The sequence below is a fragment of the Solanum verrucosum genome, unplaced genomic scaffold, assembly GCF_900185275.1.
Source record: "Solanum verrucosum unplaced genomic scaffold, falcon-dt-bn FXZP01000049.1, whole genome shotgun sequence".
NCBI classification, from domain to species: domain Eukaryota; kingdom Viridiplantae; phylum Streptophyta; class Magnoliopsida; order Solanales; family Solanaceae; genus Solanum; species Solanum verrucosum.
Genome location: NW_026020221.1, coordinates 7,301,137 through 7,353,860, shown reverse-complemented (window position 1 = coordinate 7,353,860; position 52,724 = coordinate 7,301,137). Strand labels below are relative to the sequence as shown.

The 52,724-nt window shown below is 33.3% G+C and overlaps 6 protein-coding genes across 8 annotated transcripts; 2 read left to right on the top strand and 4 right to left on the bottom strand.

The window, feature by feature from the left end:
• Nucleotides 1-1,869: 1,869 nt before the first annotated feature.
• LOC125831572 (40S ribosomal protein S13-like) lies at nucleotides 1,870-5,078 on the bottom strand. Its single transcript, XM_049510731.1, has 5 exons — nucleotides 4,953-5,078; nucleotides 4,774-4,846; nucleotides 3,482-3,620; nucleotides 3,204-3,390; nucleotides 1,870-2,185 (listed from the first exon to the last, which is right to left on the bottom strand). The coding sequence occupies exons 1-5, from the start codon at nucleotides 4,973-4,975 to the stop codon at nucleotides 2,152-2,154; spliced, it is 456 nt and encodes a 151-aa protein (XP_049366688.1). The 5' UTR covers nucleotides 4,976-5,078; the 3' UTR covers nucleotides 1,870-2,151.
• Nucleotides 5,079-7,428: 2,350 nt separating this feature from the next.
• On the top strand, nucleotides 7,429-10,927 carry LOC125831570 (vestitone reductase). Its single transcript, XM_049510728.1, has 5 exons — nucleotides 7,429-7,448; nucleotides 8,874-9,038; nucleotides 9,469-9,996; nucleotides 10,459-10,657; nucleotides 10,752-10,927. Exons 2-5 carry the CDS (start codon nucleotides 8,912-8,914, stop codon nucleotides 10,891-10,893), a joined length of 996 nt encoding a protein of 331 aa, XP_049366685.1. The 5' UTR covers nucleotides 7,429-7,448; nucleotides 8,874-8,911; the 3' UTR covers nucleotides 10,894-10,927.
• A 1,014-nt stretch (nucleotides 10,928-11,941) lies between these two features.
• On the top strand, nucleotides 11,942-18,063 carry LOC125831573 (protein cornichon homolog 4-like). 3 transcript variants are annotated; one of them, XM_049510732.1, is made up of 5 exons: nucleotides 11,942-12,152; nucleotides 13,893-14,074; nucleotides 15,245-15,367; nucleotides 15,479-15,535; nucleotides 17,699-18,063. In XM_049510732.1, the coding sequence occupies exons 1-4, from the start codon at nucleotides 12,081-12,083 to the stop codon at nucleotides 15,504-15,506; spliced, it is 405 nt and encodes a 134-aa protein (XP_049366689.1). In that variant the 5' UTR covers nucleotides 11,942-12,080; the 3' UTR covers nucleotides 15,507-15,535; nucleotides 17,699-18,063. The 3 variants fall into 3 exon arrangements, with proteins under 3 accessions (XP_049366689.1, XP_049366690.1, XP_049366691.1); XM_049510733.1 differs by having other exon boundaries at nucleotides 12,018-12,152; nucleotides 17,732-18,063; XM_049510734.1 differs by lacking the exon at nucleotides 17,699-18,063 and adding an exon at nucleotides 17,100-17,250 and having other exon boundaries at nucleotides 12,018-12,152.
• A 1,157-nt stretch (nucleotides 18,064-19,220) lies between these two features.
• Nucleotides 19,221-25,059, bottom strand: LOC125831566 (E3 ubiquitin-protein ligase At1g63170-like). The gene is made up of 5 exons (XM_049510724.1): nucleotides 24,361-25,059; nucleotides 21,327-21,446; nucleotides 21,112-21,244; nucleotides 19,842-20,006; nucleotides 19,221-19,737 (listed from the first exon to the last, which is right to left on the bottom strand). The coding sequence occupies exons 1-5, from the start codon at nucleotides 24,954-24,956 to the stop codon at nucleotides 19,561-19,563; spliced, it is 1,191 nt and encodes a 396-aa protein (XP_049366681.1). The 5' UTR covers nucleotides 24,957-25,059; the 3' UTR covers nucleotides 19,221-19,560.
• Nucleotides 25,060-26,459: 1,400 nt separating this feature from the next.
• On the bottom strand, nucleotides 26,460-30,408 carry LOC125831564 (shaggy-related protein kinase epsilon-like). The gene is made up of 13 exons (XM_049510722.1): nucleotides 30,207-30,408; nucleotides 29,502-29,747; nucleotides 29,328-29,420; nucleotides 29,163-29,222; nucleotides 28,771-29,043; nucleotides 28,537-28,611; nucleotides 28,330-28,386; nucleotides 28,114-28,254; nucleotides 27,734-27,784; nucleotides 27,536-27,631; nucleotides 27,317-27,400; nucleotides 26,988-27,090; nucleotides 26,460-26,901 (listed from the first exon to the last, which is right to left on the bottom strand). The coding sequence occupies exons 1-13, from the start codon at nucleotides 30,264-30,266 to the stop codon at nucleotides 26,840-26,842; spliced, it is 1,401 nt and encodes a 466-aa protein (XP_049366679.1). The 5' UTR covers nucleotides 30,267-30,408; the 3' UTR covers nucleotides 26,460-26,839.
• Nucleotides 30,409-45,382: 14,974 nt separating this feature from the next.
• LOC125831567 (transcription repressor KAN1-like) lies at nucleotides 45,383-51,339 on the bottom strand. The gene is made up of 6 exons (XM_049510725.1): nucleotides 50,662-51,339; nucleotides 50,087-50,163; nucleotides 49,335-49,380; nucleotides 48,916-49,033; nucleotides 46,230-46,329; nucleotides 45,383-45,536 (listed from the first exon to the last, which is right to left on the bottom strand). The coding sequence occupies exons 1-6, from the start codon at nucleotides 51,335-51,337 to the stop codon at nucleotides 45,423-45,425; spliced, it is 1,131 nt and encodes a 376-aa protein (XP_049366682.1). The 5' UTR covers nucleotides 51,338-51,339; the 3' UTR covers nucleotides 45,383-45,422.
• Between the last annotated feature and the right edge of the window lie 1,385 nt (nucleotides 51,340-52,724).

The window sequence follows — 52,724 nt, the reverse complement described above, 5'->3', positions numbered from 1 at the left end:
CAATCCTTAACATGAGATGTAAAATCTTCGATACATGTGATAACCCATAAAAATGTTGCATCTTTTGATAAGATCTCGTCTTTCTGGAGTTTAGCCTTCACCATCTTGTTAACGCTACTTTCCTACAAAAGCATGTTGCTGGATCATACAAACTTTCGCACCTTTCACTTCTTGGAAGGTTAAAATGTTTGGAACCTTTGTTTTTCTCCTCTTCCCTTCTGAACACAGTGATGTCCGGGGAAAGGGAGAAGTAGCAGCAGGGTGTGGATTAAATGAAAATTGTGACTTCTGAATTCATGGGTTTCTGTCATCTTAGTTACTGCTTTTGTCCATGGCTGTTCAATTATGATTTGTTAGAAAGACGTTAAACTCGAACTGTATCTAGATATTATAATTTTGCCTCTGAAACTAGTGCATTATGATTTGGAAAATGTGAAATGTTGCATGCTTGCTGGGAATGATCCTGGAAACTGTTGGAGAAATAATTCAAATAAAACGCAATCTTCTTGGTGAAAAACTGGATTTAGTGCATTTTTAAATAACTTTTCATGTTTGATTCTAGAAACACTTGCATATTCTTAAAGATATCTGATGCTGTTGAACACAAAAATAATGAAGGAACTCGTCTTACGAGTGTGTATATCGCTGTCTGTGTTTGCTAGTTTTTCCTCAGACATTTGGGAGTTGCTCATAGCAGTTTGGATTTTGTGTCATGGGGACTTTTGAGTTTGAGTAAGTTATTAGTACATGGATGGTTGCTATGTTTTGGATGAAGTGCTGCCAATTTGCTAGCTGATATAAGATATTGACAAAATTCTTGCACTTTTGAGTTAAGAGTGAAATTATTTAACACATGGATGGTTGCCAATTGATATTAGGCATTAGCTAAAGATTTTGGGCAAAGTGCTGCCAATTGCTAGCTGATAGCAGTTGTGACAAAATGCTTGCAGTGTTGTCAACTTGGTGCAATTAACCATGTGTTATCTCTTTGCCATATCAAACACCTGAAAGTTGGAGTTATATAGTTACAATTCCTCATCTTAGGGTCCGTTTAGACATGTGATATGGAATCAGATAAATTTGAAGTTGGAGTTTTGTTTGAATATGCAATTAGGATTTTTTTTAAGTTGTATTTTTCTCATAAATATGAAAATCCCACAAATTATGAAAACTCATAAAAAAATTCCCAATTCATATACAATATTATCAAATAAGCAAACCATAATTCATAAACAAAATATTAGAATATCCAAAGACTCTGCATTGAAAAATCATACATTTCTATGTTCCTTTTATTAATATTTAATAGATGTTTGCAATTACAAACATCAGATATGCATAATTTTATAATAATCAACTAGTCAACAATAACAGTAAAGTGTTCTTCTTTATTATAATTGGTACGGACAATCTCTCAACACCAAGCATTGCTTGAGTCCTTTATTTTTTTTCAAAATATAAACTTATTGAGTAAAGTTTTACATTTGAAATCCCTAAACCATGTTTTTTTGTTTGGAGTATCTGTGATTTAAAATCATAAATCTCAAATTGCTCGTCCAGGCACTAATTTAAAACCATGATATCATATAGCAAACCCAAACACAAGGTTAGCCAGCCCGTCCTGGAGTTGCTTAGTATCTACATTGCTTTACTAGCTTACTATCTACATTCTTTGGCTATATAATTGGCATTAATAGCTGGTCTACATAGCTTGTTATGGCAGCTATCTTTTCTTACAAAGTACCGTTTCCTGCAATTTTTTATAAACACTGTTTGCCAGCACCAATAAAAAGTAAAATACAAACAAGAGTTAAACGGTTTAATTGTTTCCATGATACAGCATCAACATAGAGCAGACTATATCTCTAGACCCAATATAGATATGGAGTAAGGTAATTCATCATTAACTAACCCAGCAGACATTCGCAACAATTTTAAAGCTTTGGTAAGATCAACTATTAAGCATAAGCAGCCAAGATTTGAATATATCACAACATCTAAAGAAAGAAAAGGGAATCAAATACCAACTCAAAAAAGAACTAAATCATCACCAATATCTTAACAGTTTTTTTTCTCAATTAAGCATCCTGGCAGTTCCGACTTAATATTGAACTTTGGAGGCAAAATTTGACCGCAAAAGCAGAGTCTTCTCTATGCCACGAGAGTACTGGCGGTGGTAGATTCACTGCAAAGAACAAAAGAAGAAGACATTAGTAACGCATATCCCCAAAAAAGGAACGGAAAAGGGGGGAGAGCAAGCCGCTAGTTGATCTTATATCATCCAAGGCACCAATGAATCATTGAAGCTGACTTCACATAAATCAATTGGAGCTACTAGAGTGATGAAAGTAAGCTGGCTATATGTTTGCTTTGTGCAGGAGACAAAGGTAATTTCATATTTGCTATAAAGAGTCCCTTTTCTTTTGTAAGGGCAGAGCAAGACTCGTTTTTATAACTGCAAATTGAAATCATCTAAAGCTTTGTGCAAATAATGCCATCAAAACGCAGCAGAGAATTCATTGCAAACGCAAAAGCTGCTCAGTAATGAGAAAGTGCAGAGGCAGATCTGGAGGGTCAATTATAACAAGGTTTGTCTTACTAAACATGAAGACTATGATTCTTTCAGTTTTACTAAACCTATACTATGAACCACATAAACCTTAAAAAGTCAGAAACAGCACATTGATGTGGGTGGCAAGCAAGAAACATCAAAAATGCAGAAAACCGAGAAATACCCAAGAGCTAGTGGCCTAACATTGAAAACTCAGTAGATAATGGGCCTGCCCTTCTATCTTTTTCAGACCCTTCCAATTAAATTAAATAAAGCATGGAGTACAGAAGTGGAGAACTCCGCAGGCTTATTTTATCAGACACAGAACTCAAAATATAACAGATACACAATCTGGCAGGAACCAAACTCACAGGAATTATATTATGATGATTTAAGCATGTAAAAGCTGAAATGTAATGGATACAGCAGCTTGTGTGAACTAAGAATTCACCAGGGGAGCAAGAGTATTCAATTTTTTCATAAAACAACAGTCACCAGCTAGAAAGTAATCCAAAACTAAATTCAAAAACAACCAAGCATATTCCACATTGACATGCATTGAACACGTTATGATGCAAAAAAAAGATTAGACTGGTTTAGTATGGTGACTCAGAAGCACAAAACTAAAGCATGTATATGAGATTGCACTTACTACTTCCAGACTGGGGGAAGCTTCTTGGTTTTCTTATAGTAACGAGCAAGTCGGTGAATCCTGCTCTCAACAAGAATCAACCTAAACTTGGAATCTTTGTCTTTCCTGTTTCTCTCAAGATGCTTCCGGATTGCAACGGCCTTCTTGATAAGGTGATAGAGATCCTCCGGAATCTCAGGAGCAAGTCCTAGAATAAAGAAAACAATAGGTTAGTCAATCACTTCCGTTAGATAAGTATTTTGAGTATCAACTAATCACTCAACATGCCAAATGAGTACCGTGAGCCTTCAAAATTCTGAGAATCTTGCTACCAGTTACACTCTTCACCTGAGCAATCCCATGAGAATCACGAAGTATAACACCAATTTGAGAAGGTGTCAAACCCTTCTTGGCAAACTTGCATATATTATCCTCAACCTGAAACACAAGAAAGTGCAATTTTTTTATTGTTAAAGTAAGTGCATCTATTATTCTTTTAGAATAACAATAAGAAAGGGGAACTCAATGTCAAAAAATGATCAGTTGTGCCATTAATAGTTATCATATTATTTATTGGTATCAGCTTGATACTTCTCTGTTTCTCGTTAAGACGAACTCCAACAAGTTCTATCACAAGTCACAAGGATTGAATCAAAATGCTCAAACAGGATCGGAGAAAATTTTCACCTAATTTACCAATAGAGACTTTTTCTGTTCTTACATACGCAGTGTAGAAGCAGCACCAGCCTATACATCCATTATTTGTCGGGAATATAGCTCAAAGAGGCAAAGGGAAAAAACCGAACTTGCTTTTGCATGGTTAGGCACTCATGCTACAGAATATACACAATTTGCAAGAAACCTCTTATACCTTCATTTCCCTTGATATTAAAATATTTAATTTAGTGATTGGATAAGCTAGCAGGTGGAGTTTTCTAGTAGTGGGCAGTAAACGAGAAGAAAGGTAATCAAAGTTGAAATGGGTAAGTATATAAGATAAATGGCGGTGAACACCCTCAAGGTAGATCTTTGATACCAAGCTTTCAGCTACTCAATAAAGTCAGATAACTGGAATTAGCTGCGGCACTTCAAATGGAAATTTTCCAAGGCTGCAGACTGATTTCTAGGTCCTTAAAAAAAGTCGAAACCTTAAGAACTGGACATGAAACAGTACACATATTCTATTGCAACCACTTAGTAATATATACATACTATTTCACAATACTTACAGAATGAAAGAAAAACAGTGTAGACAAGACACTTGACTCAGACATAGTAGAAAATTAAGCTGGTGTATTTCTGAAACTAACGAGGAACGATAAAAAATGAGAAAAGTTAAAACAAAGAGAAGATTTTTTATACTGAAAACAAAGAGAAGATCAAACGTGAAGTGCTGAGACATGAACCATGTTCACCGCTAACAAAAAATGCACATTTCACAAATACTACTTATCCATAGAATTAAACAATGCATAATAAGGATTTATAAACCTCGACAGTATATTTCCCATTTCATCCCAGATAACACAATTGAGCAAAATAAGTTTAAAACAGATTCAATCAAAGATTTCAGAAGCTAGCAATTGCTTACATCGGGAGCAGATGTTTTCAACCAACTCGGTGGAGTCCTCTTATACGGAAGTGCTGAAGCTGAAATACCCTTACTGTGAACCACACAGAGAAATTAACATACAAAATCAGTCAGTATAATGTGAAGTGAAATAATGAAACAAATTGAATACAATAAGGGAGAAGAAAGATTGAACGGACCCTCGACTGTGCATACGACCCATGGTGGCTGACGGCTGTGCTCCGATGTGCGGCGGCTACAGCAACGAAACCCTAAAATTGTTATTTGCGGGTAATTAGGGGTTTTATATACTACTCTTTTTTTTTCCTCAAAGCAATTTACGGTAATATCCCTTCATTAGATCACTATTTAAATTTTATCCTAATTTTAAAATTGTGTAGAAATAAATTACTATAATCTTTGAAAAATTATTTATCTCAACAATATTAGCTTGAGTCTAATAATTCCTCATATATTATTGAGTCTTAATGATAAAAATTAAATTATTACCTATAAACTGTAATTTGTTCGAAAGAAATTATAAAATCGCAATATAAATAATACTATATAAATTGTCATAAGAATAAAAACACGAAGAAGTATTTATTAACTATTGAATATGTCCACTCTACTTCCCAACCGCATAATGCGAGCTCCTCTATTCCCATCAACATCAAATGGTTTCCCCTCCTAACGGGACATTCAAATTAAATACGGATGACTCTTTTTTAAGTACCACTGAGGGAGGAGGAATTGGCGGAGTGATTCGGGATCACAAGGGTTATTGGATAGTAGGTTTTAGTAAGCATACTTTCGGGCATAATGATGTTATGGTGGAAATGGAGGCCCTATTAGAGGGCCTGAATTTAGCCGTAAATCTCAACCTAAATCCCATTGAAATTGAAATCGATTTCGCTGAAATTCTGCAAGACTTAAATCATGCTCACCCTATTTATGCTACAATGGTTAATGATTGTTGGTTGCTTATGAAGAGGTTGAGGAATCTAGTGATCCACCATAATTTTCGTCAAGCCAACAAAGTAGCCGACTTTTTGTCTAAGATGGGTGCCAAGCTAACGCCGTCCATACAAGATGCTAATATATCAACTCCTCCAGGCTCGGCTGTAGCTATAGTGCAGGCAGATAAAGCAGGAGTCTCTATTACTAAACTAATTTCTAGAACTACTTGTAATAAGTTAGCCTGTTTTGGTAACCTATCTGTAATCACTATTACTTGTGATAATGTAACCACTTAATTATATTATATAAAATATCTTTTTTATCCAAAAAAAATAATAATAATCAATTGTTAAAAAGAAAAAAAGAAAATCAATGAAGGTTACTCATTCATCTAAGTAGGTGTTTGGCCAAAGATTCCAAATATATTGAATTTGATATACTCTTTACCTTTGTGATTTAAAATTGGTTAACACTCATTATAAAAATGACTCTCATATACCCTCTAATAGGGGTGCATATCAGCCGGTTCGATTTTACATATTATCGATTTGATTTATTGATTTTTGATTTATGGACATACAAAATCGATATCCAAATCAATAAGATACTTATTATCGATTTTTTATTCTTAAAAATTTGAATTTGTTTAACCGATCAGAAAATGTTCAAATGTTTATATGTACATGGTGTTCATAAAGTGAAAATTGTAGCAAGAATAGAAATGCAACACAAATTTCTACATTTGTGACTGTTGTTTAAGACTAAATTGTTCGAATTCCTTCTTAAAACTCATGTAAAAAATTATAGAAATGACATTCATTAGTTATCTTTGTCACAAAACACAAAATTCCTTCTTAAAACTCATGTAAAAAATTATAGAAATGACATTAATTAGTTATCTTTGTCACAAATCACAATCAAATTAAAACTGAGATGAGAGAAAATAATACTAATTTGCATCAAGAAAAGACAAGATATCTCGATAGAAAGGTAGAGAGGCTATTACAATAAATAGTGTAAAAATGTATATTTTTTTTTGTAAGTAAGGTTTTATTTACCTAGTGAGAAATATATCCTCAGAAAAAATGCAGTTTGGATAACCATTCACGACTTATTTTAGTACATAAATATAAAAAAAATGTATATTGATATTGTATAAATACTGTATCAATATTATATATATATATATATATATATATATATATATATATTATAGAAAATATATTGTTTTTTCTGAAATAATTTATAACCATACATCGAATTATGTAAAACAAAATTGAGTTTTGTTGATAATATCGCCCAAAAATTAAATTCCAATTAGCTATGAAATCATGTCACTCAACCAACACATGCAAATTCACATTCTCACACGTAATCAACATGCAACTAGACTCCAATCTCTTTTTTGTCTATATTTAATAAAAATTTACACTCCACACTACTAATTTGCTCTTCATCTTCTTCTATTCTTCTTCAAAATTAAAAAAGTTCTTTTTTAAAAAAAAAAAAAATTAAAAAAAACATCTCCATAAGTTTTATAAGATGTCTCAAAATAATTAAATTTGCCCAAGAGTTATGTAGCGTAATTATCCCTTTTATAAAGTCACTAAAATGACTAGTGCTAAAAAAGACAAAAGGCAAATATTTATATATCTTTTTATGGCTGTTTCCAATAATTGATAAAATTGATTTGCTCTGCTCTTGAACGTCGGTGCTTGTCCATCCCACATTTCCAGGTTTTCTAACATCCCCTTTTTTTTCCGTTTCAATTTATATAATGTAGTTTGATTTGACATATAATTTTAAAAATAAATAATTTTGAAATTTGTGGACTAAAGTAAGCCGTGAATGGTTATCTGAATGGATGTTTAAAAGTTAAATTTTTACTAAATATAAAAAATGTATTATTTTTTGGAAGGGACTAACAGGAAAAATGAGTCAATTGGAATAGAGGGAATATATATTTTGCTTGTAATTTTATCGTCAATAATAGACATGCATCTTTTTTCTCTTTGGTGGTTGTTTTGATAAATGTAGTGGAGTATAGTATCGGGATAGCTTGCGTGCACTTTATATTAGGAAATTCACTATATATTACTCTTTTTGTTTCAATTTATTTACGTGGTTTTGACTTGACAAAGTTTAAAAAGTATAAAATATTTTTGATTCTTTTGGTCTTAAAGCCAAAAATATGTAAAATGTGGGTTTAAACATGTCAGGTAGAAATTTGAAATTAAAGCGTTCTTGAAAAAAGAAAGACAGGTCATGTGTTCTATAGCAAATTCAAAACTCATTTTGGCTGATCATTCTCTCGGATCAGCTACAAATCATCGCCTTGATAAGCTATCGCCTCACTAGTGCCAAGGGCAGGTTCTTACGCATTACTCACCTATCCGCCACTGGAAATAGTTTCACGGTTGCATTACTTATAGCTTCGTTGTTCATCCGCTTCTTTACTCCCACCATTATGAAAAATGGGTAACTCTGCGTACTAAAAATTAGCTAGATGAGAAGAAATAATCTAGTGTTTTTAACCTGGTTCAGTTCTTCCAGCCTCATTAACCTTATAAAAAAAATATCTAGTTTTTTTTTGTCTCGAGGATTTGGACCGAGGTCTATAACTGTTTCATTATCACTAGGCCATGCCCTTGGGTGGAAGAGCATTTAGTTTTGAGGTTGAAACTTGACCCCTGATACAGAAAAATAGCCCTGTAACTTCGGGAGAAGGGGTGCCTCCTCACGAAGGGGGTTGCAATGACCAGGACCGGACAAACTCTATTAACCAAAAACACAAGTCATAAAATCGTATTGTTTTCTTGATAACTGAAAGATGAATTTGGTTGCTGCAATGCATTCATACAACTGAGCCATGTGAACGAAAAGTTATACTGTAGTTGTATTTCCCTTTCAATATTTTGTGTCAACTAGTTTGGGATTGAACATTGTTGTTTTCAACTAACTTTGATGTTTTCCACTAAATGACGGATTGAGAATTAATGCTTTATTTTTTCCGATAACTTTGAAAAATGTTGCATAGTTTACAAAATTCTGCGAAGTAGCGACCTAAATACAGGAAATTCTACTTAGAGTCAGAGTCAGACCATGCCTTATGATGAAAGGGGAATGAAGGACGGTTCATTTGATGAATAGATAGCTGATAGAGACGAGACTAAGAGGACGGAATAACTGCGAAAGAGAGATGGAAATGGATGACAGCAAAGGTATGGTTTGTGTAACTGGTGGAACAGGATATCTAGCATCATGGTTGATCATGAAGCTTCTTCAACATGGATACTCAGTAAATGCTACTATAAGGTCCACTCAAGGTTAATATTTCCCACTGATTCTATTCATTCTCTTTTAAGGTATATGAATTTGAGAAATCCTTCAGTCACGAGTTAGCTTTTGGAGTTGAGTTAGACCCAAAGAGGCAAAGATTCATTTCTTTACCTGGTATGAAAGTCATGTCCAATATTCCATGTTTGGGTTCTCGGTCCACACTCTAATTTGGGTCTGGGCATTAGAGTGGGTTAGAGTTCCACATTGGTTGGAGAATAGATTGACGGTCTGCTTAAATGAATTTAGGTAATCCTCTTTTCATGAGCTAGTTTTTGGGGTTGAGTTAGACCCGTGTGCCATATCTTTAGAATTCCAATGAGTAGTTTAATCTCTACGTGTTTTACATGAATTGCCTTTCTAGCTGTTAGTCATTTAGTGTGTAATCTCTGAAGAAAAAACTTTGAATGAATTTTTTAGATCACAAAACAGATGTTAGCTACCTCACTAACCTGCCTGAAGCATCCCAAAGGCTACGGATTTTTAATGCTGACATGGACAAACCGGAAAGCTTTAGTGTAGCTATTGAAGGATGTGTTGGAGTATTTCACGTTGCTCATCCAATGAATTACGGGGACCAAGAAATTGAAGAGGAAAAGATAAGAAAAACAGTTGATGGAACATTAGGCATTTTACAGGAATGCCTCAATTCAAAAACAGTAAAACGAGTTGTTTACACTTCCAGCAGAACGGCGGTTGTGTTTAATGATAAAGGTTTAGACACAGTAGACGAGAGTTCGTGGTCTGACATCCATATCATGAAAACCTTAAAGCCTATATCTGCAGCTTCTTATGTGATTAGCAAGACTTTAACCGAAAAGGCTGCTCTTGTGTTTGCTGAGAAGCACGGATTAGATTTGGTAACCGTTATACCTAGTTGGATACATGGTCCCTTCTTGAGTCCTCAGTTCCCAGAGCCATTACGACCAGCCATGGCAATGATTTACGGTATGCCCCTTCTGCTCTTCAATCCCTGTAAGTTAATGTTATACATATGTTTGTTGTTGTATTTACATTTCGCAATACATTTGCTGGAAGCAGTGTCATTGTTTTATTTTCTTCTCTGACATAAGCGCGTATTGTTTGTGTACACAGCTTTCTTCCTCTACAGGCATCATCACACGCTTCTTCATAGATGATTTGATTGCTTTACGTCCTGATCCCTTAAACTTAAAGATTTGGTTCATGTGATCATGTTGTAACATATTCAGAAGGTCTTTTATCAGTTTTCTCTATATCCAACTCTAGTTTGTTGGACTCAGCATTTTCTTTTTCGATCTTGGCATGACGTTTCCAGCTTCTAATTTCATCTAACTCGTTCTTTTCCTTAAGATAGTTATATTCCAAATGTCGTGGTGAACTTGCTCTAAATTAAGCATTTCTTTTTGTTTCGTCTCCTGAATTACGCAGGTAATCAGGAAAACTGCATGAAGTATCCCTCGCTTACCCCATTCGTGCATGTAGATGACGTTGCCAATGCACACATACTCCTTCTAGAGAATAGTAAAGCAAAGGGAAGGTACATTTGCTCTGCTGTTGAAGTTACACCAGATGAGCTATTTAACTTACTCTCAGCTAGGTATCCTGAATATCGAATACCTAACGTTGAGTGAGTTCCCATTAGCTCCTTTTGCTATTTGTTCTTTTGACATTAAAAGGAAAAAAAGAAGGTTATTTAACTTATCATGTATACATGTTTGTAGTTCATTGAGGGAGATTGGAGGGATTAAGCATCCTAAACTTTCATCAAAGAAACTTTTGGACACTGGATTCAAATACAAGTATGGACTTGAAGAAATGTTTGATGGTGCAATTGAATGCTGCAAACAGAAGGGTTTACTCTAGTTTGTACTCTATGGCAGAGAAACCCTTGTCTAATATAATTGACATCCCTTGGGTCTCTTCGTTGAAAAATTATACTTCTTTCGTTTAATTTGTTTGTCACTGTTGAATCTTATGGTCAACTAATTAAATATATGTAACGTACCAAAATGTTCTTTGATAATGTGGTCTAAAACATGTCATGTAGAAAGATGGAGTTAAAGAGTTGCCAAAAGAAGGAAAGATGCATTCTTTTTAATGCGGTCTAAAAAAAGAAGGTAAAATACAAAAATGTGCATTTTAATTTGACTTCAGTTGACATCTATGTCCTTCAACCTCCAATTTTTTGAGTGTGCACAAGTAGACACTTCAACTTGTATAAAATTAAACAAGTAGACACACACTTTCTACGTGGTATATTACACATACGACCCCATGTAGGATGCAAATTGCCACATAGGACGCATGTTCACTAGTTCAATTTTGTACAAGTTTGAGAGTCTACTTGTGCACACCCAAAGTTGAAGGACATATATAGATCCAACTGAAGCCAAGTTAAATGACATATTTAAAACCTAATACTAATATGTAATTAGTAGGGATAGTGTTGTAAAATAGGCATATCAATTATTATTTTCTTAATGGATGTACCAAATCCAAATGTAATATATAAAAGTGACCGGAGGGAGTATACAAATATTTTTAGAATTATTTTTTTCAACTCAGGTATGAGACATAACAAATAAATTACAAAATTCACTCAGTTTTTCTGGAATTTTTTTTTCATGGAAAGCATCAAAATATCGAACACATGGAAATGTTTATCATAAAAATTTAAAAATCAACTAGAGGTTGAATTTCAAATATTTCAAGAATTTGAAAACAATAAAAAAAAATATTTTCACTTTTTCCACTCAAAATTACTCACAAAAAATTAAAAAATAACTCCAATTTATATTCACGGCAGTCACAAAAAATATCTTTTGTTTTCACTTTTAAAATATATTTTTTAAAAATTTTACAAAGACAGAATTGATGAAAATAAGGTGGGAGAAGAAATGGTCAATGTTCTAACAAAAGAGTAAAGTTCGCAACTTCTATTTTGCCGAGCTTGTGTATAGGAAGCACAAAGGCACAAATCTGCCGCCAGAAAAAAAAAGGGCAAAAAAAAAAAAAAAAACGAACAAGAGAAGGAAGAAGAAGAAAGTGCCATGGGCGATCTACTCTCATGGCTATTCTCCTTCTTCCTTCTCGTAGCTGTTCTTGGTACTATCCTATACCAGGTATAACTCTCAATTTTTTAGCTGTTTCCAGAATTTAAGCTTTATTGGTTCAATTTTTTATTGATCTAGTTATGTGTTCATATTTACTATTTTTATTACAAATTTAGTGAAATATTATGCACTAATTTGAACACCCTATTGAAATTACTGGGCTTAGATGTGTCAATTGGGCAAAATATGTCCATAGTGACTAGGATGGATGTGTCATATCCGAAAACTAGTAGTGTGCCCTATCTGGAGGGAACAAATAACTTAATTTTCTCCTGTGAACTATTTGTGTGAATGGATTAGTTCGATCTAAAACTTGAGATAACGGGTGTAAATTGAAAAATGATTCATAAGTAGTTGTTAATGGAGTCGAGATTACCAAATTCTGAGGTGTCTGCATCAATTTATGCCGAATTGCTCCTGTTGGTAATGCCAACATACTGCCTATGGTAGGGCCCATGAGGGGCTGGGTGGCCCGGGTTGAAGTCATGATCGAACATGACGTTTACTTGGTGGATTTAGTTAAGAAATAAAGTTGTGTGTTTGCTATCAGCGGTAGTTTTTGGCATGATGGTAAGCGCTTGATCGGTTGTTCCTAACAGGTACACATATAGTCTCCTGAACCGCATTTTCTAAATGAAACAGCTATACTTGACACTCCAAACCTGCTTCTGCCCCAGCCTTAATTGATCCATATAAGTTCTTTTGAGGTTGTAATAGGGCTTCCTTTTTCGTGGGTTATGGTTTGTCAAGAATTTCTGTTGTTCTGTTATCAAGTATTTTTTATTTATTTTTGTAATGGGTGTTGTGCAATGAAAATTGGGAAAATGAAGAATCGAGGCTTTGTGAAAGGGGAAATGTGAGGGTGGGAATTTCCGTGATGTATTGATATAGCATGAACAAATGAAAGTATAATTTTCTTCGAAAGAAGTATACTAAATGGCTATAATGATAGATTTCAATGTTGTTGAAGGGAGTGAGTAAGCTTGATGATATTGGACTAATCTGCGAAAGACGTAAATTGGTTTGATATTGAAGGAACTAGGCATTAAGACATGAACTGTTTCACATCTATAGTTTTTAGTTCACATTAGCAATAGAACTTTGTCTATGTGAGTTTCGCGTGGAATAGCTGGTCCCAAGCCACAATTAAAGAAGAGGGTTGTAGTAGACTGTCCATCAGCGTGAGAATTATTTAGCTGATTTTTCTTAATTAAACGCAATGGCCCAACCAATTCATATAGCAACTCCAACTGATTTGGAATTGAGGGAATGATTTGCAACGAAGCAAGACTTTGGCTTTATTATATTTTCAAGTATCATGGATCTTTACTTACATAGCTTCCAAAGATCCTTTGAAGTGATTTCTGTTAATTCACTAGGATGAACCAATTTCTATCTAGATTAAGGACTCTGTTACTGTTACTCCTGAAAATGATTTGAATAGAGAGTAACATGAGGTGAACTCATTTGTTTCAATAGACAAATATCACTTTGATTTACCATTTCATCCCTGATGACCTGGTATTATTTGTTATCTTTTCTAGTCCTTTTTAAGATGAACAAGCATGTCGAATGTTGAATGTACTAGAAAAAGTTACTAACTTACTATGCAGCATGTACCATGTTGTATTTAGATTGCATTGTTTACATAGTGGTTTTGTTTAAGCACTTCTTCTCTCTTTTCTTCCTTGTCTTATATTCATAATATCTGGGCTTGGAGAACATTACAATTGCAATTATTTATTGCAGCTCATGTGCTTGGCAGATCTTGAATATGATTATGTCAACCCTTATGATTCAGCATCTCGGATTAACAGAGTAGTGGTGCCAGAATTTGCTCTTCAAGGAGCATTGTGCTTCCTACATCTTGTGACAGGGCATTGGTTGATGTTTCTGATATGTCTGCCATACTTATATTATAACATCAAAGTGTAAGACTTTTCATCTAATTATCTTTAAGTGAAACATGTTAAAAGACTTTGCAATGTGTTGGTTTTTTAAAAGATGGTGCAACAAAAATGGTTTGAAGAAAGGATTAAAAATGTCTCCCAATATTAAGCATAGGGCTTTAAATAGCCAACTTAAAACAGAAGTTCTGCATATTTTAAAATTCAAAAACCTAAAATATCTCAACTAGTCTTATCTAACTAAATTTGAATTTAAACAAAGCCTCCTCCTACAACTAAACTACTTATTTTTCTGGTAATTTGGCAGTAACAAAAGCAATTTTCAACACTCCTCTGCTTCATTTGCTGCAATTTAGACAAGTTGTTCCTCAATTTCTACTTCTATTGTTTGTGCTTGAGGATTGTTTTGAGCTTCTCTGAATTTGTACACTTTTGTAACATGACTCTTTCTTCTTCTTTCTTTTCTCTCATTTTGGTTTTGTGCATTCAGTAACCTTGTCGGGTCTGAAAGCTCTTTTGGAAGTGATTTAATCTGGACAATTATAAGATATACAAAGTTATTGTAAGGATTTTTCTTCCATCACAATATACCATGAATCATGGATTTCAAGATATGATTTCAATTTCACTAATCAAATTTTGTAGTTTCACAATGAAAATTTGTGTGAGATTCAAAGAGAGAGTGTTGCTTGCCATGTTGGAAGAATAGGTTAAAATTTGGTATTGGTTAAAAATGATTTGAAATTTGTAGAGCATACAGTCACCTTCCCCAAACTTCACTTGTGGGATTACATTGCGTATGTTGTTAAAAATGATATTAAAAAATGGTTCTATAGATGAACTCACAGATCCCGTAAGACTAATGAGTTTCTTGATACCACTGCTGTTTTTTAAAAAGAAGGTGCAACAAAAATGATTTGAAGAATGACAAAATGTTTCTCAATATTAAGCATAAACCTTTAAATAGCCAACTTAAAACAAAAAATCTGCATATTTTAAAATTCAAAAACCTAAAATATCTCAACTAATAGTATCTAACTAAATTTGAATCTAAAAAAAAGACTCCTCCTAGTCTCCTACAACTAAACTGCTTATTTTTCTGGTAAATCAGCAGTTGTCAGTCCCTTTTTACTGTGTTACTTAGCCCTGACATCTCAATATATAATCTGACAACTGATGTTAACCCTTCATCAGCTATACTGATCGCTGCCACTTGGTAGATGTAACTGAGATTTTCAATCAGCTTCCATGGGATAAGAAGGTTCGGTTGTATAAGCTTGGATACCTTGTGATACTTCTAGCCTTTTCGATATTCTGGTACGGTGTCAGCAACAAGCTGCTAGTTCTCATCTCTTAAACAACTTGTAAACCTAATTATATCAGTAATTTATGCTTTTAGCTCATGCCTAATCTTGTTTGTGATTTTAGGATGGTTTGGAGCATTGTGGATGAATGAAGTATGAGGAATTGCCCCTTTCATGAAGGGTTTGTACCCTCTCTCTCTCTCTCTCTCTTTCTCTCTCTGAGTCCCCCATATGTTCAGAATTATATAGAAAAAATGTGAAAAACTAGGATGATCCCGACTGGCCAGGCCAAATCGGGCAACTTTGTCTTTTCATTTTCTTAGATGTTTTTGATAAAAAAATACTTCATCTGCTTCAAATGACGAATTATGGTCCTACATAAGAGTTGCAAATGCACCGGTTTGTAGGTGCGACACTACTATGACTGAAGGTGTAACAAGGGACGAGGTAGCCTTTGCACTTGTAATCAATGCAGAGTTACTTAAGAACCGAACATTATTGAGAAAATAACTAATAAAAGCGATAACAACTAGTTGAGATTGTGGCTTAGTTGCTGTCGTTCACTAACATTAGGTCTATTCTAGTTAGAGACTTGTATGTCAGTGGAGGGGTAAGTCTAAAATTTAGAGAAAGGGAGATGATATACTATTACATGACAGACAGCAACTTCTTCATTTTTGCTTCTTTACCAATTTGCATGCATAAAAGAGAGGATTTACTATTATTACCAAAAAGACATCAATGGCTTCATTTGTATGTTTTTTGGAATTTTGCTTCTGGAATGTTGTCTTTTGGCTTTTCGCGAAGTGTGTGGGTTTCAGTATGGGCACTATATATGAGTAAGGGGAACTGCTTCTGTTTTTTTTTTCTGGTAATATGAAATTTTATTAGAGGGAACTCTTTGCACCACACTTAGGCTACCTACATCTGCCTTGTGGATAGAAATTCATTTTCTGCAGTTGCTTGGCTAATCTTGGCTTCCACCTACCTCAGCAGTGTACATCCCGGATTATCATTTTGACCATAACTACATCAGATCTTCTCTTGTTCTGGAGTACCTTTTGGTTCCTCCCTTGCCAAATGTAGTATAGGCTTCCAGTTTGTGCCATTTTCTATACTTCAGTTTGTGTGATTTCTACCATAAGCATGTGTTCTTACCCAGTGCAGCTTCTCTGTCCACCCAATAGCAGTTCTGCTTATACCTTGCCAGCTGAGTATCTTCTGACAGATGATAGATGAAGTTGAGCATTTAAAGAACAAATGTGTATATCTTCATCTTCATTTTCTCCTAATGGAGATGTTGAGTTACTACCTGTCTACCCGTATCCCGTTAATCAGCTTGTCTCTTGTGTATAGCCTTCCTTGTATTGCCAAATATAGGATAAAAGGCCACCTTGATTTTTGCTAACCATTTTCCTCCATTCTCAGCTTGTTATAAATCTTCCTTATGGAGTGTTTCCCTAAGTTCTGTAGGTATTAATTAGATAACCCAGTACCCTCCATGGTGATTTCCTGGCATTATCCATGATGCTCGCTTAATAGTCACCTTCCAGATTGCTTTCCTTTTCCATAAGTTGTGTACGCATTGTATCCAAGTTTATCTTTCTTCTTGCATAGATTTCAATAATGCTTCAAGATGGCAGCTTTGTTCCAAACCAGTATATCAGTAATATTTAATTCTCCAGCTGATTTGGGCAATCATAGTTTATCCAAGGTCACCAAAGCCTTCTTTGTACATTTTGCAGCACCAGTCCATAGGAATCTTCTACAGACAGTCTCGATCAGATGAATATTCTTCTCAGGCAGAACGAAAATTTGGGACCAAAGTTTGTATGTTAATTAAGACACTCTTAAGTCTTAATCAACTGCAACCTGCGTGCATAAGATAAGAATTTTGCATTCCAAGTGGTAATCCTCCGTAGCATCTTATCAATCAGGGATTGACACTGTCTTACAGATAATCTTTAGAACTCAAAGGAACACCTAGATACCTGAGAGGTATGGGGAACTGTTGAAAAAACCAAGTATGCTACTTTTGCTCATTTTATCCTGACAAAACTACATTCCCAAGATTCCCAACAGCCGAAATGTCTGGTGATCGTTTGTGTACTAAGACTCCATTAACAGACAATTGTCAAGTTAGATATAATTCTACTTTTCCAGGGTTTTGAACCTCATCTTCCAATCCATTTTAGGTGGTATGATTCATGTACCTTTTGTTACCTACTATATTAGAAGCTATAGTTAAAAAGCCACAAGCATTTGTTACATTTCATCATCTCCTAAATCTCTTCTTTATGGGCTTTGCTTTTTGTTTGTTTGTTTTTTCCACCTCTTTTCTCAGGTTTGATCGAATGAAGAAATTGGGATTTCCCAGGCACTAGCACAGTGGAGCTGGCCTTTTGACATCTATCAGTTTACTCAGTTGATGGTGCCATAAACAGATTGTCGGTGATGGCTTTACGGAATTAATCTTATCTAAAGGAAGTGTAAAAAGTCCTCAACTGGCTGGGAAGCATACACTTTCTGATGCTTGAGTTACATCTCTTTTTTTCTTTCTTTCTTTCTTTTTGTTAGGTTTAACTTTATGATGCCCTTTAAGCATCTAATGTTTTGGGCAATAGGCACATAGTTGAACTTGTGTAAATCAGGATAGTCGTTGGGATTTTATATCATAATGTCTTAGCAAATGATTTACTGAATGTACTAGTTTCCAGTGTAAATTAATGTTTAGTAGAATGACTTACCTTTGGGGGTACTATGGGTTGACTTTTCTTTATTTTGTTACATAAGCACCATGATATTTACATATTCCCCAAATTTTGTGTAAATATTTGTTGGTATGAAGGTTCACTATTGAATCGCATATGATACCACACTTTACTTTAGATAGTCTTTTACTATGTGAATATAAAAATCATATGTGAGTACATAAGAATCATAGGTTGAGAAGTTAACTCACCACATTTTACTCACATAGATGAAGCTAACTTAATAAATACTCAATTAGATAGGTTAAGAGGTTTGCAGTATATGTGATTTTGTTTTAAAAATCAGATCTGAGTCAGGTCGGGATCAAGATGATGGTTAAGGTATGGGTCAAAATTTGAGGTGGGGAGTTGAGTCTTGGGGCGAGGTTGAGATTCAAGTCTCAGGTCAGAGTTGGGTCCCAGATTGGGGTCCTGAGTTGGGGTCAGGAGCCGGATCCTAGGGAGCCAGGTCTAGGGTCGTTGTTTTGGTCAAAAGTTGGGTCCACTTCGGGGTGAGGTAAAAGGTGTATTCAGGACAGTGGCATAGCCAGAAATTTCTTGAAGGGGGGACGAGTCACTAAGTATAATTTTTTTTTTGAAAAATGGATGCACCAATTTTTTTAAAGTCAAACTATGTCATATTAATGATTGGTTTTTTTCGTTGAATGAATGCTCCAAAAATTTTAAAGTAAATTTTTTTAAGTTTCAAGTTTTTACCGACCTCTGGCGACGGCGGTAATAATAACGATGAGACATAAAATAGAATCAAAAGAACTTTTTTTTTTCTTCAAATTTCACCATTTTCGTTCTTGGTAAAGTAGTAGAATAACATTTTACACCTTAAGTAAAAGTCATATACTACGGACGTAATCAAATGATTGACTACGAAAGCATGTATACCAATTCGGAGAAACAGAAATTGTGAGAGGATATATTCCATAACGAGGCAATTCCAGAATATTGCTGGCAGTAAAGATAACTGATTTCATACAGTGGTGGCAAATGGGCAGGTTAGTTGGGTTTGAGCGAGTCGAAAACGAATCAAATAAAAATGGATCACAACTCAACCCATCCATATTTCCTGTAATCAAATATAGGTTGGATAAACAATATTAAAAATAAATCTGACCCTTTTTATGTATATATGTAAGAAAATCATAATACGGGCGGGTTAACCAAATCTGGGTTATTTTCATGCAACATGCCCTTGTAAGACATACCGTGAAGAAACCAAACAGAAGTTATATATAAAAGCAAAATACTGCCATCTATACGGATATTATATTGAACACAGAAGTAAACAGCCATATATACTGAAAATATAAGAGAGCAGAAGCAAGTTCTGGGCTGTCTGAGTCTGAACCTGGTGAAGCATTTCCCGGTTGATGAGACGATTGAATCCCAGAACTTATATCAAGATCTTTAATGTGAAGGATGTATAAGTGGCGGCGCTTGCTTATGCTTCTTCACTGCCACTTTGATTGCCATATTTGAGTATGTTGAACTTGCAAAGAGGACAGGTCGCATTTATATACAACCACTTGTCTATGCATGCTGCGTGAAAATGGTGATGACATGGGAGCTCACGCAGCTCGATTCCATCTTCATAGGAACAAAGGCAAATGCAACATTCCTGCAAATGTAAATAACAAATTTAACTTCTAAAACTTGGAAAGTTTGTGATACTTTATGAAAACTTCCTGACTGAGAAAAAGACGAATGTTTCATAAAACATACAGCATCTTCTGGTGGAAGAACATGCTCAGTAGGTGTATCGGTGTCACATTCAACCATTACTCCTCCAAATGATTCTTGGATATCACCATTCTCTTTTTCAAAGTTCCCTAGTCTCTTAAACTTGTACTTAGGCAATCTTTCAACATCTTCCTTAGTTGCACCTTCCTGTTTCAAGGGATAAGTAAATTATGAGAGAGATATTGAGAACTACCAGGTGAGAGAGAAGATCCACGCAAGAAAAGCAGCGGTTCCATCCTATTTTAAGTAATCTCATTTAACTAGATTCTCAAGTGGATAAGATCAGTCGAGTGGTCTCAGTTGGAGATGAAATTGCACGTGTTTGTGGATTGAACGAAATTCAAGTCGGGGAATCAATGACAGGACATCAATTCAATTCTTTGGGGAATTCAGGCAAGAGCTGAAATTCCAGTTGCATTTATTGTACAAGGGTGAAGAAATACATACAACTTTTTTATTACTTCGACTCTTATTAGAATAAATAATGCACATCAATATCTCCTTTCAGTAATATAAAGCAGAGATGGGATTGTACTAGATAAAAGATCTTTTCTTAAAAGGTCTAACAAAAGGCAAGGCTGCGCAAAAAAAATCCCCAGCAATGCTGATTACACATCTACCTTCCTCCGTTTTATGTTTCTAAAACAAACTTGGACGTATGAAATAACCCAAACAAATGTATTATCTTACACAATTTGCAACAATTCTTTGAACCATATTGACAAAAATCAATACGTTGTGCACATTGAAAGCCTTTTTTTCTTTGTTTATGTATAACAAGGAGCTCTAACTCAGACAACATATTAAAAAGAACAGCTGCTCCAAAAGCATAAACAATGTGTGTGTGTTGCTGAATCTGTTTTCCATTTTTTATGAACACTACACAGAGTATTCATTGATATGTTTCTAAATATTCTCAAGTTAACATTATCTATAAACACAGGAATCTCCTAAAAGCTATTATCGAAGTTGTTTTTCCTTCCCATAACCACAAATATTTATAAGGTTACAACAACAACGCACCCACAGCAGGGAGGGTAGTGTGTAAGCAAACCTTACCCCTACCTTGGGAGGTAGAGAGGTTGTTTCCGATAGACCCTCAGCTCAAGGAAAAGCATATCAAAGCAGTTCGGGAAAGGAAATACAGAAGTGAAGACAAATATTTACAAGTTTGACTTACATACCAAAAGGAATGGCATTTGATGTGAATCATGACAATTGATAGAAGTGACGAAAGGTTTTACAGATTTACCTGATCCGTCACTGCATATAAGATTGCAATAATACATGGGAGACAGCAGCAAACAGCAATTCCAATGACACAAGCCACAGCAACACATATAACAACAAAAAACACATCAAACGCCAGAAATGTGATACAAAGCCTGCAAAAGATACCATTTAAATTAACATAAAGTAGAAGTATAAGAAAATGAAGCACAGCTAGAGCCTAGTTTTGAGATAAACCAGTAAAGTTGAGGTGCATCACGGGGCATAGTCTGGCCACCAGCAGATACCCAGTAGAACCCAATTATCCACCAAATGAAAGAAAACATGGTGTTTGCAGACTCCAGATGCTTGGCAACACTGAAACAATAAAACAAGAATCAGTGGTACATTATTAGGCACAAATATGCAGTTTTATTCTTCTCGAAACATTTTTTAAAAAAAAAAAACTACATTTCAACCATTTAGTCATGCATCGGGAACAACCTTCATTTTTCACAGTTGGCATCAGTTTGAATATCCCCACTTGTGGGATTGCACTGGGTATGTTGTTGTTTTGGTATCAATTTGAATAACTTTGAGATTCATGTTCAACTATCCAAGTTCAGCAGCCTACTGGACGATATTTCTCACATAGGCCAGTAAAACTAGACCATCAGTGACACGGGTGTCCATTTCAGCACCCGAGAAGTTTTGAAGTAAGTTTACTTTTGAGTTACAGTATAGTGATAAGGATTGTTGCGTAGCACCAAATGGGTTTATGTATGTTCGAGACATAATTAAACAAATAAAACTGTGTTTTTTATAACAGGTTAATCTTTTAGATGAGCACACACTTTAACATGGTATCAAACATAGCAGACAGAGATCCTCAGTTTGAGTCTCACCGCCACTCCTTATTTAAAAAGAATTTCCACATGCTTGACCATGAAAAACAATCAGGCTTACATGTGAAGGGTGTGTTGAATACATAGTTAAAAGAATAAAAATGTGCTCTCTTTAACACCTTAAGCCTTAAGATGATATGATCACACACTTTAGCAATGCAAAATTAAGAAAAGAAACTAGCACTAAATTCATTTGAGCACACCAAAATACATAGCCTTAGCTAATTTAATATCACTATATAGTTGATTAGCCAAATCAACTCTTATGCATAATCTATAATCTGAGATATTGATCAGAACCTACACTTTCCTGTTTAGGTAACATGTCTCCCATTATCAAGTCTCTAGAAGTAAAGCTTCCCCTGCCTCACTATTCCAATAGGAAAGGTTCCTGTAAGATTGTTTCTCAAAATGGAGCCTCTAGTGCCTCTCCAACCAAATAGGCCAATATTGACGCAGCAGATTTATGCAGTGATTACCTATGATAAAGCAACATTCATACAAGAAACAAGCAAGCTATCTAAGAAAGACATCTGCAGTCATCAGAAAACCACAATCCAGATGTCATTTTTCTGCACTACTCTTGCTATCCTAATTTCTAGTAAAATGACAACCTCAGCATCCTATCTTGACAAAAGACAGTGCAGAGTAAACCAATTGATGCCTTTATCTGAATACACAGTTTTTCAGCTGGCTGTTATGTTAGCTGTAGTGCTCCTTCCCAAATTCTCTGAGCTTGGAAAGTATTTTCAGTATTTTCTTATGATGACGTGGTCAGAGTCCTGAAACTTCCTTCTTTTATGTAAGGAATTATCCTGGTTGGTCGAAGCTAGAAGACAGCTGGACGAACTTCTATTTTGCATAGGGGAAGTAAGATTCACACAGAGACAGCTGCTATCTGGAAATATCTTTCTACGTTAGCTAGCCGGGGCGGGCTTTCCTATAGTAGTTCCGCGGTGGCCTCTAAATGGCTGTCCCAAAAGATTCCAAGCCCTTCCAAAACCAGATTGTACACATCCAACTTCCGATTCTTTAGTTATAGGCAGAGGCCGAACCAGAATTTTAGGTTTATGGGTTCTGAATTTTAAGACAGGACAATGACCTCAATCTAATGTATAACAATCCCAAACTAGAAAACAAATACTAATATTTAATATATTTTGAAAAAATGACAAACTAAATATGACAAACTACTTAAACACTATATAAATGTAAGTACTATCATTTTAATAGCACTCAACAGTTGTCATATCTTAAAAACGATAAACAACCGTTGGCACCCGCACCGCAATACAACAATTTGCTTTTTTGGTTAATTATCAATGCTTTTTTTTTTCAAAAAACTGCACATAGAAAAAAAAAAGACCTACTAGGAGAGAGTACTGAATATTCTCTTTTAGAAAGAGAGCATATATATAGCAAGAAAACAACTACAAATGAGGCACAGGTACCAAGTTTAGAACCCACATATCTCCTAGGGGAAACAAAAGCTTTGCAGTCCGCCAATACACCACTGAACTATATACTTGTTTTTGTATGTTGTTTCACATGTTAAAAACCTAAGTTGCTCGGATTCTTCTCTTTCGGTGCCGCAACCATGTGAATACAATGTAGGTGTGGGATCCGTACCCAATATGGTCAGCTGATTTTGGATACTTTGACCAAATTCGAGGGAGAAATTTTGGAATGATTTCTGTAATCAAAACAGATTCGAAGATAAGGGAATACCTTGTATATATAAATTTCTATTGCCACTCCCTTTCCTTTTATCTCCTTCCAAGATTCTCCTCTTGATCATTATTTTCTCCTCGAGTTTTCCAAATAATATCTCATAATTTAGGTTTTATAACTTTATTTTTAGATGAATCCCCGCGCACCCGTATCCACACATGGATCCGTATCCCCGAATCTTAAAATTTAGGTCATAGAGGATCCGACCTCTAGATCCGCATCCGTATCGTACAACCGCACCCAAGTCCGAGCAACTTAGTTAAAAACTATACGAGTATTTGTTTCTTGAGTTTCTAGTACAAATATAGGGTCGATGTAAACGTTAATGGGTTCACCTGAATCCCATGTTACACTGTAGCTCCGCCCCTGGTTATAAGTATTTTTAGGGCTACCACTCTTTCAGCCATTCTACAGAAACTAGCTTCAGAGTTCAATTAGTAACCCTAAGCCAACTTACACAACACTAGAAACAACGTCAAGCAATTTCTTGTTCACCAAGCATCCACAAAAGCGAGAATTACCAACAATGATAATATTCTCATTCCATCTCATGTGACAGTGTTTAAACAGGTATATATGCAGTTTAAAATGTTAACTTACTTTATAATGCAACAATAGTTATTTGAATAGTTTAAATGAATGAGATCATAAAATACCTAGTTTCATCCTCGTTTTGACTCCTCTCCTGCGAATAATTACCAGACTCCCCTCCGTCACTCTCCGAACTCAAGTTCCCAACTCCGGTATTCCAACTAGCACTCCCGCTTCTCTGCTCAGAACTACTCAAATTTTCAGAGGACTCCCTTAACCGTCGGCGTCTATACTCAACGAAAACACAAACCATATGAAGCACACTCTGTAAAGCATATCCAACAATCCAAAGCCTTAACGGCATAGAAGGAGACTCATTTCGGCTCAGTACAAGCACAGAAATCGATACAATAACAAAAGCTAAGTTCCATAAAAGATCTATTATCACTATAGGTTTTGAGTAAGCCCAATCACTTTGCCGCTCCTCGATTTGCTCAGCAGCGGCTTCTCTTACTCGCATCGACGGCTCACGCATCAATCGGCGGCTACTTGCACGCCGTAGAAATCCAGCAGCTCCTCTGAGGCTCGGAGGGCGACGGAACGAACGTCGGTTCCTGGAATTCTGGCTAGTGAGAAACGGCGTCGTGTCAATTCCGACACCGTCACTTGGGCTAACGTCGGTGTTAGGTATGTTATCATTGACGGCTGTTGCCGTAGACATCGCCGGAAAATTTGTGTGAAGAAAACGACGGGAAATTGAAGTTTGTTTCAGGTAGGGTTGATTTTCAGACAAAATGGTGATATTGAATTTGGGTTAGGAAAGTGAAATGACGCATTTCTGGTGCACACGCGCTTGAGAGTACAGACACCTATTCTATTTTGTAGCTGCGCGAAGTGAAACCCGCCAAATAACACGCTTCTGTTTCTTTTCCTTGTAGTAATAAATAATTAGTATTTCTTTTCTTAAATTTCTATTTTACATATATAAATATGTTATAAGTTTTTTGCCAAAAATATGAAATATTCCATAATTATATCTATACACTAGAGCTAAATTCTTAAATTATCATTGTGAAAAAAAAATGTTCTTATTATTTTTTAAGTTCAATGATGTAATGTATGAGGTTGATATAGAAGTGGGGTTTTGGTACACAAGTTATTAGTAGAGAGAAAGTTTTAAGTATGTTTGGGTTTATTATCCAATGAAATTGAGAGATTGACGGTGATGTCACACATCGTATAGATGCAAAGTGGATGAAATTGAGGCTCACATCTAGAGTCATGTGTGGTAAAATGTGTCACCAAAACTTAAAGGCAAGGTATACAAAGCGATGGTAAGACCAACTATGTTGTATGAAGCGGAGTGTTGGTCAATCAAGAAACGTCATGTCAAGAAGATGAAAGTTGCGAAGATGAAGATAGATGTGCGGGCATATTAAGAGAGATAAGATTAGAAATGAAGATATTCGAGATAGGGTAGGAGTGACCTTGATAGAGATAAGATGCGAGAAATAAGATTGAGATGATCTGGACATGTGTAGAGTAATTGCACAAAAACACCAATGCGGAGATGTGAGAGGTTGACTATGGATAGTTTCAACTGATGTAAAAGTATGCCGAAGAAGTATTGAAGAAATTTGATTAGATAAGACATGATGTTGTTTTAGTTTACCAAGGACATGACCTCAGTTACTAGATCCATTTTGCTGAGCCTTTTCTTATCTCCTCTGCAGCAAGTTGCTGGCCTCGCGCCACAAACTGATGGTGTCTCGAAGTTCTCCTGGCGCTCTCCCCCTTTATTATGTAAAAAGGCCCACGTTTTTTAAACATTGTTTTGTTTATACTTCTATACTACTAACTGTTATAGTATTACGCTAATCCGTCCAATTTTCACTAAGTTTTGTGTTTTAATTTCTATATGTTCTTTTACAATTTTCCATTTACAAAATAAAATTATTTTTCCTTTATCAGAACAAAATAAAATGATGTTTTAATAAAATTTATCTTATAGCAATTTAAATTGCATATCAACCGAATTTCTTATGAATTAAGGATTGGGCCAATCCTGTTTTCATGAGCTAGTTTTGTCACCGCAACTTGTTAGTGACACCCCCTTTTTTGTCCAAACACAAAATGGAAAATGCAATATTGAGATCTAGACAGACAGAGAATCGTAACTGAGACTATTTAAATATAGTTCCAAAGAGACATTAGAGAATACATAACATTCCTATAAAAGGCAAGTGGAAGAAATCAAATCAAATTGATATACACAAAAATAAACCTATTTCAACTAGTAATCCTGTTTGGAAGAACCTACTGATCTTCTGAATGCCCACAAACTAGATGTTTGTTGTAAACAAAAAAAATTGATAGATGTGAACTCATCTAGAACTGCCTAGGGCATTCTACACTAACACATCAACTTAATAAATAAAAGAATTTCATAGTGTGAACTCTAACTCTGATCATATTAGCACATGACTCTTTCTGCATTGCATGTCACCATCCTTAGCTGGCCTAGAACATAGCTGCATTTGATGCTGTAGAACACTGCTGATCACATGGAAAATAGACCCCTCTCAAAAAATTCATTTGCACCATTCACTTCCTCGTGTGCTCAGGAATAAGGCGTTGTCTCAGTTCAGTACGTGCACCAGAAAGTTCTGCATGAGGATTACTACAGTCAGACGGGGCGAAATAATTAAAACAATAAAGTTAGGAAGGAAAAAAAAAGGGAATTCAGCTCAACCTTGAGGTGTGAAGTTGAATAGAGGTGGCAAAGGTCGTCCATTAGGCAAGCAAGCATTTGGTTTCCTCAGATCATCAAAGAAAGGGTGCGCACATGCCTCCAACTGAAAATGAATATAAAGTTATGACTCATTCAAAATGCCTCATCATATCAAATCCCCAAAAGGAGTCTACAAGCATGTTTCTAACATACTACTGGTGAAATATGGTCACCCTCTCAGTAGGCTTCATAAACTTATTGATTGTCCACAAGTAGTTCGGGTGTGTTTTCTCATTAGCTACTTTCAAGCTTTATACTAACAGCAGGAAAAGGCTAAGTCATTCACTTACAGCAGTACATCGGAGAGTTGGTGAATACTGCAGCAACCTTGAGGCCAGATCTACTGCTTCAGGGGGTATTTTTCTTTGAAATATCTGCAAAATATTCAGCACCTCGGCCTATGAGTGAGTGCACTTGGAAGGGACAGTGGGTCAAAGAACTTCAGCGAGAGAACAAACAAAAGAAACTAAGATATAAATAAACACTATACTTGATAATTTGTAACAAACCTTGTGCCACGGGTGAGCTTTGATTTGAGGAAACTTGAACTCTGTATAATTTGGATTCATGCACCTAATTTCCTCTCTAGTTGGTGTCCCCAAAATCTAGCATGGATTAAATCCATCAATATCATAAGCAATGTAATGAACTCAACTGGCACTGCTTTAAAAATGGGGGATGAAAACTGATGTCCCATAATAGCATACCTTGATTATCTCCACCAGCTGATCAACACCACTTTCTCCAGGGAAAAGAGGCTACACATAATGCAACATTCAAAGCATCAGACTAGTTTATACCACAGTAACTCGAAATATGATGCTCAGAAAAAAAGATTTTCTAAAACTTCTATAGAGAAGTAGTATATCAACAAAAAAAAAAATACCATAATAATATCATGATCCACCAAAAAAGAGAATCAACTACAAGTAGGGAAACATTTAGGTGCAAGCACTTACATATCTACCTTAGCAAAAGAGAGGCACCATAGAAACCAAATCTATGTGCAATTGTAAGAAAAAATTACCAACTTTCTACAGCTAATATCAGAAAGAGTGAGAAGATAGGAACCACAAAGTCGACTCACCTGTCCCAAAAGTAGCTCAGCGAAAACGCAACCAGCTGACCACATATCAATTGCAGTTGTGTACTCTGTAGCCCCAAAGATCAATTCAGGCGCTCTATAATACCTAGAACAAATGTAGGCTATATTGGGCTCCCCAGGCACCTATGGCAAGAAGACAAAAGTCTGAGTAGATGCAAACACCAAGGAAAACGTAGTTCTCAAAAGAACACCACATACCAGCATCTTTGCACTTCCAAAATCACATATCTTTAACTGATGAGTGTGTGGATTAACCTATAGCAATAATTAAAACAATAATACCACAAATAGTTAGAACAGAAGCAATCACAATGAAGGAAGAGGGAAAACAATTGTCTCAAATAACCAAGGAAATAGAAGAGCTACAAACACCTAGAAGCAAAGGAGCATAACCAGCAAGCTTACCAAAAGATTCTGAGGTTTAATATCACGGTGACATACCCCAATTACATTGTGCATGTAATTCAGAGCCCGACATATCTGCGTAATGATAATTATGAGAAAGAAATCAAGTTATAACTTCTGAAGAATCAAGATAATTCATAATAGAGTCAAGATGACATATTGTAAAAGTGTCGAAATTATCTTATTTACACAAAGTTCCTACATATAAAAGTAAAATATCACCCAAACGCTTACCTGGTATGTGTACAATTGAACATATATGATGGGCATGTGATGGTTCACTCGGCTGTAGTGCCTTGAAACTCGGTACACAGTTTCAGACACATACTCCAGAACAAGGTTAAGGTAAACTTCATTCTTCTCAGTAGTAGAATAGAAACAGTGTCTCAGGTGAACAGCATTAGGATGATCAAGCATGCGCATAATCTGTAGTTCCCTGTTCTTGTATCTCCTATCCTGCAAGACCTTCTTTATGGCCACAGATTCACCTGTTTCTAGGCACTTTGCCTAAGGGAAAAAAAACAGAGAAGAAATGAGCAAACGTCAAGCAGAGCCGCCCAAACGACTTCAATGCTTTCAAATAAACACCTAATCCTTCCTACTGACCCAATCAAACACAATTTTACCTGAAATACAACTCCAAATGAACCCGTACCCACCACACGTTCAGCCATGTAAGACAGTGTCTGGGACAACAACATGAAATTTATTAATTGAATAAAACCCAAATACATAGCAAATCACAAGCCACATCACATCTAAGTCTGTTCAATTCTGAAGATGAAACTTACCTGTTTCTTCTGTCCATTTCGACCACTCAGAGTAGTCACAATTATCTGGCCTGTTTCTGTTCCATTACCACTAACAACAGTAGGCTCCATATCCTATAACATTTTATCATATCATAAAAAGAGATTCTCCATAAACAATAAAGCAACATGATGTCTATATAAATAAGAAGTTACCTTTAAGTCATCCTCATGATCATAAGAGTTTTTCTCTCTAATTCTCATTTCATTTGGAAGCTCCTTCTTTCCAGATTTATCTTGCCTAGTATCGACAGTCAATGTACTTGCATCACTTCCCTCAGATGTAGAAGTCACATCATCCTTTGGCGCTATAGTACATCGCTCTTCCATTTGAATTTCAATATCAACCCTGTGATCTACTTTTTGCTCAATCTTCAGTCTCTTTAGGCTAATATCCCCTCCCTATTAAATTAGTAAAAAAAGTGAGATTATATGGGATATATTGTTGTTTGACGACAATGCACTTAAATCACATCAGGAGAAACAATAACAATTTCATGATTCATTTAAACATAATTTTGAGCAGACTTCGAAAATAAACCTAATCTCACAAAGAAATAACAATAATCATATTGCAGAGCTAATATGATAAAACTACACCAACTTCCTTTAGATTTACCAAACTCTGTATCAATCGGTCACATTAACAAGCTAATCAAGTACAAATAAGCATAATATAGAACAATTCAAGGCAACATCTCCAGTCAAAAAGCCCTAAAATAAAATAAAAAGTTGAAAAAAACATGCTACACAAATCAAATCAACAAAAAACGAAGCAAACAAATCATATTTAGACAGAAAAAAACAACAAAAAATTCCATAAATTCGCATATGAGATGAAAAACAGAGAGAGAAAATTACAGGATCGGAAACGGAAGATCGTCCAGAAGCAATGCTCTTGAGGCGACGCATCACATTCATCTCTTTCCTTTCCTTCTCTTCCAATTTATTCAAACCCTAAAAATTGTTGCTTCTCCTCTCTCTCTCTCTTCTTAATCAGAAACGAAAAGTTTCTGAAAAAAAGAGAGAAGACGAAGAACAACAAACAAGAAATTGATATACAGAAGGAGAAGAAATAACAAATATATATATTCTCTCCTTTCTGTGTTCAACAAAAAAGAGACAAAGGAGAAGAAAAATTGAAAATGAAATTGATCTGACCAAAACAGAGTATACTCCTACATAGCCATTTACGTTTCGATTTAAATTTCGAGATTCAAACTTTTAAAAAAAATTAATTTTAAATAAAATATACAAATTCTACTTTGAAAAATAAAGTGTGTAATTTTTAGAACCTCAAGATAATCCGTAGCTTCTAAGGTTATTCAAAATCGAATTGAAATTAATAATACGAGTCGAATTTTTTTTATTAGTTTGTCGATAATAGATTATTGGTTAAGCAATTTCAATGACGGTTTAGTTTTTTTTAAAATTATCTTGTTATCGTCCATCAGCTTAAGTGTATGAGTTCATTTGATTTGTCACCTTGTTTTTAGGTTATTTTCAATAAAAAAAAATCAAATCTTAACGGTTAAACCAATAACAATCAATAATTGATAAACCGAAAAGTTAATATCTTAATGGTATTATAAAGGTTTAGCATGTCTATAAATCGATAACCGATAAACTTTAAAACCTAAATGAGCCAACTGATACCTAATCCTAGTAGTCTCTGTAATAACTTGTCATTCGGGTGAGCATTTTATGCGTATTGAGAATCTTCCAGTGTGTAATAGCCTACAAATCGCACAAAAAATGTAAAGTGCATTAACGAATTTTATGCAACAAGCTTGACTCAAATGACATGAAGTTTACATACCGAAGAGATAAAAAAAGACCGTATAAATTTGAACACAAGAATATTTTGTCTATTGAAAATTATCTTTTTATCTCAATTCTTACCGTGAATAGAAGTAAGATTTACAAATATTTTATCTACTTCAGATTTTATTTTGAGAATATACACTCAATACAATTTTTGTTTCAATTTATTTATCGGACTCAAATTGTGACGAAAGTTATATAAATCACAATAAATAACAATATTTTTTTTAAAAAAAATTAGATTAAAATAATATTTAATTCATTGAGTTCTATATATAAAAAAATTCAAATCGGCTGGTCAAAGTCATCCGTCATTTCTACATTGTTTTTTGTGTACTTTTCAGTCAAACTTTGATTGTACATAAGGTGTTTGATTATTTTGGATTTGAGTGAGTAAATGGCGAAAATGACCTTGGGGTAGAGGAGGAATTACATAGTGTCTCGTTAAACAATCACTATGTTTATACTCCTGTCTTTAATTACTTGTCTACTTTTGAATTGACACACCTATTAAGAAAATAATTACTGATATAGTGAGTTTACCATTTTACACCTATTAATTATGAAGTAGATGAATTAAAAAATTATTTTTTTCAAAAGGTTCTACCTTTTCAAAGTAATTAATTGAGGGTATAATAAAAAAAATTTGTCCTTTTTAGATTTGTCAAAATTGACGAGTAATTAGAGATAATTATAAAAGAAAAAGTGGACAAGTAAATAGGAATAGATGGAGTATTATATTTCTTTCTCATACAAAGTGCGTATATGCTAACGGAATATCCGGGAGAGGGCTTTTTGGTCTAACCATTTGACCGAATTGATTAGGAGAAATAGGCCATGTATCATATATAGTATTATTTAATATTGTGTTTGATAGGAATTTGGGTCTACAGGGTCGTTCGATATTATAGGACGTATTGCTAATATCTTCAATTTGGTGGTATTAGATATACATAGGGTTTAATACAATGAAATTAATCTATGTAAAGACAAAAATATCCTTAATTATTTTAACAATTTTGTTTATTTACTTGATTTTATGTTTTGTATTTGTACTAGTAAATTTATTTAAATAAACTAGCTTACAAATTTTATTATTTAGAGAGAATTGTTTGTTGCTAAATAAATCCAATACAAATCAATATAATATTCGAAATGTGAGTTGTATAACATTTACTAATTGAAAAGGTAAATATATCGCCACAATGTTTGTGATCTTAATTGGATGTATTATTTGTTGATATATATGTGATTGTCTAATTATTTATATTTTGAACAATTTATAAAATTGAAAAGAAGCTTTTTGTAGAGTTTTAATCGAAATACAAGATGAAGTGGTAGCAATGAATCAAACACTTGATAAAAATAAGTCCTTCATTACTAATCCCAACTCATTAATCTTTGTACCAAGCGACCCCTTATATTGTTATTATTATTATTATTTAAATGTAGTTTTTAAATATATAAATTTTATTTCAAAAATTTTAAAAATTAATATTTGAATTCAACGTCAAAGTTTAAAAGTTTGAATCTTGAAATTCCATCCGAACCACATAAATTATGGCAAAGGGATTACTTTACAACAAGAACAACAACATTTCTAGCTAGTGTAATTCCATAAGTTGGCTTGTTCGTCAGAGTCGTGTCCTGGTATAGGTGTCGGGGTCGATATTGAATCTTGAGTCGAGAGTCGGGATCATTTTCTGGGTCGGATGTTGGGGTTGAATCTTGAATTTCTCATCGAGTCCGTGTCCCTGTTCGGGTGTCGGGTTCAAATCTCAGATCGATTATTGGAATTGGTTTACAGGTCAGAAATTATTTTTCTAAAAAGTATTTTCTATTCTCTAGCGTAAAATGAAAGATATTTAAATGAAAGATATTTTCTTGAAAATATTTTTCATTCACCAATCAAACACTAAAAAAGAACTTTTGAAAAATATTTTATATTCACGGGATAAGGATTTGAAAAATACCCCAACTTTGGCCGAAATTGCTGTTACGATACCAAACTTTAATGAGGACCTATTACCCCCAGACTATTTAATACCGTATTTTTTACCCCCTGAACTATTTAATAGTGTATTTTAAAGGTATATATGTGCCCACGTGGACACATTACTATTTATAATTATGCTTATTTTTTATGTCCACGTGGGCACATATATGTCTTTAAAATACACTATTAAATAGTACAGGGGGTAAAATGTCCTTTCCAAAGTTTGGTAGCGTAACAACAATTTCGATCAAAGTTCGAATATATTTCAGACCCTTATCCCTAATAGCTATATGAGTTTGTAAAATTATTCCTACTAAAAAAATCTAAAATTCACGTAACGTGTAAACACTATTATACCAAAAACCGATTCCAATTTCTTCCTTAAATCTGAACACCAGATTCATCCAAAAACATCTCATAAACTACGTCAAATCACCTAAAAATTCAGATTTAGAGTCTTCAGTACGTAATCAATCATTTATAACAATATCAACTTGAAACAAAGCTTATTTGCGAAAATTTAATTTTTCAAATTCTGAATCTTCGAGCTTCAATAACAATAGGTGAACACCAATTTTATTTTAACTAAACTATTTAAAATAAGTTTATATGCTACACTAACGTGTAATTATCTCAAAAAATAAAATAAAAAGCGCAGAAAAATTCTGTTACCAAAACTTTGGAACAAAATTTATTTTGAATGGTAAAAGTAGGATAGTTATTCTGAAAACACGAATATGCGTGTGCGATTTTGCCGCAACAGATACCCAGCACATGTACACTAGAATCTAACTCAAAACAACTCTATAAATCGACGCAATAATCTCAAGAACTCCTCAATCTCAACCCAATTCAAGAACGAAAGCAAATTCAATAACACATATCAAGAGCATCAAACATTCAACTTTCTAGAACGAATTTAACGTTGAAATTAACATGATTGGCATGTGGGTGAACAAACCCAACACTATGGAAGCTTACATACCCGAAAGAACCATCTTCATGAAGAACTTGAAGGAGAATCTTGGAAGATGAACCCTGGGTCCCTGGCCTTAACGTTTCTTGAATTCCTTGAGCGTAGAATTTTTGGAGTGGATGAGAGGGTTTGATTTATGAAAACTGGTTTTTCTACACGTTTAGGGCAATTTAGATGATCTCCTAAGATTTTTTAGGACTAAAATACCCCTAAAGAAATAAATAAAACGAGATGGGAGTCAAAATAATTTTTCAGCAGGTAGTGAGGTCCGTATTGACTCCGTAACGCGGAGCCATCGCGGAGCTGCTGCCAGGTTTGGGCGTCGTTAGTAAATCAGTCATAACTTTTTACTCAGAACTCGAAATTTAGCAAACTAGGTGGCGTTGGTAAGATAATTTAAAGACCTTTCATTAGCTATCTTGTAGCCCGCCTAACGCATCCTGCACTGAGAGTTATGGTCGTTTTAAGTTGACCCAAAATCCATAAATTAAGCATAAGTTGCAAAATTTCAGATTTTGCTATTTCCAATTTACTTCTTTTTGGAACTCAAGGTGCTACATCTAGTGACCTTAACACATAAGAAATTTTAAATTCCTTGGTAAAATATCACTCACTACGAAGAACGGTTCGAGTCCTAGTTCGAAATTTTTATCTGGGGTGTTACAATTAATATTACTTTTTTTTATGAATAAATGTTTCAAAATTTTAAAAAACAAATTGCATAATATTTAGCTTTAATATTTGTGTTTTATTAAATATGAATTGAACGAACAAAGCAAAAAAAAAAAAGGGGGGGGGGTTGGGGGATGGGGGTGGAGGCGGGGATTAAGCTTAAAATGAAATTATTTTTACGTTTCAAGTTTTCACTAATCTCTTGTGACGACAACAATAATGAGACATGAGTAATGAAATCAGAATCAAACGAGGTGTTCTTTTGTTCGCTTTATGAATAGTTTAGATTTTTTTAATTAACTTTAAGGTAAATAATTACATTTAAATGTTATTTCAAATTTAAATGAAAAGAAATAAAAAATCCAATTCATTGAAAATTCAATTTGCTACTAAATGTAGATTTCTAATTAAAAACCATTTTGATGAATAATATCTGAATTACTTCAAAAATAACAAATTTAATAACTATTATTTAGAAAGTAATTTAATTAGCTTAAAGGAGCACGTTAATAGGAGATTTCTACTAAAAATATAACTGTGGGAATTCGAACCCACGCGAGCAATGTAAGCAAGAGAACTTCAGACCACTGGGTCGCAGCTTCTTACTATGTTAAGGGTGTCCAAAATATTAAATTTAACCAATTCAAGTAGCATTTTACTTATACATACAATATAATTTTCCGGCGAAGGGGGTCCAATTGGATACCCTTGGCACACTATAGCTCTGCCAATGCTCGAGACATGCCTTAAAAATTACCCATAAAGAACTCAATCAATGAAATTTGGTGATTTCATCTTTCGCAAATTAGAATGAACAATCAATTGATAATTCAAACTGTTTTTCCAAAATCACTACTAAAACATTTTGTAGTATCGTTCTTGAAAGGTCTTACAGGAAGCACATTTTTCTCGGTCTATGTATTTCTTTTGATACAACCTCTTCTGCTTTTTTACTTAAATTTGTTGAGATCATCGTCTTCTGTTTTAATTTGTGCTCCTTACTTTCTATTTTACTCAAATTTAAAAAGAATGGTTTTTGGGGACAATTTTTCATTTTCAACTTGACACGTTTTAAAGTCATACAAGCGTAGACCTAAAATTGACAATATTATTATTAGTAGTAGGGAATTGGTTTGTTAGTTTGTTACACATTATATATTCAAATTAAAACAACTTAGAAAATTGACCAAATATGTGTATTAATTAAGACAAGACATTCTCGAGGGGAAATTGTCAAATTGGAAAGATGGACTATTGAAATTTCATTAGAACAAGAGCAAACACTTGATCAACAGATTCCAAACGAAAGTTGGCAATAATGCAGAGTTGCATTAATACATCAATGAAATATGAATACATTGCTTCATATCACATGTAAAAGATCAAAGTATAAACAAATCGAAATCTTCAATACCTTCCTTTTACTATTCTCTTTCGTGCATTGAATTATTCAACGGTAGTAGATTGGGCGTTGGTGATGAAACTGGGCTATATTAGATCCTAGATCTTCAAGTTTAATGTTCAAATTACTTTCTCAGGTTCGCGCTTAGTGAAATGTCCGATAATTTAGGACCAAAAACAACATATCATAGTCTTTTTGTTAGTATTACTCTTTCATAAACTTGTAATAGCTGAAGATTAGTTGCACTATGGAGTATGATGATTCTTCAAGTTCCCAATCCAGTAAGTGCAATCCTCTTTATGTACTTGTGTTTTCATTCTTTTTGATAACTGATTATAATAATTAAATTGTTGTTTGCTTTCCGAAATTTTAACTCTTCAAGGCAGATGGCTCAATGTTGAATCTATTAAATTTAAAAATATTAATGGTGAATTTAATAATTTAAATTTTACTTAAAATAATACAAAAGATTATAGAATAATATAATTGTTCAATTTTATATATATATCAAAAATATTTTAGAACTTTAAATTAAATTACTTAAATATTCATATTAATAAATTAAGTTTTTACAACAACATCTAAGGTAATATTGACGATTGTTACATTAGCTTGAGATTATTATTTTATTTTAAAATATAGAACCCACAAAATCAAATCCTGACTCTAGCTCTGCTTTTAATATGAGAATAATGTACTTTCCTAATAATTTAGATTTGCAACTTGTAAGAACATCAACTCCATCTTGTAGTCTGGGGTCTTTTGAGAAGCAAAAGAAACTACTGGAATTCTATGAAAGAGTACCGAAAGCCAAACATGTACAACATCAAGTCAAGTTATGAGTCACATATCTCATTTTTTAGTATAATTTACCCAAATCCCATATTGTAAAGTGTAATTACATCATATCCCTATTTTTTTCTAATTACAATAATCCCTTAAAATTTGTACCTTCCGGATACATAAGTCACCTTCTGGATACATTAATTCTAATACAAGAAAAATATTTCGATTGTGCTAAAAAAGGAATAAAATCTGAAAATTAATTAAATCCCATAAATTACGCTTATGTTTCTTCTTACTCTCAATCATACAGAGGCAAATCCTAATAGAAGAAGAAATTCAAAATTTCAATGAATAAACCTTTTAGATTTGTTTCAAAAACTTTTGTCGAAATTTTGGGTAAGCGAGATGAGTTATGAAGAATACAAAAGTGATGAAATTGTTGTTGGACAAACGATATCCTTTTGAATCTTCAAGTTCATCGAAGATCCTTTCAATGTTGATTCAAGATTATCAAAAAATTTAAAATTCAAGATTCTTTCATCTCTCTCAGTTCAGCGAAGATCCTTTCAATTTTGATTCAAAATTGTTGAAAATTTTGAGATTCAAAATTCTACTCCTAGTTTATTAAAGATCCTTTCAATTTTGATTCAAAATTGTCGAAAATTTTGAGAAGATACATCATGATTATCTTTGTTACGTAGCATTTTACTATTTATGTATCTTGTTTAAATTGATAAGTATTATATTTATACTGGATGCATTAAATAAATAAATGTTGCCCATAAGATGTTAGATTTGAGATCGATACATTACTGTGTGGTAGTTTCTATGTAATTGATACATTTAGTATAAATTCGAATTTACGTATCATATCTAAAAAAATAGTGCATGATATATTACTATTTATGTATCTCGTTTAAATTGATAAGTATTGTATTTATACTAGATACATTTAATAAGTAATTGTTGCCCATAAGATGTTAGATTTGAGATCGATACATTATCGTGTGGTAATTGCTATGTAATTGATACATTTAGTATAAATTCAAATTTACGTATCATATTTAAAAAATTAGTGCATGATACATTACTATCTATGTATCTCGTTTAAATTGATAAGTATTGTATTGTTTGCCTTGAAAGATATGTATAACTTACATAATGTATCATTTTGTAGTTGATAATAATGTATCTGATACGATAAGGTTGTGAAAGAAGGATGTACGTAAGCTGAAATAAAGTGTATCTAAAATGCATCACAATAAATAAGAATTAAGTTATCAATTAGATACATGAACAAACAACATTCATTAAAGAAATTTGTTTATGAAAAACACCAGAATAAAGAGAATAATATTAGACTGTATGAAATTTTGGTGAAATTGAAACTAATATTATTATGAGACAATGAGAAGATTAAATAATAGTAATACAAGAATCTTAATCAATTTCAATGAATGATTAGTTGTTAGAGTCCATAACCAACTCAAATTATGGAACATTTACAAGTATTATATTATTTTTAAATCAATCACACGAAGTGAGTTTTATTAACCAAAAATACAAATACCATACCCAACACTGATTTGGAAATAATAGAAAAACAAAACAACTATTAAACCAAAAAAAAGAAAAAGAAGGAAAAAGACAAAATAAAAAGAAACGACAACAGAAAAGGCAAGAACTTCAATCAAAATGAATTTGAAATTTGTAACTGCTAAAGAAGTGGAGATAATTTAGGGATAAAATAAAGGAGTGAAATGGGGAGTGAGAAATATGAGTGTAGGCTGAAAATAGGAGTGGAATATTTATGTCTCCAGAAGATTTTATGAATTGGGGGAATTAAGGGATTTTTGAAATTTTAAAAAAAGATAGGGATAAATGAATATTAAGGTAAGTAAATGTGTGTGTATAAGTAATTTTTCCTTTTTTTTATTAGACTAACAAACTCCCTTTTTTCTTTGTCACACCATTTTTACACAATTGAATCAAAAGTAATTGCAAGACGCACACCACCCTCAAATCCAAATTACTAAGGAAATATAATAGGATGAATAAAAAACTAAGTCAGAGTTTCTATCAAGATGAACCTTTGAAATCTTGGAAGTTAGAGTGCTTAAGGATTCGAGTTGCACCTCATCTTGTTCACTCTAAAGTTAGACAAAAACATTTTTAAGTTAGAAGGAAATACCAATGAAAAAGGAAATCACATTGTAAAATGTTCAACTCTTACTAGGAGTTTCAAGTAGTATGCTCACAATTTTAAATTTAAATATTGAATTAATCAAATATAATTTAGCTTGAAAAATTGAGCGAAATGTTACAACTATTTTGAAATGGAGGAGTTCCACACTTGTATTACCAAACTATAGTTAGTTAATATATTATAAATTTAATCATCCAATACATTTATGAGGGGAGAGAAAAGTGAGTGTACTTTTTAAAGGGCAATTTGGTAAACATTTCAAAGTCTTCATTTATTTCTTAAACTCCGTGCCCGGTCAAATGTTGCCACATAAAATGGGACGGAGGGAGTATATGATAAAAAAAAATGCATGCACAACAAACAGTTTCCGTGACGGAAAAAGCGGCATCGTTGACTCCAGAGAAGTAAACGAAGGGCCGTCGATAAGCAGCACCGGCATCAACAGGGGTAGAACGATTCTATCCATTCAAGTCTTGGTCTACCGGTGGATCGTCCTATAAGTAACTCTCCCAAACAAATAAGAAAAGAGATGGAGTTCAAGCCAACAAAGGAATGAGGTAGGGCACGGGAAAGGTAAAGAGAAGGCGCCGTCGTTGGTGCATAACAGAGATTTCCTATCGACGATCTTTCTCTGTGCATAAATCTAAACTATCACAATAGGGTTTAGAAGTTACTATACTCTCTAAGATAAATTATTATTATCATTTAATTGAACTTAACGTTTAGCATATGGAGACACAATGGGGTTTAGAAGGGGTACTGAAATAAATTAATAATATTTAATACAAAAAAGGGGAAAGCGACTGGTATTTTAACGACCCGAACCGTCGTTAATTAGGAAAGGAAAAATATCAGGAAACTGAGACCACCATCCCGCCATATGTCGCTAGCAAACTCTCTTTATTCTTTGTCACACCATTTTCACACATGAATTAAAAGCAGTTGCAAGACGCACCCAACCAACAAAATTGTATTTCACAATTTTTTCAACATAATGGGACTTGACAAACAAAATTCTATCACAAAATTTATGGTATTTTTCCTTCCAAGAATGAAACCTTACATATACCGATACCTAATCAAAAGTCAAGTTGTCACGATCCGAGCCTACACCCTGGACGTGGCCGGTACTCAAGAATCATTACTGGTCCCCAAGCGAACCCTTATCCTAGCTGACTACAAGCGGAAGGCTAACTTGAGCATACATAAGCATCAAATTGAAAGAAACGTTTAAAAACAGTTTACTAAATCTCAAAACTTTATTGAATATATTGAGTATGAATCATAAGTTTAAATAAAACATCTGAAACTGAAAAACTTTCCAAAACTGTCTATCTATGAAACATCGACTATTAAGAAAGGATGTTGGGACAAGACCCACGACACCTCAAAACTACTAACTGGAAAGTAGTTGTGAAGTCATCTAGAATACAAGGAGGCTCACCAAAGCTAACTGGAGTGTAGAGTGATCTCAACGAAGCGCTCGTTGATAATCATGAACGCCTATATCTGCATCATAAACTGATGCAGGTCGAATGACATCAGAACATGAAATGTATGAGTATGTAATATGGCTGAGTAAACAAACAACTGAATTGATTGACTGAAAGCAACTCAACTGAATCAATATATGAACATGAAGTGAAAACCATTTAATCTTTACAATAGGATATGCAATAAAAGCAACATGAAAAGAATAATCTTTACTTGTGGAGAGTTTCTCTAACTGACAACCATTAGCATGAGCCTAGCAATGATACAACGTTTCGCCTCACGTTGTCAGGGCAATCCTATACTTTGCCAGGGTATAGGATGTGCCACGACCCAAGCCTAGGGCCTAGACGTGACATGGCGAATGAGGAACCCGAAGGAACCCCAAACAAGCCTCTCAAACTTGTCATCACACTTCATCGGTCGCGGAAGTACAATCAACATTAATCAACGGGAAATAGGGACTAAGGGCAAACCATTTCAAAATGACATCGTAGAACAAGAGTCAAGCTCATTTACAAAATACTTGTCCAACGCACACCTCTACATACATAGATAGAACGGGGGCCATGACATACTACCGGCTCCCCTCATAGTCAAAATACAATTGCAAGCTAAAGTCTCAAAACATAGGAGTAGGAAACATAACATAGCCCTCGAATCATTGAGGACTCACCAACAAACTCGGATAAGCACCGTACTAGCCACGTGAATGGAGAGAAGGATCAAGAGTAGCTCCGGTCCCTACATGGTGACATCATGTAGGCAAAATATGCGTTAGTACTTGGAATGTACTAAGTATGCGGGGTGCAACACAACAATAGACAATGACACAATCGAAATACAAGAAATAGTTTCATAGGCATTATGAATGATAATATGAGGATGCATGATCAAAGTGAAGTCAAAACATGTTTAAGTAAATCTATACTAATAGTAGATATCATATGTGTATGCATGATCCAACCAATCTATAACCCCAACTTAAGATGGGGGATGCCGTTCACACCCGGACACCCTGGTGGCAAGGTATAAACCCCTCACATGGTTGATGTTGGTCACACCCCAAACATCCTAGGTGGTGAGATATAAACCTCTCACATGGTTGATGTTGGTCACACCCCAAGCATCTTAGGTGGTGAGATATAAACCTCTCACGTGGTTGTCCGGTTCTTTTCCCCCGGACCGGGCATGGTCATGCAACACTTTATATAGGAAATTCCCATTAGGCTCTAATGCAATCTCACGTATGGAATGAACATATACACAAGCTTAGTTTGTCATCAACACATCTCTGGATTGCCATACATCTCATAACTCAAGCTTTAAAACATCGATTCATCAATTCTCCATAGTTGGATATTTTGTCAAACACCTTGAAGGCATGTAATGGAATCAAACAGCATGGAAAATAGGGTAGTAATTATGCAGCCAAACCAGTGAACAACCTACAACAACACCTTTTAACACCCACAATACCACATGAAAATCTCCACATCCATTCCAAATTTAGATTCAAGTTCTAGAGTCACAACATGCTCAAAACAATCACTTTTCATGTTTAAAATTCAATGTGCAGGAAATTATTACAAAGAACAAGACTAATTTATGAATCTTAACTTAAACCATGAATTAGTGAGTAGAATAGAGTCTAGGCACTATGGGTGGAAGGACCCATGAGTTCAACACCACATACCTTAAGTTCTTATGAAGGTCTTGAGAGTGTCTTCAATGGAAGCTTGGAACTTGGAGCAAGAGTCTCTTCAATCTTGAGGAAGGTTTTGGATTAGGGTTCTTGAGAGAAAATGTGTCTAAGTATGGGAGAGGTGTTTTGGGAAATGTTTTAGAGATGAGAATTGAACTAATGGTATATAGGAAATAACATATGCCCTTTGGAAAAATGGTCCAACACTTAGAAAAAAAAATGAGGCGGGTGAACAGTAAAAACGCTCACTGGAAATTGCATTTCCTGCCGGACAGATTTTATGAAAATGGGCATAACTTCTTCGTCCGAACTCCGAATGAGGTGAAACGAAGTGCGTTAGGTAGCTAACTCCAAGGGCTTTCCATGGATATGTTATGGGCCACCCAATAATTTGTGTGCTAGGAGATATGACCCTCCAAAGTAGACCCTCGAAAAAGGCTTCACTTGGAAATTTCGGATTTTGATACGGTTGCTCTAAAATTTGGGTTAGACCCATTTCCCACTCAATTTGACCCCCTAAACAAGAATATGAAGTCGTATTTTCGAAAAACGAAACGGATTTTTTTGATATAGCTAAACAAGTTTCCGGTAACTTCCGAAGCACATTTTTAAGAACCTTTTGGGTCATTTCAGGATGATATCGTGACTATGGATCCAACTATATGTCTTCTCAGAGGCGGTGAGGAGTCGCATGAAGAATCAATGATATCCTATCCTACGCTGGCTACGTAGTTCTATGGGACTTCCGAATCATAAAAGACTAACCTAACTAGGTGCTCGATACTACTCCCAAAATAATTAATATAACTTTGTGCTCAATTCACCCATTACAAAGAATGGACTTCTTACATTGCTTGAAATATTTTTCAAAACGTGAGACGTGTTTACCTTCTTGAAAACATGCACTTATGAACTTATCTTTCAAATCCAATAATTAACATAGGTATATATATAAAAATAACATAACATTAGAAACTCTTAAATCTTTATGAAATAGAACCTTTAAACTTTTTCTCAAAATCATCTTTACTTCCTCAAAAACTCAGTTTAAAACTCAAGTGTTGGCTTTGAAAAACTTTTCAAGATTTATAACTCAAAATAGGGTTCATGCTGAATTATAGACCTGAACAAATCAACTCAAGGATCTCAATAAAAATATAGAAACTCAATTCTTAGGAATAGAATTTCAAAAGAATCAGGAATTTAAGAACTCAAAATCAACTTATCTCAAGAATACTCAAATCTAGGGGTAGAATTCTAGATTTCTCTTTTACTGATTTGAAAATAGATGTAGGGCGTGAGGACGAACTAGTCCAACACTATGATAGTCTTACATACCTGGAAGAACAAGGTTGTTGAAAAATCTTGAAGAATCTTGTTAGAAACCTTGAAACCCTAGCTTGAAGGTAAAAAAAAAATCAAGAAAACCTTTCTTGAGATTCTTGAATTAGTTTCTTGAAATCTCTATTGCCAAGATTTATGATTTTCATTAGTGATTCATAATTGTAGGGAGAAATTTTAGTTTGAAAGAATGGAATTCTTGGAGAAAAACTTACCTTGAAGAAGAATTTTGAAAAAGATGGAAAGAATCTTGAAAAAGATTGAAAGAATCTTGAATGGAGTCTTCTACTTTGATTTTTTCTTAGGGTTTTGTCTTAGGGTTTGAGAGAGAAGAGAATGATGGATTAAAAGATGGAAATAAGATTGTTTAGGGTTTTATAGGAGTTAAGAAATCTGTTTTTAAGGTTTTCCTAGTGGTTTAAGGAGAAGAAAATTACTTTATTTAGAATTCTCCCGCGGCTAAAACGGAACTGCACTACATTATTTAGTAAAATGATCATAACTCTCTACTCCGAACGTGGAATGTTGCAAACTTGATGGCATTGGAAAGATAATTCAAAGACCTTTAATTTAATAGGTTATGGGTCACAACTCTTATATTCTAAGAAGAGATATGGTTGTTTGAAATTGACCCAAAGAGAATCTTACATCAAAACTTAATGATAAGGAAACTTTCAATTCAACTTTGTACTATGAGATTCTAGTTACCTTAATTCATATCCAAAATCATTCCCACACTAAAGAATCAGAGCGAATACACAAGGAATAAATACACTTGATAGAATGAATAAAATATGAATTTGTCCTCTCTCACCTCTCGCATGATTCTATCATGTAGCTAAGAATCATAATTTAGCTATATATAAATTTATAATTAAGCCTAAACTATAGTCGGTTTTGAAAATTCCTCCAAAAAAGAACATTCACACTCCTCCAAGTCCCTTGTGGATTTATTTTTATTTTTATTTTTTTTGTATGTTAATGAATTTATTTTTGCTTCTAATTACTATAAATATAAATAAAATAATCAAAAAAAAATTGGTTGGAAATTAATTTAATTAATGGATTATGGACCAACAATTAATTCGCAAGAAACTGATCCTGAGATATTTACTAAGAATTTGCTTCTTGGGCATTACATTTCTTAATTATATTGATACACCATTACTTAATTTATAATTTGATGCTAGGCTAATATTTTGAATAATAATGTCCTTGTACCATAAAAAAAGCATTCTACTATTGCACCATATAAAACCATTCCACTAGAGTAGTCATTAATACAAGAGAAACTCTATGCCTCACAGACAACCCAAAAACTCCAACAACTTTTATATTATTACATACTCATAAACAACCCAAGAACTCAAATTAAACAAGGAAAAAAAAGTCTAATTAACAAAACTCTAAAAAAAAAATTAGGTTGTGTATATATATATATATATAGGTAGGTCATAACTTAGTTGAAGCTACATGGGAACTTACTTAGCCATGCTAGCTAAAGAAAACCAATTCTTTTTGTTTTTAGTAGTAGTAGTAGTAGTAGCTCTTAATAGTTCAATCTTGATATCACATACCTTTCATCTCAAATTACAAAAAATAACAAAATTAGAAGAATCAGCTTTAAGCCAAAAACCCAAATAAAATTTAATATATTGAAGGTGTTGATGCCCAAATTTTAGTCATGGTTCTTTTCTACCCAATCTGATCTTCCTAATGTGAACTCCAAGCTAGGGTTTTTCTGATCCAAACTGCAACCTACATAGCTCATTGCTCTTGAATATTCACATTCCTGCAATAATTTCTTCACATATTTAGTACACTTAATATCATGATTTTTATGTTGAAATGGAAGGCAATATAATTGCGACGGACCACATTGTCTAGTTATAGATTTAGTTAGGTCAAATAGCTAACCTGATCAACTTGTTTGGAATTGAGACGTATGCAGTTATGTTTGTCTAATCTAGTGTCAACTAATTCAACTATAGCAATTCTTTTCCTTTTGTTAAAATGAAAAAAGAAGTTGTAAATGTTTTACTTATAATGGTGTCCCTTTTTTTCCTAGTGGAGAGGGGGATAAATTCTCCACATATATAGTGGGTGAGTTCATTATTAAAACATAGAAAAGAGAAGAAAAATAAGGGGTCATTAATAAAACATTTTACAATTCACATTTCTATTGATTGAAGGCTAAATAATGTGTTTTGCTTGATATCACAAGGATTAAATCATAATTAACCAAATAACGAAGGAACCAAAAATACTATAATTCCCTTTTTATTTTAAATATTGAACATCTTTTAAAATTTAAATTATAATTTTGAGGCTATAACATCAATTAAACATTTGATAGTACTTCCATGCAAAGTAAAATGAGGAAAACACTAGTATTACATTAAAAGATAGGGTTATTCAAAATGTACGTAAGTTGATCTGAACAATATGTTTATTAGGAAAAACGAGAAGAGATTGAGGGAAGTACCTCTATATGGTGGCCAAATCTTTGTTGAGATGGAAAAGATGATGATCTGATGAGTCCATTTGATTCGTTGAAGCTAGCTTGTGATAATCTTTCTCTACTACTGAAAATTTAAGTAGAAAATAAACTTTATATACTATAACATATACTTTTAAAGTTTTTGCATACTCCTTAAGAGAAATATTTATATTATTATAAGATCATTTATCTAAAAATAGAATGAATCAAGCACATCAAGGGATTTTGGGCTTCTTTCATCTCACAATCAGCCCATTAGTGTACTTTTTCGCTACTCCAAGCCCATTACTCTTCAACCCGTTATCATCCTACCCCTCGGGAGGATCAATAGTCTTCTCATTTCTTAGTATATAGCTTAACTCAAATGCTCAATCTATCGATGAATGATAAAAGTGTTTAATCATTTGAGCAAGTCTCGTTTGTCCCGTTATTTCTCTCTCCTTCACCATCAACACTCTTTTTCAAAAGAAAAAAATGACAATGGATAGAGAACTAAAAAGAATTTGGATCTAGTAAACCCTAGAACTAGACTAATTACAGGTGAAGATGGGGTAAGAGAAGTCTAAATACACTTATTTTTTTTATTAATGGTGCAAGAGCTTTCAATTTTTTTTTATAATGGAGTCATTTGCAATTTTGTCTTAGCTTTATTTTATGATGGTTTTTAATTTTTATCGTTCATAACAAACAATGTTTCCACGGGATGTAAGTTTATATTTTCTTATATATATCATAATGTCCTATATTTATGTCCCAACATGACTTCAAATTTAAAGAACTTTATGTCTTATTAGACATAAATTATATTGTTAAAAAGATAAAAATTGAAGACCAACATCTGAAGGCGAAAAATTAAAGTTCAACCTATTAAAAGACTAAATTAAAATCCAACTCATCCAAGAAAGCCTTAGTTTCCTGGAAAACAGTGTGCAAACCACATGTAGCAGGTGGACTTAATATCATTGACATTACGTCAAAAATGATCTTTAGCGACAATTAATTAATGACAATAGCTTAATTGTCATTAAATATGTATTTTTAGTGGCAATTAGCACTCTTTGTATATACCCCTAAAGCCTTTAGCAACACTGGATTTAATGACACTTAACTAGTGCCGATAAAGCTAGACTTTAGCACTCTTTATTAATGTGTCTATTTATTCCCGCTAAAAGCTATTTTTGACTAAGTCTTCAAAGACACTGGGGGTGGGAAGTTCTCTACCAATAAGATGTATACCTACCTTATGCCTATTTTCTCAAGAGTATGGAAGAACATTACTTATATACATAATTAAGGTTGAAATTGAAGTGTTCGACTGATACAGTAATACAAATTAAAATATTTATATGTGCATACTTAAAGTCAAAGTATTAAGTAATCAAGGAAAAGGACAATTTATAGAGCAAGTTTTCCTAATACGTACGTAGAAGCTACATTTCAAATTTCAAATAACAAGAAAGATATTACATATTATATATTATTATTATTAACTATATACACATAAGAGACAAACACACGTCCATAGAAACAGCATGCATAAATAAATACTTTAATTAAACAAATGTATAACTTTGAGAAAAGGAGAGCACTTAAGTCAAGAGAAAGGTCTTTTTTTTGGACATATATGCTAAAGTCTCCTCGTGAAGAGAATAACAACAAAGTAAAGTAAAAGGGTTTTGTCTATATTAAATTTAATTAGAAAATTAAATTAATTAATTCCAAAATGCAAAGAAAGAGAAAAAAGAAAAGATAAAGTAGATGTTGCAGTAATTAAATACTACACTTTAATTTATGTAGTACTATTATATATGTTTCTTTAATAAAAAATAAAGGGCGTACATATGTTGAAAAATCTTCAGGTGAAAAAAGAAAAATGAAATATAATAAAAAGAGAAGAAAAAAAAAAAAGCAAAAGCTGCCACAAGAAACTCTTTATATAAGTATATAATACTAATATATTTAGAATAATTAGAAAATGAAGTACGTGGGTTTGCATTTCTAAAGATTCATGCAAAAAGTAAAAGAAAATATGTTTATCAATTTTATTCATCATTACTTCAAAAGTTAATAATGTACGTGTGAATATTTTCCCCATGAGACCAAATTTTTTTTTATCACCATCCATTTTTATTTGTTTACTGTATTAAAAAAATATATTTGTGGCCACATTTTTATGTGGACGTAAATATATATTAAACAGAGCTACATGTAACTATACCTTTAAAGTGTCTTAATTGTAAAAATATTTCTTATACTTCAAGTGTATAGACATTAAATTCAACCTATTATAGCATTTATATATACTACAACATATTATTAGGTTATCAATTACTCCCTTCGATCTAATTTATAGACATGGACACGTAATTTAGAAAGAAAGAAAGAAAGACTTTTAAATTTTGTGATATAAATTCAATAAGCAATATGTAAACAAAATTTGAAGTCATTATTTCAAAATATAATTATTTTTGAGACAGACTAAAAAATGAAGTATGTCAAATAAAATGAATCGAAGTATTTTATCATAACGATTTATGTGTAACTACCTCATCAGCGACCTGGTTACCTAATTATTTTTATATCATCGATGTATATAACGTAAACGCCATGAAAATCAAAAGACATGGTCATTTATTCAAAGAATTATATATAATTTATGTGTCAATTGTACCTAGAGGAGTTGCTCCAAAGAGTTGTAGAAGGTTCATCACATCCATCTGATGGACCTCTTTGATCCAAAATCCTGTCTATAGCTAACAGATCTTCTTCACCTGATCCATCGGATTGCCCTTAATAAATTACCGATAATAAATTAGCGACAGACAAATTTTATGCATAACAATAATAATAATATATTTAGTGTGATTCCGCAAGTATAAAGTGAACGTACGTAGATAAGTCTCAATCTTTATAGGATAGAGAGATGGTTTAGAAAATTTCTATCATTAAAAGAGCTAGCAAAAATCTGTTACTAATCCAATTTAATAATGAGTTAGTGATGGGTTATCAATAATACGATTAGCTATTAAGTTATTTAACGATAAATATAGTTATTAATTCCTTTTTGAATATAGTGAATTAATTAATTACCTGAGGAAGCTGCAGGTTTGTCAGTGGTTTTAACAGTGCGATACATCTGCATTAGAAAAAAAGTATTTTAGAATTTTAAACAACAATTCAATAAATACAAAAAGATTCCATTTATACCCCCATATATCTCCTCACTCTCTCACACGCTCGGGTGAAGCTAAGATTTGAAGTTTATAAATTCAAAATTCTAATTTTTCGAAAGTATCCCGTCAAAAACTACATATTCAATAAACCTAAGACAAATACACAATTTAAACTAAAATTACTGAGTATAGTCAAACTCATAACTCATATTTTTGCTTCACCCCTACTCACACATAGATATATACGAGGGTAAAGCTACGTAGGAGTACGACGTAAAATTACACTATATATAACTATATATAAAAAGATATTTTATTTACTAACGGTTGCTTCAAATCACGAAAAAAATAATATTGTGGACTCAAAATGTTTCATAATTCATTAATCACGAGGTTAATGTTTATGATAAGGTAACAAGAAGTATTAGTAGTGTTATTATTATTATTATTGAATAATGATGACTTACTTTTGTCTGTTTTCTTTTTCTTTATCTCTCTGCTATACTATCAGACTTGTTTTCTTTAATTCAGTCATTCATTCACTGCATTTTTCATCGATTACTGTGCCACAGAAACAATTCACCCACACAAGAAAAAAGAAAAAGAAAAATAGATTTAATTAAACTGAATTTTCCTTTTATATTTTTTCTTGTAATTTAATTATTTTACCTGCAAATGACTTTTGACATGAGCTAGAGTGAGATCTTTGACATCCATTAGCTCCAAGACTGATTTAGGAGTAGCCCCTAATTAAAAATTCAAGAAAATTCAACATTAGAATTAAATATGCAATTTTTAGTATATTATTAAGCAGCAATAATTTTAAATGCACTAAAATGTGATGATGAATATGAACATATATGAACCTAAATTGCAAAAGTCATGTATTGACTTACAATAGTGTAAAAAATAAAAATAAAAATTAAATCTGTCAAATTTAAATCCTGAATCTTTTTTTCGAAACTATTAATATCATTAATGTTCTCATCACTTCTCTCATCAAACCTAATGTACCCTAAAAATCAAATCAAATCAAGGAAGTTGAAAAAAAAAATCAAGATAAAGATTTGGGGTTTACTTTCATGTCCATTGGCCACCAAAAAAACATTAAAAAAAAATAAAATGAAATTTTTACAAGATAACTCAAACTAGGAGATGAAAATTAATTTTAAGATACACAAACAAGTGCATTATATATGTAAAAAAAAAAAAAACTAAAAGTAGGGGATGGATAGAGTTTTTACTTTCATGTCCACCAAGAAGCTCAACAGCATGAACAAATCTAGCATGAAGTGAAGTTGTCCATCGCATTCGCGGTGCCCTCATGCTTCTTTTAGTTGGAAATTTAGGTAAAAATCTTGATCTCATCATCAAACTATTTTCATGATGAGAAGAAGGTGAACCTAATCCAACTCCATTATAATATTGATTGTGAAATCTATTAGCCACAATAGGTATCCGAGAAGAAGAAACATTTGTACCACATGAATTATTCAAAAATGATAAATGATCCAAATTATTAATATAAGGTGTTGAATAAAGGGATCCAAATGATGATAATCTCTTTGGATCTTTCTCCAAGAAATTAGAAAATGAATCTTGATGATAAATTGGAATACCCTTTATAGGGTCTAATAAAGAAACCCCATGTGGTTGATGATTAATCATATAACAACTATTCATGTTTTGGCTTTGTTGGAGAAAAGGGTTTCTTGAAAAACTCCTATTTTCTTCATTATTAGTAGTTGGATGAGCTAAAGAAAGCTCGGTCAGACTATTATGTGTTGTTGTACGTGTTGTTGATGATGATGATTTGTTTGAGGAATTAGTATTATTTGGAGGGCTAATATGGAGAGAAAGATCAGGGGTTTGTTTTGATGAAGATGAGTTTGGTTGAACAAAAACCCCTTCTAAGGGCATCTTGGATATGACAAATTCAAGATTTGTTCTTTTTTATGATGTTTTTGGCTTTAATACCTCAAAAACCCCAAATTGATGAAATATAAAAGTAAAAAGTTGCACATACACATGATGTGGAAAAAGAAAGATGAACAAACTTCAAGTTTGATTCTTGATGATAGATTTAGTGGAAAAAGAGTTAGGGAGAGATTGTTAAAAAGCTAAGTGTAAGTGAAGAAAAAGTGAGGGGCAAAGATTTTGAGTTTATCTTTTATCTTCTTTTTAAGTGGACATGTTTGTGAAAAAGGAAGAAGAAGAAGAAGAAGAAGAAGAAGAAGAAGGGATAATGGTGTTTGTGAAAACAATAGGAAAAAAAATATTTGTTTTGGTAATAAATGAAAGAAAGGAATCAAGAAAGGCTTTATGGAATGAGAAAAAAGGAAGAAAGGGATAGGAGACTTGTGTTCCTCGAGAAGTACTGTTTATTAGAAAATGACACTTGAACACAAGGCTCCTTTCTCTTTCTCTTTCTTGTTTTGTCCTTTTTTTTTAAAAATCTGATGTTCGATATTCGTATTAGAATTCGACTAACTTATATTCACACTATATAGGACCCCATTTAGAAGGAAGCGCTCTCTACCAAGTATTTTTATATATTCATATCTCAAACCTAAAACATTTGATTAAGACAGAAACAACTTCATTCACTACAACACATTTTCGATAGTTTCTCTCTCTTTCTTCTATATAGTAAAAAAATAACATAAAACAAAGCAACCTAAATTATTGGTAACAAATTTCTTACGTTATTAATACACTCTTTAAAATTAATATAAAATTTATAATCATGAAAATAAATATTTTTTGTTTTTAATTTGTTTATCTTTTTTTTTTTAAGTTTGTTTAAAAAAAATGATTTTTTCTTTTTTTAGCAACTCTTTAATTTAACTTTTCAACATGTTGAAAACATCAAAATTAAAGCACATTCTGGTACATTATACATATCTTTAGTTTAAGATTCGAATTTTTTTTCTTATTTTCTTAAATTTCGTGTCCAGTCACAACCAGATAAATAAATTTAAACAGAGGAAATATCTGATAAATTCTTGAATTTTATGATCTTAAATTTGTTACATGTATACTATATATTGAAATACCCTTTAAATTTTGTGATTTTATGTGAGATTTTTATTAATTAAAATTAAATAATTACAAAAAATAAAGAGTAAGACAATTACAATAAATTGTAAATAAAAAATGAAAAAGATGAATGGTCACTTTTTGATTGATTTTCCTCTCCGTAGAGAACGGGTTAAAAATGGTCGAAGAGTGAAAGAGACACTCATCTCCCTTTGATTCTTTTTCTCCCACTCTCTACGCTTCTACTTCTTGTCTTTTTATGTGTTTC

Bases quoted from the DNA above. Each gene is read 5' to 3' on its own strand.
- LOC125831564 (XM_049510722.1), bottom strand. From the start codon at position 30,266: ATGAATGTGATGCGTCGCCTCAAGAGCATTGCTTCTGGACGATCTTCC. The intron at 29,044-29,162 runs GTAAAATTGTGT...TTTTTCCCTTAG, and splicing joins CATTTGGAGTTGTATTTCAG to GCAAAGTGCCTAGAAACAGG. The intron at 27,785-28,113 runs GTGAGTCGACTT...CATTATGTGTAG, and splicing joins CTGAGCTACTTTTGGGACAG to CCTCTTTTCCCTGGAGAAAG.
- LOC125831567 (XM_049510725.1), bottom strand. From the start codon at position 51,337: ATGCCCTTAGAAGGGGTTTTTGTTCAACCAAACTCATCTTCATCAAAA. The intron at 49,381-50,086 runs GTAAAATAATTA...TTTCTAATGCAG, and splicing joins ATGTCAAAAGTCATTTGCAG to ATGTATCGCACTGTTAAAAC. The intron at 49,034-49,334 runs GTAATTAATTAA...TAATTTATTAAG, and splicing joins CAAACCTGCAGCTTCCTCAG to GGCAATCCGATGGATCAGGT.
- LOC125831572 (XM_049510731.1), bottom strand. From the start codon at position 4,975: ATGGGTCGTATGCACAGTCGAGG. The intron at 3,391-3,481 runs GTACTCATTTGG...TCTTTATTCTAG, and splicing joins CAGAATTTTGAAGGCTCACG to GACTTGCTCCTGAGATTCCG. The intron at 2,186-3,203 runs GTAAGTGCAATC...TGTTCTTTGCAG, and splicing joins CTTCCCCCAGTCTGGAAGTA to TGAATCTACCACCGCCAGTA.
- LOC125831573 (XM_049510732.1), top strand. From the start codon at position 12,081: ATGGGCGATCTACTCTCATGGCTATTCTCCTTCTTCCTTCTCGTAGCT. The intron at 14,075-15,244 runs GTAAGACTTTTC...ACCCTTCATCAG, and splicing joins TTATATTATAACATCAAAGT to CTATACTGATCGCTGCCACT. The intron at 15,368-15,478 runs GTACGGTGTCAG...TTGTGATTTTAG, and splicing joins CTAGCCTTTTCGATATTCTG to GATGGTTTGGAGCATTGTGG.
- LOC125831566 (XM_049510724.1), bottom strand. From the start codon at position 24,956: ATGTCTACGGCAACAGCCGTCAATGATAACATACCTAACACCGACGTT. The intron at 20,007-21,111 runs GTAAATCTGTAA...CCCTTGAAACAG, and splicing joins TATATGCAGTGACGGATCAG to GAAGGTGCAACTAAGGAAGA. The intron at 19,738-19,841 runs GTATGTTTTATG...TTACATTTGCAG, and splicing joins TTCTTCCACCAGAAGATGCT to GAATGTTGCATTTGCCTTTG.
- LOC125831570 (XM_049510728.1), top strand. From the start codon at position 8,912: ATGGAAATGGATGACAGCAAAGGTATGGTTTGTGTAACTGGTGGAACA. The intron at 9,039-9,468 runs GTTAATATTTCC...TGAATTTTTTAG, and splicing joins TACTATAAGGTCCACTCAAG to ATCACAAAACAGATGTTAGC. The intron at 10,658-10,751 runs GTGAGTTCCCAT...ACATGTTTGTAG, and splicing joins TATCGAATACCTAACGTTGA to TTCATTGAGGGAGATTGGAG.